The 52496-nt window shown below is 58.7% G+C and overlaps 1 protein-coding gene across 1 annotated transcript; it reads left to right on the plus strand.

The window, feature by feature from the left end:
• Positions 1 to 654: 654 nt before the first annotated feature.
• Positions 655 to 49837, plus strand: PPP1R9B (protein phosphatase 1 regulatory subunit 9B). The gene is made up of 10 exons (XM_073325565.1): positions 655 to 2342; positions 23360 to 23492; positions 26682 to 26802; positions 36935 to 37039; positions 39445 to 39580; positions 41794 to 41946; positions 43546 to 43599; positions 44355 to 44584; positions 45085 to 45181; positions 46693 to 49837. Exons 1-10 carry the CDS (start codon positions 978 to 980, stop codon positions 46744 to 46746), a joined length of 2448 nt encoding a protein of 815 aa, XP_073181666.1. The 5' UTR covers positions 655 to 977; the 3' UTR covers positions 46747 to 49837.
• The last annotated feature ends 2659 nt before the right edge of the window (positions 49838 to 52496 follow it).

Raw genomic sequence — 52496 nt, forward strand, 5'->3', positions numbered from 1 at the left:
AAAGCTGCTACTCCCCAATTATGATAGTACCCCCCCCACCCACACACCCCTTTTTCCGACCCCTTGAAGCGCTGGCCCCACCCGCCTCCCTCCCAGCGGGAGTCCCCCAGATCACCCGGGAAAAGGGGAAGCCCCTGCTTAGAGCAAGCAGCACGGGCCCGCGGGACAGCACATGTGTTGCAAACAGGCCAGGGCTCTGCCTCGTGCCTTGGCCCGGAGCTAGGCGGGCGTGGGGGCAGCCAAAGGGGGACGTGGTAACTGGCTTGGAGCAGGAAGAGCGGATCTGTCCCCCTGCGGAAGGCGCCCAGAGAACTGGCAGCTCTGATGGCGGGGAGGGGGGCTGAGTCGTGTTACAGAGTTTGTTGCTGTTTTGAATAAGTCGATGGCAGAGCTGGGGGCTTTCGTTGTCCCGGCCCCCTCCTACTGGGGTGATTAGCTCAGTGGCTATGGGGCTTTGCAGGGGACGCATGGCCCTGCCGCTTCCTTTAGGCGGGGAAGAAGAGGAGGGCTCGGGTGATCTCTCTAAGACCCAGAGGGAGCCTAGGCCGGGGCGGTAGGCTGTGCTGATTGCAGAAGAGCTGGAGCCTTCAGTCTCCATCACCAGCCATTCAGGCGCAGAAAGAGAGAGCGAGGAAGAGGAAGAGGAGGAGGAGGAGGAGGAGGAGAAGGGGCGAGGGGTGGGGGAGGGAATCTGGTCACCCGGCTGGCAATGGCCTGAGCCGATGCCTTGGGAGATCTCGCCCTCCTGCTCCGGCTGCCAAGTTGTGGACCGACCAGCCCTGCCTCCTCGCCACCCTGCTCCCATTCCGCTTGCACAATGCCCGCTGTACGGCGTAGCCCCTTCCTACACTAGGGGGGCTCTGCTGGGGATGTGAGCCGGCGGGCAGGGAGAGCCATTGTGGGGAAGAGGAGCCAGCCAGAGGAGGCCGAGCGAGGCTATGAGGTGTGGGCGACCGGAGAAGGCTCCTCGCTGAACCATGATGAAGACGGAGCCCCCCACCGCCAGCCCCAGCAACAGCAGTAGCAGCAGCCTGAGAAGCGCCTCTCCCCACAGGAACGCCTACGAAGCGGGGATCCAGGCCCTCCGAGCCACAAAGGATGCCCTTGGGGCCGCCGAGAGCGAAGAAGCCAAGAAGGCCAGGAACAAGAAGTATGGGTCCAATGTGCACCGGATCAAGAACATGTTCCTGCAGATGGGGACCGCCCCGCCGGGCGAGGGCACCTGCGACCTGGCCAAGGTGAAGGAGAAGCCCGTCCGGCTCTCCTTGCCCAGGGCCAGCAGCCTGAACGAGAACGTGGACCACAGCGCGCTGCTGAAGCTGGGGACCAGCGTGTCGGAGAGGGTGAGCCGCTTCGACTCCAAGCCCGACAAGCCGGTCTCCAAGCTCCAGGAGACCCGGAAGATCTTCGAGCGGAGCCTTCAGGAGAAGGAGACCACCAACAAGCTCCTGCTGAGGAAGGAGAGGGCCGGCTTCCAGGACAGGAAGCTGGACGTGGTGGTGAGGTTCAACGGGAGCACCGAGTCCCTGGACAAGCTGGACACGGAGGCCGTGTCGCCCACTGTCAGCCAGCTCAGCGCCGTCTTCGAGAAGGCCGACCTGAGGAACAACCTGCACAAAACCCCCAGCAAAGTCGGGCCCCTCAACTCCAAGATCGTCAGCAAGAGGTCCCGGGTCTTCCTCCAGGGCCCGGAAGGGGGCAAGGCAGAAGCCAGGGGGGGCGACGGGCCAGCTCTCCAACTGAGAGCCAAGCATCTTGAGGGCGAGAAGGCCCAACCCAAACCAGTCGCGCCCAGGCCGGGCGAGAAGGACGCCACGGGCCCACGGGCCCAGAGCGTCCAGGAGGTGCGGAAGATCAAGCCGGTGGAGGTGGAGGAGAGCGGGGATTCGGAGCAGGAGTTCGAGGCCGCCGAGCAGGTGGAGGAGACGGCGGCCGAGCAGGACAAGAGCAAGAGCTTGGCGTCTGGGCCCGAGCGGGCCGAGCTGATCCAGGCCGAGGTGACGGTGCACGCGGCCTTGGAGAACGGCGGCCTGGCTGCGGAGAAACACGGGCAGGCCCCAGAAGCGGACGCCTACCCCGAGGAGGAGGGCAAGGCCGAGGGGCAGGAGGAGGCCGACCTGGGCGACGAGTCCAAGAAGGAGGACTTCTCGGAGGCCGACCTGGTGGACATCAGTGCATACAGTGGGCTGGGGGAGGACTCGGGGGGGAGCGGGCTGGACGAGGACGAGGAGGCCGACGGGCTGTACGAGCCCGAGTCGAGCTGCGTGGAGATCCCCGGGCTGTCAGAGGAGGAGGAACTGGTGCCCAACCGCAAGATCCAGTTCAGCACGGCTCCCATCCAGGTAGGCTGCTGGGCGTCCCCGCGCCTCGCCAGGGTGGGCGTAACGGGGCCGGGCGTGCTGGCCAATGGAGCCCTCTCTGCGCCCGCGGGGAGGTGTGAACAATTCGAGACGGGGATGTCATTCCCACCCTGGGGCACATGGTGAGGAAGTGTCAGAGCTGGGATCAGAACCCAGCAGCCCCTAGCATCTAGCTCCATGCACCACCTCCCTCCCCTGCCACCTGGTAGCTCCCTGCCCGGGGATTTTTCCAGATTGTCACGCCATCGCCCTCAGTTAGTATTGGTCCAGCTGGGGTGCGATGCCACTTATCTTGGGCTCTGGGGGTGCCATGCTATCTGTGCCAATGTGCTGTCTTTGTGCTGGCACCCATAAAATGCAGCCACTGCTGGGGTGGCTGGACAGCATCCTTCGGGACACACTAGTGCGGGGCTGGGAGTGGGGGAAGATATTGGCCAGGTACAGCAGAGCCAACCGCTCACTGGGGCGAGAAGTGCCGAGGGGCTATCAAGGGCTAGGCAAGACCGTGGGGTAGGGTCTGGGTCATTCCCCCACCCCGGTGAAGGTCCGAGCCAGCCCTGCTGCAAATTGACCCAGTGATTCCAGGGGGTGTAGGTATGTGGGGTGCGGGGCTTTAGCCCATTAAGCCACCCCCATTTGGTGGAGCAAGCAGAACCCGCCTTTCTCTTCCGCTGGCAGAGTGTGGACTGGTTTCTGACACCAGCCTGCCGGCCTGGACCCCAAAGCCAAGCCAGGCCTGGGCAGCTGCCGAGGCTGCTGGATTCTCTATAGGCCGGATGAGGCTGCCCCCTGGCATTGTGGGCAGATCTGTGGCATGGGGCGGGCGGGTTGCTGGATCCAGGTGGGGTCTGAGCAGTGTGGGGCAGGAGAACATCCTGGAGATCCCTGGGTACGGGGCCCTCTGAGTCTGTTGTGTATCCCAGGAGCCTGGCTTCTCACAGGGATGGACAGCCTCAGGATAAGGATGAGATCATGAAGCTGGCGAGGAGGGTGAAGGGAGGATACCAGCTGTCTGATCCTACCTCAGGGGAGGCCTTTCCATTGGCATCTGGGTTTAGCCCCCCTACCGCGCTGCTCCTCTGCCCCATTGGGGGCCCGCGAGAAGAGGCTACAATCACCCCAATGCCAGAATCTAATGCCAGATTCCTCTCTGGAGTTACACCAGGGGCAGCATTTGGCCCAGTGCATGTGATTTGGGAATGGGAGCCAGGAGGGCTCGCTTGGCAGGGAGGAGAGTGGATGGATGTGTGTGCATATCGGCAGACACCCTGGTCCATTGCCCATGCCACTGTGGTGCTTAACTGGCCCTCTGCACCCACCCTAGATCCAGGAGATGGGAGCCATGGAATAGGTGCATAATTACACCGCAGCTATGGTTGCGTGGCTGATGAAGTGGTGGGGGATGACTTTCTCTGCAGACCGTTGGCCCAGGGTGCGCCTACCCCCTCCACCAACCCCTTGCTCCTGGATTGAGCTGGGGCTCAGTGTGCGGCTGGCGTGCGAGCCATTCCAGGCTGGGTCTGACTCTGAGGATCTGGGAATCGGTCCGCGAGAGATTCGCTGGCAGGAGCCGGGCAGTGCTGTTATCCATAGGCAGCCCCTGGGTCGGTGCACCTGGGTGGGGAGGTGGGGCTGTGGTGCAGAGGGACCTTTTGTTAAAGCAGAGGGTTGGGTGTCAGGAGAGTCGGGTTCCATGCCCAGCTCTGCCATTGACTTGCTGGGCGACCTTGGGCGAGTTACACCTGTCTCTGTGCCTCAGTTTCCCTACGTGCAGCGCACGGGCCGTCAGGCTGACTGGGCTCCCTGTAGGGTTGGAGGCTGGGCTTGTTAACGTTTGGGTGGCAGGTGCCAGAGCAGGACGCATTGCTGTCATCCTGGGGGTGTGGGGCCATCGCAAGAGAGGGGGAGATTTGCCCAGTTAGAGGAATAAACTGGGAAGGACATTAAGACTTTGCTTGTGTTGTGTGCCGTGGCCAGGAGGAGACCTGGATGCAGATGAGCCCTGCTGGGTTTCCTTAGTGGCCTATCGGGGTAGGAGGCTAGGAGCGTACAGCTGCTGGGCTGAGCAGTGGTGGCTTGTCTTGGCCTTGTGGGCGGTGATTTTTGATTGCACCCCTCTTCTCCGTGTGATGAGTGTCCCAGGGGTTTACTGGGCCCTTCTCCCATTGCTGGCCTTACGGGGACAGTGATCATTGTACAAGCCCTTCTCCCAGTACCTGAGCATCACGAATGAAGGCCCTGACTGAGATCAGGACCCCATTGCGCCAGGCGCTGTGCATACAGAGTCGGAGTCCTTGCCCTCAAGAGCTCACAATCTAAATAGACCAGACAAAGGGAAACAGACTTGCCCAAGGGTCACCCAGTAAGTCTGTGGCAAAGCCAGGTCTCCTGGGCCCCAGTCCAGTGCTCTGTCCTCTGGACTGGACTACCTGTCTCTCCACTGGCCTACAGTTGCCTGTCATCCATTGTTTGGTGTGTCTCAGCAGCTGGGATCTCTTGGGAGGAAGGACTAGTCATTGGTCATGTCCCTGAGCTAACAGGCAGTTGTGTAGTATGTATTCCTCTTCCCCTGTGGGGTCGCCTTCGGGGGGCCGGGGGGGTCCACAGAGGAGAAGAAGCTCCAAGGCAGAGATGTACTGTGAAGGGGTGTGGGGGCAGGGAAAGAGTGGCTGGGTGCCCGGTATCAGGACTCTGCTGATCTCTGGACTATCACGCCCCCTCTCTCCACCCCCCCCCCCCGCCCCCTCGGGTGCAGGAGAAGTGAGAAAGGGGAAGTCTCACCCCCGCGAGATGTGCCTGCTTTCTCGTCATAGCCTCTGAGCAAGCGGGACCGGCCCTCTTGTAGATTCACCCCGAGCCAGATGGGCACGGAAGAGCCTGCGATGGGGAGAGGAGGGAGGGGAGGGGTGACTGCGCCAGCGATCTGGGGCAGGAGTTGGGGGTGGGGGGCAGAAACATACATGGTGCCTGTGGGGGGGGGGGGACACAGACGGAGGGAGATGCCTGGGGGGCATGGCAAAGGGGTCCACTGCTGTCAGCTGGCAGGGAAGTTACCATGCCCCACATCCCCAAGAGGGGCCATGCTGGAACTGGCAGGGCCCATCCGGGCTCCTGATTGTAGATGGACCACCTGTGCCAGTGGCTTGGAATGCCATACAGCAGAGTGGCGATGCCCGGGGCGATGATGAACTCCCGGGGGCCGGGCCGCTATTTCTGGGCCTTCGCGACTTGCTCGCACTTGCATTCCCCTTGGCTGGAGGAGCAGTGATTGCTGTGTCTCTGAGTTCGGTTATTTATAGAGCCGCGTCCCCAATTCCGTTGCTGAGTCAGTCGGATCACTTCTGTCTGCACCTGGGGCGTGCTGGGGTAGGGTCACTGGCGGGCTGTGTTTGGGGAACTGTTCTAAGAGGCCCGCTCCGCCCCAGACACCGAAGCAGACGGGGTTTTCGGAAGAGTGCAGCCTGGAGGGTGCTGGGATCCTGTGAACATCTAGTCGTTGGTGTCACGGCTAGAGCTACCGGGAAAACCTGGCTCTTTAGCTGCCTAAATGGGAGTTGAGCCCTTTGGAAACTCAGTCCCTGGTTGTGCTGCAGAGCCCTTGGAAACGGGGCCCGAGGACCGTGATGGCGGGGAGTGGCCAAGTGCTGTATTTTAAAGCCTGTTGAAATTGTACCACCCAGGCAACAGGGGCAGCTTAGGAGCACCGGGCATGTGTTATTGTAGGGCCTGCCAAAATGGTTAGCTGGTGTGTTTTTTCTCATTGGTGTGCGGGGAGTGGCGCATTTCAAATTGGGAGGGTGTCCTGCAGCCGAACTGGAGGGAGGACGAATTCGGGGCCTGGATTCCTTGCGATTCTCTCTCACGCTGGGAGCTGGGCTGGGCTGGACTTTCTGCCATAGCAACACGCCTCTAAAATTCTCTCCCCTGCCAGGCCCCCAGGTGGCTGGCACCCCCTCATGCATGGGCATGCCCCTCAGGGGGAATGGGGGTGAGGGGATGCATCTCCCTCCTGTCATTCCCAGACCTTCTCGCACCTGGTAGTGCCTTCCCGCCAACTGCTTCTTTATGTCATCATGCCAAGGGCTTAATATGTGGACACAGCGCCTTGGCCTCTGATCACTGAAACCAGCAGCATAACGCCCCTTCATACCAATGAGGGAGAAGATCAGGAGATCAGGATCAGGCCGGAAACATACAGCCCAGTGGAGTTGCTATTATATATATTATGGTACTTCTAGAGGCCCCGTTGTGCTAGGCCCTGTACATAGAGTTCCTGCCTCAAAGAGCTTGGCAATCTAATCTGGCCAGCCCAAGGATGGGTGGGAGGAGAAACAGAAGCACACAGAGAGGAAATGTCTGGCCCAAGTCAGTGGCAGAGACGAGAACAGAACCCCGGCATCCCGATCTGGTGCCCTGCCCACCTGCCCTCTGGTCTTTGCCCATTGTTTTCACTCGAGCGGCTTCCAGATCAAATAGACGCCGGCACGTGATGGCTGCGGGTATGATTGAGGCACGGGGCAGCCACACCAATGCTAGCTTTCATCGCGCTCGCACCGAGCGATGGTAGTCGTGCAAACGTGGCGGCTGGCAAAGCGAATACGTACCAAGCCCCCAGCCGGCTTGTCCTGGGGCGGCTGGCCTGTGTCGCCAGGCTTTCGCTGCCACTGTTACTCACGAGAGCTAACTAGATGTGAAAGCTGGTGCCTGCCCGGGCTACGATCGCCCCTTTGCTTGTGGCGAAGGAGCTCTGCCAGCCGCCAGCCCTGCAGTCCCCCGCTCAAGGGCTGAGCCACCGGGCTGGGTGTGCGGCACCCCTTCGAGCCGCCCTGCTAACGGGAGCCCCTGCCTTGGGGCCGATCGGTCCGCACAGTCGCGCCAGCCAGCAGGGTCCACGGGCCCGCCCGTTGCCCAGCGAGCCGAGATGTGGAGTAAGGAGCTGGTCCGTTTTCGGAGCGTAGCCTCGCTGTCAAACGAGCCCGTAGAGTAGGCCCTCACCTCCTGGAGCCTGGGTTCCACGCTCACCCAGCTCAGCTGCCTTCTGCTCCCAGAGGCCAGCTAGCGGCATCGAACGGGGCAGGCTGTATGGAAATGCAGCAGCCGCCGTCTTGGCCAACACGGAGGTTTGAATTGGGGGACCTCCGGAGCTAGATGCAGGAGAGGCCATAGCTACTCCCTAGCTGCTGCTTTACCACCCTTATCTCTGTGGAGCGGCACCGCGGGGCACCTGTAATATTCACTGACCCGTAGCATGTGGGCCAGAGCTGGGGGCGGGAGGGCTGTTCTGTTTGGCCCCTTCCTCTACTGTGGGGCCCTCCTAAGAGGACTGGGTGTGAGACGAGCCCTCTGCAGGTGACGGAGGTTGCATTGCTCCATCGTTACATGGATGGGCTGTTTGAGCTTGTTTGGGGCAAAGGCCAGGGCTTGGTGGGCGTGTTTCAAGGTGGTGGAATGTTCCCCGATCAGCTGGCATGGCGAGTTTTTCTCTCTGCCACACACAATGCCCCAGGGAGCTTCATTCCAAACAGCTTCCTCCCCAGACAGCCCAAATACCTAGAATACCTACCGTGAAGGGAGCAGCAGGAGCCGAGGCAATGTGCTGATCTGCTCCATGTGCACAGAAGCCGTCTGCAAGGAGAGAATTGGCAGTGCCCCTTGGTACTCTGCACGGAGCCTCTGCCGTGTGGGAACAGGCGCGCCATGCCCAAGTCCTGGCACCCTCTCCCCAGCGTGTGCTCAGAGGTGGAGAGGGGCTGCTGAGCGGGGAAGGTGCTCAGCAAACATATGGGGGTGCAGTTGACGTGTGTGTGGGGGCTTTTGGTTAGAGCGCAGACAGCTGGGAGGGCTGGGCTGGGGTCCAGTTTCTGCCTGGGAAGGGAATTGGGTTGGGGTGCAGAGGCTGATACGCCATTGGGATCGGAATCGTGACTCTGCGCATTTGAAAGGCCAGGAGCGTCGTCATAAATAACAGCCCTTTCCATCCACGCATCTTCACGCCCCTCACAGAGGAGGCAGGCATCCACCTTATTGATGGGGAAACTGAGGCAGGGAGGCGCTCAACCCATTTGCCCAAAGTCGCCAGAGAGGCAGGGTTAAAACCTGGGTCTCTGTTATGCTCAAGTGCATTCCCACCGGTCATCACCGGTCAGCACTTCTTCAGCCCACCATCAACTTGGCAAATCCCAAAGGGACGCGGCTTCCTTGTCGGTCTCTGGCAAGGTGCTGAAGGTGGTGTGATTGTAGATGCTGGTTGTGTCCGTAACGTCCTTGGGGTCTCCTGCGGGGCGCCCCCTTGGACGGCAGCGGGGAATTGGTGCTGGCACCGAGTGGGGCCATCAGTCGTCTTGGGTCGTAGCCTAACCGCTGGGCACGTGGTAGCTCAGGCCTCCTGGATGAGAAGTCGGGGGGTCGGGGTCCTGCCTGAGGGTTAAACCGGCAAATAGTCAGGGGCTCAGGTGACGGGGCTGGGTTGTCCAGGAAGCGGGAAGTCGCAGCCTCGCCTCCTGGCAATACAACAGTCCCAATGTCTCGTCTCCCTGGGTTGCTCCGTGGCCGCTGGGGCCTGGTTCCCCGTCTCTGCTCCGAACGGCTCCCCCTGCGCTCTCTCTCTGGGTCCCTCAGGCTCTGGGGGCCGCGGCTGGCCTATCCTCCAAGCTGGCTGCAGCTGGTCACGGGCTCCGTGGCGACTCGGCTCCCTGGAAGGGACGTCTGGCTCCTTCCCTGCTCGGCCTCCAACTGGGCTCGGGGGCCCGGCCCTTATCCCTCCTGCCCTGTCCCTGCCAGAAGTGGGGGAAGGGACAGGGCTAACTGGGTCCAACAGGGTGAATAACCCCTTCTGTGCCGGAATGAGGCCGCCCCGCCACGGTGCAACGTCCATCGCGGGCAGTTGTGTCGCCCCACCGAAGCTTTTGGCACCCCTATGATCGCCCTGGGGGCACACGCTTTGGGATTCGTTCCAGAAAGCCGCCAAAACCCGAACCAGTGCTGATGGAGCTGGCTGCCGGGTTCAGCTTCGCGTGTCCTCATTCCTGATCTCCTCCTGCCACGTGATCTGGAGCCGCTGACGGAGATGACAAGAGTCGAGCCGGTGCGCGTCCGCCTTGCACGCCCGCCTTGCGCTTCCGCACGGCAGAGCTGCTGTAACTGGGGGTCCGGGGACCTGCAGCTTCACAGCAAGCTTGAGGTCATGACGGCCCCGCAGTGGCTGCGGAAGGGCCCGAAACACAGAGGCACGCTCCGCAGCCCACGACGTTGTCTTGTTGGCCGATCTCGTTGGGCAAACGGCAGCAGGTATTGGTCTGGTTATTAACCCAGAAAAAACAAAGTCCCTGGCAGTTACTGTCCAACAGCCTCCAGCTCGGTATTAACCCATCCAGACGGGACATGGACCGAGGGGCCGATGTCGGATATTTGGGCAGCATCCCAGACTGTGTTGGAGGATGCTCAAACCATGGCCCTCGGGCCAGCATCAAATCAACTAGGCCTCAGTGCATCCCTTTGTGTCACACCCTTCGTTGGCTTGGAAGTGCTAGGGGGGCCAGGTAATTTCTCAGTGTCTGCAGGTGTTGCAGCAACCTGCATTGCTCCCGGAGGCCTGCTCCGCCTGCAGAGGGCAGGGGGCTGGGATCTGCACAAAGGCCTAGGGGCGTAGGACCCCCGGCTGCCATTGAATTTTGGATGCTGAAGTCCCTTCTGCACCTTTGAAAATCGCAGTCAAAGTTCTAGTCCTTCCTGTGACCCTGATCCACTGGGGGATGCGGAGCGAGTCCCTGGCCCTCTCTGTAAAGTGGGAGGGAATGTCTCTGACCTACCTGCGTGGCGCTTACCTGGTGGATGCTTGCACAGGGCTCTGACGGGGTGGGCAGCCTGTCCATCTCCTATATAACATCCGTTCCCAGGGCACCTGAGTGCCTCTCGAGCTCCCCCAGGAGGCTGGGCAGTGTTGTTCTCACCATTTGATGCAGGAGAAACAGATGCCAAGGCCCGTCCAGATTGTTCAAGGTATCTCGGTGTTGCAACACCTAACTGATTTAGGAGCCCGAGTCTCATTTTCAAAAGGGATTTCGGCAACTGCAAGCCAAACGCTCGTTGACAATTGCGGGGATTTAGGCTCCTAAGTGCCTGAATCCCTTTTGAAAATGAGACTCGGGCTCCTAAATCAGTTGGGTGTTGGGACACTGAAACGCAGCAACACCTCCCCGCCTTGAAAACAGTCTAGGTGACTTGGCCAAGGTCACTCAGGAAGCCTGTGGCAGAGGAGGGAGCTGAATGCTGGTTTCCCAAGTCCCGAGCTACTGCCCTAGCCGCCGGGCCGTCCTTTCGCTCGGCGGATGAATGCTCGGGGAGTTAACTCTCTGGCCTCCCCCTGCAGCTGAGTGGAATGCAGCCAGCCCCGTTGGGTGGAAGGGCTGGCGTTATGGCCGTTGTGTTGGGTGCTATATGCACTGGGTATCACGGGGCTTTGCACTATAGTCCACGACACTGATCCCTAATACTCTTTTGTTCGGCGGGTTTAGCCGAGTGGTGTTATCCCTTCTCCTCCTAGCCCCTTATGGCTGTAATCCTCTCTCTGTGAGTGGTAGATGCTTTATCTGAGAGCCTGGCTGGGGTAGCCCCTGCTACGAGTCAATGAGCCATCTGCTCCGCCTGTATTCCCAGCCAGGTGAAATGTGGGGGGCCGGGAGGACCCCGAGGGGGGGAATGTGGACTGTTCTCCTTGCCACCAGAGAGGAGGCCCATGCAGCCTTTGCCCCGACGTGTGGAGCATTACAATGTCTGCACGGGTCTTGCAAGGAGAGATCCCCTCAGACAGGTGGGCTGCTGCTGCTCCCCTTGCTTTGCAGAGCTGACCCTGGCAGCTGCCTCTTCCCTTAGCCTAAAGCCGCGCGGAAATGAAAGGAGGGGGTGGTTAGCCATATGGCAGACTTGGGTCCGAGCCCCAGGCCTGTGGGTCTTGCTTAGGGGGGGCGCTGCAGAGGCAGCCCGGCCAGCACTGGTTCAGAGGGAGTGGAAGAGGAAGTCGACCGCCTGGGTGGGGTTGCTCTAGCCCTCCTTAGCAGCGGGGCCAGCAGGACTGCAAGCCTGGCCTGGCCGCCCGTTCGTCATGACGGAGGGCTTGCCGGGCCGAGAGAAGGGGCTGCAAAGTGACGTCTCCCCCCTCCAGCTCCAGTCCGGAGCCAAAGGGTGGAGGGGGAGCTGAGCCCCCTGCCTTCCCCCAATTGCAGCCCTGCCGAGTTCAGTGGGGCATGGCCCGTTGGGAGCCTGTGTTGGGAGCCCTTAGGGGCCTTACGAGTGGAAACACGGGGGCGAATCCTCCGCTGGTGCCATTGGGCGGCGCTTGGCAGGGATGGGAGTGTGTGTGTGTGGGGGGGAACAGTGAGGTGGGTCTGTATGACCCTCACCATGAGACAGCCAGTTGCATCATAGTGCCAGGTAGTTCAGCTCACTCCTGAACAGGGACATCTGCGGTACCCCGACTGACAGCTACACCCTCCCTTGGAGCTGTTAGCTTCCAACTTTGGGGGTGCCCCCTCTGATCTCCCGGAGGACAGCAGATGCCCCATGCAGAAGCTGTCCCATGACGAGAGTTAATGGGACCTGGGATTTACTGCATTATACGAACATACAGGCCCAGCTCCAGTGAGTGTCTTTGCTTTTATCTTCCAGCTTTGAACAGCTGGTGGGATCAATACCTCTCCTCTGGCCTATTGTCTGGGGTGTGTGTTATTGGCCTATAAATCCTCCTTCCCTCCCTTTTCTCTCTGTTTTTGTGTGTGTGCGCACGTGTGTCCGGCTTAGCTCATCTGTTCCGATTGGGACCTCCTTAGAATAAAGCGAGAGAGGGGCAGTGGGGGGGATTGGGTGAAGGTCTCCTAAGAGGTCACTCGATTAGACTATAAAGAGCCTTTCAATTGTAAAAACGCAAGGCCAGCAGCAGGCAGTGGGACGAAGTTCTGCGCTGACGCAAAATCTTCAAAACTCTTGATAAAATAAGGAACTTCCTGCAGAACAAAGCAACTTTCTAGCCTGGCTGGGTGACCTTCAAAAGGCCAGGTTTCTGACGGGCACAGAGATCAAGGGCTCCCACTCTGGCAAAAATGCATGCAGGGTAAGACATGCATGGGGCCAGGATCATGCCTGGGATTTGCAAGCTGGAAAGATCATCCATGGGCTATACAAGTTGAAAGGGCGGTGCATCGCAGTCTGCATGTTGCAAAGACCATGCGTGGAATGTATCCCAAACTCGGTATGATCCTTGCATTTATCTGCAAATGATTAATCCTTGCATGACTTGCATCACCTATGCCTGATCTTTGTGCTTCTGCCTCCATAGGTGGCTTATGTCTGGGCTGAGTATGATACCTGTTCCCCACCCCCCTTATTCTGCCCACTCCCCCAGCTCTGGCATGGGCTGCACAAAAATGAAAGAGAAAATATACTCCCCATGGTCTCCTCAGTTTGTTGCTGGTTTCCCTGGTGACTCCATGGAAAATGACCAGCACAAGGGCTCTGAGAAAAGCTGGACCCCTTCCTTCCTTCATCTGGCATGAAAGAAGTGTCTCCCCCTGCCCCCCCCCCCCAGCCTCCAGGGCTTTGCGGCTTCAGGCTACAACTGGTCTTGAGGTGTGAGTGTAGGGGAACAGCTTGGACTGGCAAAGACACCCTTGCCATGGGCTGTTAGCCTGCCAGGCAGACCTCTGCCGTACTCAATTCTGTGCCCCTCGCTCCATCTCTTGAAGGAGATGGTCAGATCTCAGCTTCTTCATGCTGTGTCTTACGTATGGAGCTGCTCGTGCTTGCGATTTGATCCTGAGTCTCGTGACCTGGGGGAGGGAGCTGCGTGTTTGTAATTCCCCAGCTCCTGGACTCATGTGATTTACGTGGTGTTTACATTAATGTGGGTAACCCACTGCCCCAAGCCATGGTAGCTAGGGTGACGGACGAATTCTTCCATCAACCTAGCCGCATCTACACCTTTTAGCTCATCTTAGCGATAACGCCTCCAGGTGTGAATTTTTCACGCTGAGCTAACTTGCTCCAAATTTTAAGTGTGGACCAGGCCACATAATTAGTTTGCAGCAAACTGGGGTGTGAATTTACCCCGCGCTCCCCTGCCATGGTCTAACTGTCCATGTGGACCCTCCTGACATCCATTAACAGTCGTTAATGCACTTTGATCTAGTCCTTTTTGAAATGGGACTAATCAAAGCACATTAACAAGCTATAAAAGCGCATCAGATGGATTTACACAGTCAGTCAATCTGGTAGGCTAGTGCAAGGTAGATTCACGTGCCAGCTTGCTGCGAATTGACTGTTCGTGTAGCGTGACTATGGGTCAGTGTGTGTTCCTGGTTCCCCCCTACTCCCACCCCGTGCCTGATCTGCAGAGAAGCGGAGTCTGTTACAGCCCAAGCTAGGGGATGCTAGACTGTAGGTCAAGCTGCAGCAGCTCTGGCTTTTAGCCCTGCTTTGGTACCCGCGGTGTCAGCCAAGATGGGACCTTGGTGGTTGCTGAGAGAGTTTGAAAATGTGAGCCCTAAAGGCCTGAAAAGCAGAAGGGGAACAAAAGGAACTTAAAATGCATCATATTTGGCTTAAAAACATGAGATTTTTTTTTTTAATCTCCTGATTTTTTGGGGCAGGGGCCTGACTCGTGATTTTTAAATGCTTGGGCCTGGCAGCACAGAATACATACAACTCCTCAAGGGCGCTAGGCTCATGGCCATCACATCCCTGCTGCGGAGAGTTGAGCGCTCTGAGTGGAGAATGCGTGCCCGGAGGTTAGCATCGTGATGAGTATTTATGGTTTGTATCACTGTAGCGACTCGGAGCCCCAGTCATGGCCCAGGACCTTGCTGTGCCAGGCACTGTACAAACAGAACAATTCCATGTGATCTAGTGCCTGGGCAGTCCAGCCCTGCAGTGGGTTTTCAGGGGAGGGCGGCATGGCTATGACTGCGTCCTGGAAGGAGGTCCCAGGCATAGGGGACTAATAGGGCCAAGAGCGGAGGAAGGACAAGTAGGGAGCAGTTGGCCGAGCTGTTTGGGCAGAGGAGAGGGCAGCGGGGGACCCCTGGATTTCTTCCAAGAGAAGCCACCAGATATGGATTATGGGTCTTGGATTTTGCAGAGAGCATTGTAGCCCTAGGCCCTGCAAGGTATCATGGCCCTGGCCAGCATGCAGAGAACTTCATCACTAGGGCCCTACCAAATTCACGGACATGAAAAATGCATCACGGGCTGTGAAATCCGGTCTCCTTCTGTGAAATCTGGTCTATTGTGTGCTTGTACCTTATACTGTGGAGATTTCACAGGGGAGACCAGCGTTTCTCAAACTGGGGGATCCAACCCAAAAGAGAGGTGGAGGGGGCTCGCAAGGTTACTGTAGGGGGGTTGTGGTACCCTTACTTCTGTGTTGCCTTCAGATTTGGGTGGCTAGCGAGCGGCGGCTGTTGGCCAGGCACCCAGCTCTGAAGGCAGTGCCCTGCCAGCAGCAGTGCAGAAGTAAGGGTGGCGATACCATACCATGCTGCTGGCAATGGTGCTGCCTTCAGAGCTGGGCTCCCGACCAGCAGCTGTCACTTTCCAGCTGCCCAACTCTGAAGGAAGTAAGAGTGGCAACACCGCAACCTCCCTACAATAATTTTGTGCCCCTCCCCCCCCACAACCTCCTTGTGGGTCGGGAAACCCCACAGTTACAACACCCTGAAATTGCAGATTGAAGTATCTGAAATAACGAAATTGACAATTTTTAAAATTCCATGACCGTGAAATTGACCAACATGGACAGTGAATTTGGGAGGGCCCTACTCATCACTCACAGTGCTTGAACTCCGGTCCCTAGTCCCAGGTGTTCTTCTGCAAAGAAACTTTCTTTCCCCTGTCAGCAGCACTGTGCAGATACTCCCTGGCCATCGGCCAGGAGACCTACTCACCCCGTCTGTGCCGCCTTCCCCATCCTGCACCTCCTGCAGCCGCCCGCACCCATTGCACAGTCAGGCCGAGGCCTTTGCCTGCCAAAACCCTGCGGATAAAGATCTCTCTGTGCTCTGAGCGTGGAGCTTCTCCGGGTCCTGGCGGAGAAGGGAATCCGAGCGCTCTCCCCCCGGAGCGGATGTCAGGGAGTTGCTCTCTATGGACTCACCGGTTGGAATCCGCAGCTGCAGAGCTGGGTCTCTGAATGCAGCGAGGGAAGGGAACAAACGGAGGTTCTGAGGCTCTGCTGCATCTGTTTAACCACAGGCAGCAGGGAGCTGGGCTCGCCGCCTGGATGTTGCACTAGGTACCAGCAGACACGTGTGCGCGTGTGCCCAGGCACACGCAAACACGTGTGTACAGGCATGAGCCTGTGTTTGTGCCCATGAGCGTACGTGCTCATGCATGTGCCCACACGTTTCTATATGGGGGGAGGGATAGCTCAGTGGTTTGAGCATCAGCCTGCTAAACCCAGGGTTGTGAGTTCAATCCTTGAGGGGGCCATTTAGGGATCTGGGGCAAAAACTGGGGATTGGTCCTGCTTTGAGCAAGGGGGGTTGGCCTAGATGACCTCCTGAGGTCCCTTCCAATCCTGATATTCTGTCCGATGAAGTGAGCTGTAGCCCACAAAAGTTTATGCTCAAATAAATGGGTTAGTCTCTAAGGTGCCACAAGTCCTCCTGTTCTTTTTATGATTCTGTGTGCACAAGTGTACGCATACTTGTGTACGTGTCCCTGCTCATCTGTGTGTACACCCGCCCAGACGTGCACAAATACACACACGCTTGCACACACACACAATATCGTTTGAGACTGTCTCACATGACCATCTCAGAAGCAAACTAGGGGAATATAGCCTAGCTGAACCTACTATAAGGTGCATGCCCAACTGGTTGGAAAATCGTACTGGCTGGGAGAGTAGTTATCTTTGGTTCACAGTCAAGCTGGAGGGGTGTATCGAGCGGGGGGTCCCGCAGGGGTCTGTCCTGAGTCTGGTTGTGTTCAATAGCTTCATAAATGATTTGAATCCTGGCATAGAGAGCACACACATAAAGTTTGCGGACGATACCAAGCTGGGAGGGGATGCAAGCGCTTTGGAGGACAGGATTAGAAATCAAAATGAGCTGGACAAACTGGAGAAATGGTCTGAAATAAACAGGATGCAATTCAATAAGGAGAAATGCAAAGTCCTGCAGGAATGATCAGTGGCACAGATACCAAATGGGAAGTGACTGCCTAGGAAGGAGCCCTGCAGGAAAGGATCAGGGGTTATAGTGGACCACAAATGAAATGTGAGTCAATAGTGTAATACCGTTTCCATAAAAGCAAACACCATCCTGGGATGTATTAGCAGGAGCGTCGTAAGCGAGACACGAGCAGTAATTCTTCCATTCTACTCAGCACCGATAAGGCCTCAGCTGGGGTCGTTGTATCCAGGTCTGGGCGCCCCACTTCGGGAAAGAGGGGGACAAACTGGAGAAAGTCCAGAGGAGAGCAACGCATATGGTTCAAGGCCTAGAAAATATGACTTACTAGAAAGCAAATTGTGTGCCCTGGAAAAGAGAAGACTGAGGGGGGGACGTGACAGTGATTTTCAAGTACGCTAAAGATTGTTATAAAGAGGAGATTGATCAATTGTTCTGCTCAACCACTGAGGGTAGGACAAGAGGCAAAGGGCTTAAATTGCAGCAAGGGAGATTTAGGTTCGACATTAGGAAAAAACTTCCTGTCGGGGTAGTTAAGCACTGGAATAAATTGCCTCGGGAGGCTGTGGAATCTCCATCATTGGGGGTTTTTAAGAGCAAGTCAGACAAACCCCTGTGAGGGATGGGCTAGTTAATACTTAGCCGTGCCTCAGTGGATAGGGCTGGACTAGATGGCCTCTGGAGGTCCCTTCCAGTCCGACATGTCTCTGATTCTATGCACACACACACAAGCCCACCGATGAAGATTCATGCCCGAGATAGACTCCGTTCCTAGAGCTCTTCTTTGGGGGGAGGGGCTGCACCCAGAGTCCATTCCGGGCGGGCACAAAGATCCAGTTCCGGTTCTTCCCAGGGGATAGACAGCCTAGTAGAAATGTCTGCTTTTCTGACCCTGGTCTGCTCTCCCTGCTGGACACACGCACGGGGAAATCCTGGCCTGAATGCGTGTGCTTTCCTCAGATGGCTGCCAGGCACGACTCCCCTGTGTGTGCTGCGCCAGGAGCACTCAGAGAGCCCTTAACTCCCTAGCTGGGAGCGCTTGGCAGCTTGTGTGTGACAGCTCGCTTGGATTCTCACATCCTCAGGACAGGGAGGGTCTGCAGTGCACAGGGATCTTCCCATCGCGGGAGCGGGGGCCTTGGCTGGTGGCAGGCCTCCTGCAATCATCAGGGCGTCTGAGGTTCTGCTCTGTCTGGGTTACTTGGGAGAGTAACACAGAGCAAGAGTTTAGCCCCACGGCTGCCCTAGGACGCGGGTCAGGGCCCGTGTTGTGTCGCTCTGGTTCATTAGCTAACTGGGGCACGGGGAGGGGGTCAGTTTGTGGGCAGGAGACAGCTGCGGAAGTTGTTGATTCCTTGCTGGTACCAGAAAGTCTCCTATTGACTTTGGACCTGGCTGCATATGCTGCTTGTCTGGGGCTGGTTATGGGCTGGGCTCCGCTGACCCGTGAGACGTAACAGCAGCGTCTGACCTTGCATCCTTAAAACCCGCATGGCGCCGTTCCCCAGCGCTCCCTCTTCCTGGAGCTGCAGACTCCTCCCCCACTCAGGACTAGGCTCCAACGCTAACTGGTGTCATATCAGCCTCCAGATGGTCACGACTTCTAGTCACTAGTGAGCCGGGCTGGGTACGAACCTGCAGCTTCTGAAAAACCCTCCGACTCCCTGCCAAGGACCCCCTGACCTACTTCCTGGCTTTTAATTATAAGGCTAAAATGTCCTCCTCCATGGGGAATGGCCAGGCCTGCTTCTCTCCAGAGAGGAGCAGAACCCCTGGGGGACAGGGTTGTCCTCCTGCCGGAGGTGCCCTGCCACGGCCATGCCCGGTCGGCTATGGGGGAAGAGGAAGCTGCCGGGTACCAGGCTGAGAGCAGGAAATCCCCATGGCAGGAGAAGAGGCCATGCGTTGGGATTGGAAAGAGAGCTTTCTAGATGAGTGAATACCAGGCCGTGGATCTGCCTGCCTCAGCTTTTTAGCTGTCTAGCTATCTAATCCCAAGTGTACACATCTCTCTGTCTATCCCCATGCATCACAGCTTCCCCCTGCCCCGCCGGCCCTGTGCGGCTCCCGGCTCCCCCGGCCCCTCCAGCAGCCTGCAGATCCCAGGCGCGCTGGGTATCGCAGTGGTGGGCGTCATGCTCTCCCCACCCCTCTCGTCTCTCACGCTCACTCCAGCCTGTAATCGAGCCCTGCAGGCTGTCGCAGGAGAAACGAAGCGTGAAAACTTTTCCCCCGGAAGCCCGGGACGGTGCTAATTAATCTGGCAGCACGGCCGTCCGCCTGCCACCATCTGAGCCTCCCCAGCACGCATGTCACCTGCAAAGTCTGCGGATGACATGCGTTCTCAGTGGGTCCCCCGCCATTCTTCTAGCTCCGCTCAGGCTGCGTGGGGTCCCCTCCAGGATGAGGGATCCACTTCATAACCTGACATCTCCAAGACCCCCCCGATCTAACTTCAAGAGAGGGTCCCATTTCCATCTCCTCCATCCCTTCCTCCCGCCCTTGGCGATTCTGCCCTATCAGCATTTTCCGCTTGACTCCGTTCCAGCTTGGCTCCTCCACGGCCCCTGCCTGCTCCCACGCCGCCCATCCACGCACATTCCTGGGCACGGACCTCCTCTGGGTGCCCTGGCTGACAGCCAGTCAGCTTGCTGGGGGTGGGGCAAGACCCCAAGCCAAACATGCTGGGGTTTGTAGTAATCCAGGGATAGCCCCTTGAAACTGACCCATTGGGTGGGTGCTCCCTGGCACCCTAATCTCAGAGAGAGCCCTGGCATGGGTACCCTATGCTGGGTGTCCCTTAGGAGCCTTTTAGCTCAGGCTGGCATGGACAAAGTTCTAGGTACCTTTGGCACCATGAGTGTGGAGGACACTTGTCAGGAAAGCTCTGCCGGAATCTTCCAGGTTTTCCTGAAATTTCCAGCCCCCACCCAGCCAGGCTGCATCAGGAGACACATGGACAGAGACTGCCTCACCCAAGGGAATCGGGGTGTGACACCTGGCAGGGTCCTGGCCGAGCGCGGGGTTCTAGTCCCACCTCGATCGCTGACCAGGTCAGCCGCTTTGGAGAAATCGCTTCCCCTCTGTCCTGTCCGTTTAGAGTGTCAGCACTCCTCCTGGGCAGCCTTTTACTCGGAGAATACTGCACTGCAAAGCCAAGTTGGGTTCAGAACTCGGGTTCACTAACTTGGGTTAAAAGAGCAGTGTAGACACGGCAACCTGGGCTAGCCACTCGGTGGGGATCCGATCTCTGTGCGCGTACGGCTCCTAGCGCGGTGGGGATCCGATCTCTGTGCGTGTGTACAGCTCCTAGCGTGGTGGTGATCTGATCTCTGTGCGCGTACGGCTCCTAGCGCGGTGGGAATCTGATCTCTGTGCGCGTACGGCTCCAAGCGCGGTGGGGATCCGATCTCTGTGCGTGTGTACGGCTCCTAGCGCGGTGGGGATCTGATCTCTGTGCGCGTACGGCTCCTAGCGCGGTGGGGATCTGATCTCTGTGCATGTACGGCTCCTAGCGCGGTGGGGATCTGATCTCTGTGCGCGTATGGCTCCTAGTGCGGTGGGGATCTGATCTCTGTGCGTGTGTACAGCTCCTAGCGCGGTGGGGATCTGATCTCTGTGCGCGTACGGCTCCTAGTGCGGTGGGGATCTGATCTCTGTGCGTGTGTACAGCTCCTAGCGCGGTGGGGATCCGATCTCTGTGCGCGTACTGCTCCTAGCGCGGTGGGGATCTGATCTCTGTGCGTGTACGGCTCCTAGCGCGGTGGGGATCTGATCTCTGCGCGCGTACGGCTCCTAGCGCGGTGGGGATCTGATCTCTGTGCGTGTGTACAGCTCCTAGCGCGGTGGGGATCTGATCTCTGTGCGTGTGTACAGCTCCTAGCGCGGTGGGGATCCGATCTCTGTGCGCGTACGGCTCCTAGCGCGGTGGGGATCCGATCTCTGTGCGTGTGTACGGCTCCTAGCGCGGTGGGGATCTGATCTCTGTGCGTGTGTACAGCTCCTAGCGCGGTGGGGGATCTGATCTCTGTGCGCGTACGGCTCCTAGCGCGGTGAGGATCTGATCTCTGTGCGTGTACGGCTCCTAGCGCGGTGGGGATCTGATATCTGTGCGCGTACGGCTCCTAGTGCGGTGGGGATCTGATCTCTGTGCGCGTACAGCTCCTAGCGTGGTGGGGATCCGATCTCTGTGCGCGTACGGCTCCTAGCGCGGTGGGGATCTGATCTCTGTGCGTGTACGGCTTTGCGCGTACGGCTCCTAGTGCGGTGGGGATCCGATCTCTGTGCGTGTGTACGGCTCCTAGCGCGGTGGGGATCTGATCTCTGTGCGTGTACGGCTTTGCGCGTACGGCTCCTAGCGCGGTGGGGATCAGATCTCTGTGCGCGTACGGCTCCTAGCGCGGTGGGGATCTGATCTCTGTGCGCGTACGGCTCCTAGCGCGGTGGGGATCCGATCTCTGTGCGTGTGTACGGCTCCTAGCGCGGTGGGGATCCGATCTCTGTGCGTGTGTACGGCTCCTAGCGCGGTGGGGATCTGATCTCTGCACGCGTACGGCTCCTAGCACGGTGGGGATCCGATCTCTGTGCGCGTACGGCTCCTAGCGCGGTGGGGATCCGATCTCTGTGCGCATACGGCGCCTAGCGCGGTGGGGATCTGATCACTGTGCGCGTACGGCTCCTAGCGCGGTGGGGATCTGATCTCTGTGCGCGTACGGCTCCTAGCGCGGTGGGAATCCGATCTCTGTGCGCGTACGGCTCCTAGCGCGGTGGGGATCCGTTCTCTGTGCGCGTACGGCTCCTAGCGCGGTGGGGATCTGATCTCTGTGCGTTCACGGCTCCTAGCGCGGTGGGGATCTGGTCTCCGTCAGGGTCTCTAGGTGTTACTGTAAGCTAAGTAATATTTTTTTTAGTTCATCGGCCACTTACTGAGGTGATGCTTGCAAAAGGGCCTCTGCCTTCCAAGCTGGCACCGTTGCCAGAGTCAGCGAGGGCCGGCACGGCCGTGGGTGCTGCTGGCATCTGGGGGTGGACTTGAAGCTGGCAGGAGAATGGCAGAGGCAATGCCAAGGCAGCTAATGGAAATCTTTCAGGCCTTGTTAGTCCCGAGTGGTGCCAGAGGAGGGGGTGGGGGCTGGGAGTTACTCAGAGCCTGGAGTAGGAGATAAGAAACGTTTGCTTCGGAGCCGTTCCATCCAAACCCCCTACTCCAGGGCTTCGCCACGGAACGGGATCAGGGCCCATGTGGGCAAGCTGGGGTGGGACTTGCAGGCGGGATTCCCACCTGCCCTATATGACGGTTCCCCTCTTGATCTGGGTGCCGTGGAGACGAAAGATTGCGGGCGTGCTGGGGGTGGATTTAGCCCCTCGGTCCTTAATGGAGGGACGCAGCTCGTGTCCCCTGACCTCCAACCAGGTGCTTGGAACCCCTGACATTGGTAGACTTGCCTGGATAGGTGGGTGGAGGCTTGATTTCTACCTGCTCAGTCCAGTGGGTGTCTCACTCAGCTCAAGGGTGTCTGTGCTAAAGGGGGTGAGGGGATCCAGGGGCCCTCCCTGGTCTCCCCTCAGCTGTTTGCTCCCCTACTTGGGGGACCCAAAGCCCGCTGGGATGGACGCCAAGCGAGGCCCCTGCTGTGGGTGAAGGAGCCAGGGCCCTTGCATGGTGCAAGTGAGGCCTGCAAGCAAAAGGCGAGGGGGATACGGCATCTCTGCGCAACCCCACATTGCAACCTGATCCACCTGCTGGCATTGCCTAAAACACCCAGCTGCCCCCTGAACAGCCAATCAGCCTGTCGCACACCGCGGGCACACAGGTGCCCTGCAGGCTCATTCATACGCACCACTGCCCCCGCCCCTGGGTGGCATGGGGCTGGCAGGCTCACGGTGCCGGGGGGGGGGCAGCCATGTGCCCCCAGGGACGCAGCAGGAGGAGAATTTCCGGTACCGCCGGGTGATCCCATTCCCATTGTAATTACAGACGTGGGTCTGGTGGCTTTCCGGGAGGAGAATGCCTTGTAATTTATTCATGATTACATGGGTTCTTGGTAACCGGAGCCTCGGAGCATTGGAAGGGCAGCTTGCAGTGGGGAGATTGGTCGCTGTGAATCCAGCTAAGCCCTGGGGGCTTTGAGTCCGCCGCATTCTGGGAGCCCCGGCGTCATGGGGAGGAACCAGGACACCTGGGTTCTATTCTAGGCTCTGCCCTTGGGCAAGTCACTTCAGCCCAGGTCCTCCAATGGATCCAGGCGCCTTGATTTCCAGGGTGTCAATGGGCGTTAGGAGCCTGAATTCATTTGAGGACCCAGGCCATCTCGCAGTGGTACCGTTCCCCCTCCCACCCTTTGTCGCCCTTGTCCCGTTAGATTGTAAGCTCCTGGCGGCAGAGACTACGGGGCCTGGATCTCAGCTGGGCCCCGTAGGCGCTCTGGTAATATAAACACTCGTTGGAGATGGGGGCTTTATCCTCACAGAACCCCGTCTGAGAAATGGGGGGATCAGCCTGAGGCCACACAGGGATTCGGGAGCTAACCCCACAGCCAATGACTTAAACCCAAGGCCCAGCCTCCCGCTAGGTTGCCACGGTGACACTTCGGTCCTTGTAATTGGGGGGAGCCCTTCACCTCTGTGGGGCTATGAGGCCCTGAGGCCACGGGACACCCCAGCTTCAGGATTGGGGCCACAGGCTTAGCTGCTGTAGGGATGTATGGGAAGAGAGAGCCATCCCTTCGCCTGCCAGTGGGGTGCCGGGTGCCTTCTCCTCCCCGGCTCCCCCCTCGCCGGAGGCACCCCTAACGCCCACCCCCACCCCCCGGCTCCATGCAGGTATTCAGCACCTACTCCAATGAGGACTACGACCGCCGGAACGAGGATGTGGACCCCATGGCTGCCTCGGCTGAGTACGAGCTGGAGAAGCGGGTGGAGAGGTTAGACCTCTTCCCGGTGGAGCTGGAGAAAGGTGAGGAAGGGAGAGGCTGGCACTGCCTGGGCGGGGGGCTCTCCCTGCTGGCACTGGGGAGGCTAAGGGCCGGATACTCAGTGACCCCAACCCTGGGCTCGGGGCTAGGATGGGGGGAATGGTTGAGGGGGGCTTGGAGCCAGCTGTTCTCACACCTGCCTGGCGTCCCGTGGGTGCAGAAAATAGCCACAGTGCCGGGCGGGGGGGAGCGGGTAGGTGGGGAGCCCTTCCACCGGCCGGGGGGCCCTGCGAGTCTCAGGGCCGTTTGTGACCCGGGACAGGCTGCTTTGCGCAGCCAGAGCTGCATTGAAAGGGCCTGGGCGTGAGCCTCACGCTGCTCCATCTGACCTGGGGCACAGCGGGGCCTCTGCTTCCCGTACGCTTGCACACTCATCCCACGTACACCCGCACACTCATCCCCCTACACTCACACCCCCCCACACTTGCACGCTCATCCCCCACGCACTCGCACATTCACCCCTCACACACGCATCCCCCACATGCTCATCCACATCCACTTGCCCACTCATATACACGCTCCCCCATGCACTCGCACACACACACTCCACCCTGAACGTGTACACTCACACACACGCTCCCCCATGCCCTCGCACACTCATACACACACTCCCACATACACTCGCACACACACACTCCACCCTGAACGTGTACACTCACACACACACTCCCCCATGCACTCGCACACTCATACACACACTTGCACACACACCCATCCACCTACTCACTGATTCATCCCCAGCACAGTTGCACACACCACCTCACACACTCATCCAACATACACACTCTGGCACACATCCCCTCGTGCACATGTGCACACCCAGCCTCCCTGCACTCACCCCCTCATCCACACCCCCTCATCCCTCCCACTCACACAAAGCTACTCACTCGTTCGCAGTTCTCACGTGTTCATCTCACACACTCGTTCCCTTCATGCACTCAAAGCATTCAGTGACTCAGACACAGCCTCTGTCCCAGCCTCGTGCACACTCATTCCTCTCTCAAACACACACAGACCCCGGCACACTAATTCACACACATGTGGACACGCACACATTCTTGCACACCAGTTCACACTCACCTTTGCATGCATGTGGCTGCGTGCACACACACAGAAGTCAAACATACACACCTCCTTGCACACTCATTCATACACAAACATCTGTACATACACCCTCCTGTGTGCGTACACGCAGGCTGCACGCCAATCTGCACACGTTCCCCTCCACACACACCTGCATGCATTCACACCCCCCAGTTCACACACATACCCTGCACACTCGCTCATACACAAACACTACTGCACACACACACACCAGTTCACACACCTACCTCAGTTCACACACGTACTGTGCACATCCACTCATGCACACATTTCACTGTACACCCCCCAGTTCACACACATACCCTGCACACTCACTCATACACACACCAGTTCACACACATCCCAGTTCACACACATACCCTGCACGCACACACCCCTCAGTTCACACACATACTGTGCACATCCACTCATGCACACATTTCACTGTACACCCCCAGTTCACACACATACCCTGCACACTCACTCATACACACACACCACTGCACGCACAGTTCACACACGTACCCAGTTCACACACGTACCCTTCATGCATACCCCCTCCAGTTCACACACATACTGTGCACACCCACTCACTGAGTGTAAGTGAATGCACTAGTGAAAAGCTCTCCTCTCTGCCCCTGCAGGATGCTCTGAGAAGCAGGCCGGGGTGGGGCCAGGGTAGCTCAGAGAAGGCGTCTGCCCAGCAGACAGCAGCTGGTACGAACGCAAACAGGATGCTGCCGTGCTTTAGACGGGAGAGAGACAGCACGTTGCCAAGCCCCCGTGTGTGGTGTGTCGATGCCTCCCCCTCTCAGCGCTGAGCTCGCCCTGGGAGGGATCGACAGGGAAGAGGGTTCGAGGTTGGGGTGGGACTCGCGTGTGAAAGATCCCAGGAGGAAGACAAACTTGAGGGGGCTTGACTAAGGGAAGGAAGCTGGTGAGGCTCCTTGGTGGATCAGTCCACAGCAAGGGGTGCATGGGGGAACCAAGCAGCTGGTGAGGCTGGAGGAGGCTGGAGGAGATGCTGCCATCCCAGGCTGGCGGGACCTGTGTCACTGCGCAGCAGGAGCTCAGAGGGGTGGAGAATGTTTGCAGCACTGGTCGATTAGCTAAGATCCGTGCCACCAGGGGCACTAAGCCATGTGTTTCTGGACGTAAGCCGATCCCCTGGGGGTTGGGGATTTGCCTGGCAAGGAAGGCGGGGCGCAGCATGGCAAGGCGCAATGCCCAGGGGGCGGGAAGTCTCTCCTCGCTCTGAAGCATCAGGTGTGGGTTGCTAATGGAAGCAGGATACTGGGTTGGATGGGCCAGTGTTTGGATCCCGTCGGGCTATGGAAACGAATGTTGTGACGTGTCTTACGGTAAACCCCAGAGGCCCCAGCTGAGACCAGGGCCCCACTGTGCTGGGCGCTGTACATCCAGAGTGAGAGAAGGACCCTGCCTCCAAACCCCTACAATCTACAGAGACAAAGGGTGGGCCGAGAGACCTGGCAAGGGGCAGGGGGAATAGAACTCAGGTCTCCCAGCTCAGCCCTATGAGTTAGGCCAACCCGCCCTGCTGGGCCTGGGTGCGAAGCCGGTATGGCAGGAAGTGAGAACTCAGGTTAGCTGGCCCCAAACTCTGATGTTGCAGGGAAGCCAGGCTATGGGGCTTTGATGTGCCGTCAGGTGTGATCTGGCAGTGCCCGTCCTGGGCGCTCTTCTTCACATTGACTCGTTCCTTTGGTTTCCTTTCTCTCACACAGTCATTCACCCTCCCACGCATGCTGCCTCCCGTAATTTAGCTGCCATCTGTCCTTGCCTCTCGCTGTAATAAACACTATTCTTCTCTCCTGCTACTTCCTCGCTTTCCTCCTGCCCCCGGGGCCTGTCCTGGCAAGCGCAGGAGCCCTCTGTGCCAGGCCCCTTCCATTGGCATTTGCCCGTCCCGCAGCGGGTGCATCCCTGCTGCCCCAGTGCTCGTCAGCCCTTGTTCACCAGGCGTGGTTCTTGGGGTGACTGGACAGAGGGGAGGGTGCTGGCCTGGCTCGGAGTCCCCCAGCGGCGGCCCACGCGACCCGTGATGACAACGGGTCTCTCTCTCGCAGACTCCGAGGGGCTGGGAATCAGTATTATCGGGATGGGTGCCGGAGCGGACATGGGCCTTGAGAAGCTCGGCATCTTCGTCAAGACGGTGACCGATGGGGGAGCGGCCCACCGGGACGGCAGGTAAGCCCGGTGAAGTCAGAGACTCTCAGGCCAGAAGGGAACACTGGAGTCTTCTCGCCAGACCCCCTACTTAGCATAGACCGGGGAGCCTCGCCCAGCGATGCTGGCATCAAACCCACAGAGGCTGGCGGCGGGTCTAGGAGCTGAATCCAGATCTCATGAGAGTCTGAATCCCAAAACTGAGCATCCTCCTGTAATGCTCAGCTCCAGAATACATGGACCCTTGCCCCCTCTAACACACATGCTTTACTATCAGTCTGTTTGTTCCCTTCACTCCCAGAAGGGGGCGCTGTAAGGCTCAGGGCAGGAGCGCTGGCCATGGCTACCCTGGTCCCCACCTCTGCCAGCAGTGGGTGCTGTAAGGATCAGGGCAGGAGCACTGGCCATGGGGGGAGCTCCTGACTACTCCAGTCCCCGCCTCTCCCAGTAGGGGGTGCTGTAAGGATCCCGGCAGGAGCGCTGGCTGTGGGGGGAGCTCCCAGCTACTCTAGTCCCAGGCTCTCCCATTTGGAATTATCGACATTTTGGCTGCAGACAGTACTTTGTGTATTTTGTAACTGATCATAAGAGTGTGGTTGGGAGCTTGTCTATATTGCACACCAGTCTGCTGGTGTGGTTTGTGTGTGTGTGTGAAGGGGTGGGCTGGCTATTGTTGTATCTCTTGGCTTTGCATTGCTCTTTATTTAGCTTTGTAGTGTGTGTGTACACATGCTGCTTTTCGCATTGTGTGTTCTAGTTGTGTTGCTGTGTATGAAGCACTCTGTGTGTGTGTGACAGTGGTTGTGTGTGTGGAGCTTGTGAGTTGCAAATGAGTTGCTAACAATGCCCTGTTGCGTTAATTATTCTCTGTGCCTAGGCTGCTTCTGCCTGCAGTCTGAGTTGTGTACCATTGGCATAGTAGACAAGCCCGAGTGCTGATTGTGTAGTTGTGGATGCAGAATTGCCAACCCCCAAGCATTCCAAAATCACCATCAGGCCTCCAAAAAGCATGAAATTGGCTTTGAAGTCATGAGATTTTTACAAAATAAAAAATCTTCTTATTTTGGGCTTCTTATTAGCCTCCTTGTTTCGAGGCTTTAGGGGGCGAGAGTAGCATTTTCAAGCTCTTCTCTGTCACCAGTGGAGCTAGAAATTCACGTTGTTGTTAAAAATGAGATTCAAACACAAACACCTGACTCCAGGCGGTGGGGCTTTCAGAAAGAGAAGTCCTGCAAGACTCCGCACTGCAGTCTGTAGGTCTCTGTGTTACTGTGTGCTGCACACCGTCTTCTCCATGTGCTCATGGTGAGTTGCGGGGAACGTGTCTGTGTGTTGGTTGTTTGCATCTGTAACGGATTTCTGTATTCATTTCAATGTTGCTGACTTGGAGGGCTTCACAATTCACATAACTCCCTCCCAGAAGGGTCTCTAGGGAGAGCACAATCAGACAGTCTTTTCCCAGCCTGCTTCAGTGCAGCCCAAACAATCAAATGCGGGAGGGTCTCGGCTGGACTTTCCGTTCCCTGGCAATTTGGGTTGCCACTGACACCCCTGCAAAGTGGGTATGTTCTGATCTCTGGCATTTAACACTCAGGCTGGTTGCCTCGCAAAATTTTCAGTGCTACTTTGTGTGGGGACACTGACATGGATTTAAACTGAACTTATAATGGGGTCAGTTTGAACCGGTAAAGCTGAACCAACATAGGCCAGCTATAAAGTGATGGCAACTCATCCACACACCAGTAGACAACACACACAAACACATAAACACACAATATACACTCACCCCATTTGCAAGTAAACACATAGAGCCATGTACAAATACACTAAGAAACCCATGCAAACCCCCACTGCAAACACACCCGCATGCGCACACATACACACAAAGATACGCTCATGCTCCAACACCTCCACTTTCGCTCCCGCACACACATATACTCAGAAACACAATCACAACCAATTTGACCAAACTGGTGCAGAACCAGGGTGACTGCAGGTAGGCCAGCTCTCGCTTCTCACTGGGGTCCACGGTGGAACGAGGGACGGGGACAACGAAGGATCTAGCCCAGAGACAGAATCAGTCCCTTTGTGTAACACACCAGCAGGCATTGGGAAATCACAGCGAGTTTCACAATGAAGGTTCTGCAGAGCAAAGGGGAAACGTCGTTTAAAATGGAGACACAAACGTCAGTGCCCCCAGTGGGGCTCTCTGTACGTGTTATGTTGTGTGTTTCTGTGTATGTATGTCAGGGGAGTTGTATTAATATACATTTGTACCCCTTTAGGCAGGAGCTGTGGACTGCCATTTCAAGTGCCAGGTCACCACGCCACTCACTCAGCTTGGCTCTGTCATGGTCTAGATCAGGGGTGGGCAAACCTTTTAGCCTGAGGGCCACATCTGGGAATAGAAATTGTATGCCGGGCCATGAATGCTCAGAAAATCGGGTTTGGGGTGTGGGAGGAGGTGAGGGCTCTGGTTGGGGGTGCGGGCTCTGGGGTGGGGCTGGGGATGAGGAATTTGGGGTGTAGGAGGGTGCTCTGGGCTGGGACCGAGGGCTTCGGAGGGCGGGAGGGGGATCAGGGCTGGGGCAGGGAGTTGGGGTGTGGGAAGGGGTGCAGGCTCTGGCTGGAGGTGCAAGCTCTGGGGTGGGGCTGGGGATGAAGGGTTTGGGGTTCAGGAGGGTGCTTCGGGCTGGGATTGAGGGGTTTGGAGGGTGTGAAGGGGATCAGGGCTGGGGTTGGGGCATGGGGAGAGGCTCAGGGGTGCAGGCTCCGGGGTGCAGGTACCTCAAGCAGCTCCCAGAAGCAGCAGTACGTCCCTTCTCCAGCTCCTAGGCGGAGGCACGGCCAGGTGGCTCTGCACGATGCCCCGTCCGCAGGCACCGCCCCTGCAGCTCCCATTGGAGCGCCAGAGGGGGCCATGCCACTGCTGTCGGGAGCCGCGTGGAATGGCCCCCAACGCTGCTCCCCTGCTGGAGCTCCGGAGTGGGGCAAGCCCCAGACCCTGCTCCCCAGCAGGAGTTCGAGGGCCAGCTCAAAACAGCTGGCAGGCCGGATATGGCCCATGGGCCGTAGTTTGCCCACCCCTGGTCTACATAATACTTATTCTGCCATGAGTGCAGGCAATGGGACTAGCTGAGCTCTCGAGGTTCCTTCCAGGCCTACGATTCTGTGATTCCATGCCTGGCCCGGGCCAAACCTGAGTCGGGCTCTGACCTGGTGCTTAAAAGCAGCAGGACTATGGCTGATGGCATTTGCACATGGGTGTGCGGGTTTTTGTGTGAGGGCGTGTCTGTTGTGTTTATGGGTGTGTTTGTGCACGGGGGGCGGGTGCATGCAAAGAGCAGGGTGCAGACAGGGGGCGGCTGGAGAAATCTGGGCCCCGAGCAGCGTTAATGATGCAGACAGGACAAAGTGGCTGGTAAGGAGTGTGAGCTCCTGGCCCCAGGCAGGAGCTCTCTGCCCGGAGCGGTGACAGCTCTATGCATGTTCCGGATCCACCTGTGGGGCAGGGGCAGGGGCAGGGCCAGACCCGGCCAGGGCTTTGAGGTGAGAGAACATCCCAGGCTGCGGTTTGGGGGATCCCAGGCCGGGATTGGGGTTCATGAGAGCTCCCCAGTGCTGCCTGATGCCTGGGCCCCATCAGGGATGTCACTGCCCGTGCCGGGGGCCACCATTGGTTTATAGCATGGACACCCCCAGTCCCAGGGGACATCACCGGCCTAAACAAGGGATCCCGGCTCAGCTCCTTCCCCCTTCTGGAGCCAGCAGCTCCCGCTGCCAGGGGAGAATGGCCCAAGCCCCCGCGCCCCTCTCCAGGCCAGGCTAGTGCTGACAGGCCTGCGGGGTCTCCATCCCGCTCTCCCCACCAGCTCTCTCGGTCTCAGCAGTGGGAAGATCAAGCGCCCGACTTGGCTGCCTACGTCCGACAACCGCGTCCACCCTCCGTCTGCCAGCCGGGAGCTGCCAGGGATACCTCTGTGGCAGGGCCCGGCCCCTGGCTGCCAGGATAACTGCCCTCGCCGCTCCCCAAGGGAGGGAGACGCGGGCCTGTCCTGAGGGGGCAGACGGGGGAAAGTGGGGAATGGGGCTGGCTTTACAGTTTGTGACTCCCCTTAGTAGGGTGACCAGATGTCCCGTGTTTAAAGGGACAGTCCCGTTTTTGGGGACTTTTTCTTATGTAGGCGCCTATGACCCCCCCACCCCTGTCCCGTTTTTTTCACAGTTGCTATCTGGTCACCCTATGTCACGGAGTCCCTGGGCGATGCTCTGGAACTGCTCCCCATGAAGCCAGTCAGGACTCTGGGGTAGTCGCCTTTCTGTGAGCAGCCTGTCTTCAGGACACACAGCTCACACAGCTTCCACCTTCCTGGGTCTGACCTCGGAGCATTCAGCATCCTCTGCCCCTCCGTGTGCTTCCCCCCAGCGAGTCCGCTCAGACGGGGCTCCTGGGGAAGCCAGAGGGTCCTGCCCCCCAACTCCGCAGTCAGACGTGACTCTCAGCCAGCCAGTAAAACAGAAGGTTTATTAGACGACAGGAACATGGTCTAAAACAGAGCTTGCAGGTGCAGAGAACGGGACCCCTCAGCTGGGTCCATTTTGGGGGGCCGTGAGCCAGACAACCACGTCTGCACTTCACTCCATGTCCCCAGCCAGCCCCAAACTGAAACTCCCTCCAGCCCCTCCTCCTCTGGGCTTTGTTCCTTTCCTGGGCCAGGTGGTCACCTGATTCCTTTGTTCTCCAACCCTTCAGCTCTCACCTTGCAGTGGGGAAGGGCCCAGGCCATCAGTTGCCAGGAAACAGGGTGTCGGCCATTCTCTGTGTCCAGACCCCTGCACACACTGGCCCTCTAGGGCTCTGCAATGATCATACACCCTTACCCCACCCCCTAGATACTTAAGAACTGCATAGGGGAAACTGAGGCACCCCCACACTATTCGGAGGAAACATTAAGAACAGGCCCACTTCGTCACATCTCTCCCCCCTTCGAGATCGAACTGAGCGGGGTCACTTTACCCGGTGACCTGGGGAAGTTCGAAGCCACCAATGTTCCCATGGATGCCCCAGCATCTCTCCTATTCCTTGGTAGGAGTTACACCAGGCCCTTCCAGTTTCACGCCCTCCCTTAGGTCGGGGGTGGTCGATAGCACTAGCAGGCTGCATGTGGGAAGGTTTCTGCGGCCCATGCCCTTTGGCCACCCCAAAACCCCAGGGGGTCAAACTGGGATTGGGTTTTCTCCGAGTGCTCCAGTCTGGAGGGCTGCAATTCGGGCTCTCTTGGTTAAGGGCCCCCATCTTGACCTGGGCCACATACTGTTCACTTACAGAACTAGCATGGAGACATCCCTTTCTCCACAACCTTGTCTCCCAACAAGCTGGCCAAACACAGCCACTTGGTTATAGGACGGTGTACCTTTCTTAACAGCTTTCACTCCATCTGAGACCTTCTCAAAGCTATCCACACTGGATCTTTCAACAGGAAAGTCAGTGGATCCATTCACAACAGAAAATTTCTGGCTGTTAGGAACTGAAACTTTCTTGATTAAATCATTTTCACACCCTTCAGTTGCAGTAAACTGCTTGCAAAGACTCCATGAGGATTCCTTTCCCTAGGGCTTCTCTATGCAACAATTCACCGCTCCCAGAAATTCTGCTCTTACCCTCTTCACCTAGGGCTTGCTCTAGGGGAACACTTTCCTGAGCAACAACAGACTCTTTCTGGGTCTCCCTTACATCCAGAATCACCTCTGGCCCATCAGGCGGATTCCTACATAATCCCCTTTGAGGCAAACTTACAGACTTCCTAGATAAAAGGTCAGAAGCATTCTCCTTCCCTTTGCCACACACAAGTTCAGGAATCTTTTCCTTCTTGCTACAGGTTTCCACACCCTCAGTAGGTAACACAATCACACACCTTCATGCTCTCCTTGTGCCCTGGCTAGGATCTCACCCTGATTAGACAGAGTTGCTCCACCCTTCCCAACAACACACTAGCAACAGGCAAAATACAAGCACCAGAATTGTCTGGTCTCTGGGATTTTACATAGACCCTAACTGGATGCGACCTAGTTACAGGGCCATTCTCCCGAGCAGACAGAAACTTAGGACCCTTCCCTTCCTGGGCTTTAGCTGAATCCAGAACCAACTCTGAGACAACTGCACGACCCTCAACCATCACAGGCTGAAAGGCCCGTTCTGTCTGCTCCACAGACCAAGAAGAGCCGGACACACTTTCTCCTTTACCAGACACCCAGGTTGGGATCTCTTTCCCTTTGTCCCAGCACACAAGGCTGGTCACAGACAACTGCTTGGAGATCAGGGTAGCTCCCTCCATAAGCAAGTCAATACCCCTGACAGACAGAGACCCATTTCCTTCACTGTCCCAATTCTCCACCCAGCTAACAGGTAAGGTCCAGGGACTCTCATCTTCCACTCTCCTCGCCTTCCCACCCTGCTGACTGGACACAGCCATCAGATCACAAGGCTGCCTAGGCTCATCCAAACTTTCCTTACCAAGCACCTTGCCACTCCCCACAGATCCCCTGCCCTGCCTGTGTCTCCCCCCACTCTGCTGGGGTCTCAGCTCCCACTGTGCTCAGCGCTGCCCTGGCTGTCCCAGTGGGGGTAGGCAGCGAGCTCCCTGCTTTCCTCACTGCATCAGAGCCAGGGAGAGTCCCCACTCTTGTGTGCAAGGGGGCAGGGAGCATCTCTCTGTCCCACCCTGCCCCAGGGGTCTGGTTACAGGCAGGCAGGTATCCTGAGCCTAGCTGCTCCTCCCTGCTGCCAGCCAGGACATCTGCATTTTCACTGACCATTTCCCTCTCCACCGATTGGTTCCCTGGATTCAAATTCAAACCCTTGGCAGTTACAGGAACAGGGCCTGGATCCTGTCCCAAAGAGACACAGTCACCCCACAACAGGGTCTCGCAGCTGGTGTCCTGGGTCACCCCAACGACCAGCCAGCCCCACTCCTCCTGGGTCTGCACAGGGATCTGGACCATAGGGAAGGCGAGGGGCTTCATCCCTGGGACCCTCACACAGCTCACGCAGCCCCTCAGCATCTGAGGCTGCACCACCCAGGGTCTGACACCAGTTCTCTCTGTCCCAGGATCTCGCCACCCCAGGAATGTCTCCCCATTGACCATCACCTTCCGCTCCCACTGGGAGTCCGAGGGGCCTGGCCCCAGGAAACTCCACACAGACATATAGGTTGGGATCAGGAGTGGGAGCCTGTCCACCTCCCCACCCATCTGGCTGATGGAGTCTGTGGCCTTGGGACCCAGCAAGGGAGCTAGACACTGGGGCTTTTCCGCAGGGTCCCCTTGGTTCAAATCGCCAGCCTGCTCAAAGGCAGTGAGGTGGGCATCCACATCCCCCCCCTCCTTAACTAGGGGCAGCAATTTAGTCTCGAGGTTCCCTGCGGAACTGGCCCCCCGGGGTCTATCCCCACTCACCCCTGGGAGGTCCCCTAGGCCTCCGCTCCCCCACCGCCAGTTCATGCTGCTGCTGCTTCTGCAGCTCTTTCTCGGGCTCTCGCTGTCTCCCACAGTCCTCTTGCTCCCTCGGACTCAGCTCCAATCCCGTCCGTCTCCGATCCCCCGATGGGGAACCCGATTGTGAAGACCCTCGTCTGGTCGGGGACAGGAGTCTTGGGGATGCCTGGCTCCCACTCCCGCTGCTCCCAGATCCTGCTATAGCCCCATTTGGGGTCAGGAATCTGTTCCTTAGAGCGGTCATCCTCCTCCAGCTGCGCAATTAACTGTGCTTTGGTGAACTTTCCAACGCTCAACCCTCTCTTTTTGCACAGGGTTACAATGTCCTTCTTAAGGAGACGGGGACAGACCATCACTCCGCTCCTCCCAAGGTGTTGTGGACTCACAGGCCCGTGTGTTCTCAGCTCCCCACGGTTTCCAGGGAGAACCCCTAGTGTGCCAGCCCTTCTCGAGGTCACCACCTCTTTGCCAGGGTCGAGCCGCAGACTCCTCCACCCCTTGGACTGCTCGCTGCAATCCCCAGGGGAACCCTGTTACTGCACAGTCCTTCTCGCTGGTCACACACTCCCAGGGGTTAACCGCCCCCCGAAACCGCTCCTCTCCGAGCCTTCAGCAGGCCTGGTCCTTGGCAATCCCCCTTCGTGTTACTGCTCCCCAGTCACTTACTGCAGGAAGCGCCATCCACGGGGTGCAGTACATCCCACCGCTGCCACCAGTTGTCACGGAGTCCCTGGGCGATGCTCTGGAACTGCTCCCCATGAAGCCAGTCAGGACTCTGGGGTAGTCGCCTTTCTGTGAGCAGCCTGTCTTCAGGACACACAGCTCACACAGCTTCCACCTTCCTGGGTCTGACCTCGGAGCATTCAGCATCCTCTGCCCCTCCGTGTGCTTCCCCCCAGCGAGTCCGCTCAGACGGGGCTCCTGGGGAAGCCAGAGGGTCCTGCCCCCCAACTCCGCAGTCAGACGTGACTCTCAGCCAGCCAGTAAAACAGAAGGTTTATTAGACGACAGGAACATGGTCTAAAACAGAGCTTGCAGGTGCAGAGAACGGGACCCCTCAGCTGGGTCCATTTTGGGGGGCCGTGAGCCAGACAACCACGTCTGCACTTCACTCCATGTCCCCAGCCAGCCCCAAACTGAAACTCCCTCCAGCCCCTCCTCCTCTGGGCTTTGTTCCTTTCCTGGGCCAGGTGGTCACCTGATTCCTTTGTTCTCCAACCCTTCAGCTCTCACCTTGCAGTGGGGAAGGGCCCAGGCCATCAGTTGCCAGGAAACAGGGTGTCGGCCATTCTCTGTGTCCAGACCCCTGCACACACTGGCCCTCTAGGGCTCTGCAATGATCATACACCCTTACCCCACCCCCTAGATACTTAAGAACTGCATAGGGGAAACTGAGGCACCCCCACACTATTCGGAGGAAACATTAAGAACAGGCCCACTTCGTCACACCCTACCCCTAAGGAGGCTGTTCTGGGACGCCCCCACCCATCCGAGCAGGCTCTCCTTCCGCCCCACACATCCTTCCCAGACCAGAGCAATCCAGCTCGGCCGTCCTGCCCATCAGCTCCCCCTGTGGCCACGGGCTCTGGGGCTCCCAGATGCCCTTCTCCCTGGAGGGGTGGGCAGGTGGCAGAGGCGGAGGGGGCACAAGGATGCTGTACCCCCGTGAGGCAGGGCGGTGGGAGAGAGCTGGGGTGCTGGCATAGCTGGGGTGCGGGGCGGGGCGCAGCTTGATGGCAGGTTCACCCCCTCTGCCGCCGGGCAGGCTTAGGGCCCAGTACCATCCTGGCACCATCTCAGAGCCTCCCTGCGGCCTTGCTCCGTGGCTGCCACTTAACCTAGCAACTGAGAGTTTCCTCCTCCCACCGCACTGGCCATCCCCGGCTTCCTGAGCACGGGGAGGAATGTTCCTTCCTCTTTCCGCTACGCAGAATAATCTCCGATTAACCCTTTCCAGTGTGGGGAGGAGGGGCCAACCCCAGGAGATGGCACAGCACTGGGGTGAGTTAGCTGCAGTTACACTATCTGGGAAGGGCAATTGGCCCTCATGCTTCAGGGCGTCATCCGATCGCCAGCCTGGCACAGATCAGGAAGGAAATCTCCCTACAGGGCAGCACGGGGGGGTTGGTTTTATGCCTTCTGGTGCAACATCCATAACTGGGCACTGTGGGAGGCAGGGTGCCAGACTACACGGAGAATTGCTCGCTTCAGTGTGGCAGGAGACACGACGGTGAATTAGACGGGCCAGTGATTTGATCCCATATTGCAGGTGCCAAGATACGGGACTGAATGGGCCAGTGGGCTGATCCTGTAACAGGAACCAGGATAGGGGACTGGATGGGCCAGTGGGCTGATCCTGTAACAGGAACCAGGATAGGGGACTGGATGGGCCAGTGGGCTGATCCTGTAACAGGAACCAGGATAGGGGACTGGATGGGCCAGTGGGCTGATCCTGTAACAGGAACCAGGATACGGGTCTGGATGGGCCAATGGGCTGACCTAGCTTGGCAAGAGATCTGGGGGGGTTGGGAGGGCCCCATCAGGTCAGACAGCTCGTGGGCCTGTACTGATCTGGAACAGTGCCCCCGAGCCCACCGCACCCTCTGCCAAAGACCTTGCCCTCCCTTTCCCTCTCTCACTCGCCTTCTCCCGCCCTTAGGATCCAGGTGAATGACCTCATCGTGGAGGTGGACGGTACCAGCCTGGTGGGCGTGACCCAGAGCTTCGCGGCCTCGGTGCTGAGGAACACCAAGGGTAGAGTCCGGTAGGGGAACGGCGTGCAGCCTGCTTGCCAGGGGGCCCCAGGGGAGCAGACCACACCGCACAGAGCCCTGCTGGCGGGCGCTCCAGAGGAGGCTGTGCGGGATATGCCACTTCCTGCTGAGTCTTTGATCTTCCCTAATCTGGCCCCCTGGGTGTAAACATGGTGTCTCCACCCACTTCTCTCTTGGGTCTGCTCCCCAGTTGATTGGGAAGGGTATAAAAGGGGGTGATGCGCTAGCCAGGCTCCACCCACTATCCAAAGCCTGGCCCCACAGTTCCAGACAAGCTGGATTTTTCTTTGTCAACAATCAGCAACGCCACCGTTAACATTTTAAATGTCATCGTTACACTTCAGAGTCAACACCTCCCACTGCAATTCATGGGGACCATTTACAGCTCTCCGAGCCATTAGGCCAAGTTGAATCTAAACTGCCCTGCCCTTCTCCCCACCCTCATTAGTGTGTAAACGACACTAACACAGGCGAACTCTGACTCTGCAGAAGGTGACCGGGCTGCTGGGAAGGGCTCATACCAGCCAGCACCGAGTGGTCCCATTCTCCGCCTGTTTCATTTTACTGGAGGCAGGAACGTGGTTGGGTTTGATTGTCACCCGCTACTAGGATCCTCTGCTTGTACCATCCCAAGGGGTCGCGGTGCCAACACCAGGAAGGTGGGCCCGGCCCTGCCAGCACCCTGGGACCACGCTGTCATCAGCGGCATTGTGCCTGCGGGCGAGAGGGGAATCCAGCCAGCGTGGGAATATGAGATTGCCCCAGCTTTGGGCCCAGCTCCTGGGTGCCGGGGCCCAGGGCAGGCGATGGCTGAGATTCTCTGCTGGGCTGCATGGGGCGGGGGGGTGGGATTTCACGCCCCATTCCATTGCCCTCCCAGACTCGGTGCCCCAGGATCTGAGCGTGTCAGTCAGGGATCCCCTCTCTGTGCCTGTGTTTGCCACACACCCTGCTCTGGGTCTGCCTGTCGAAACAGCTCCAGATCTCTCCCATGGCACCCCACTGTGTATCTCCCACAGCCCCATAACATCCACTGTGCACCCCATCACATCCCACCCCGTATCTCCTATAACTTCTAGTGCACCCCATCGTAATCCACTGTTTATCTCCCATAGCCCCATAAACTCCACTGTGCCCCCCATAGCCCCTCACTGGATATCCCCTGGAAACATCCCCAGTGCATCCCAGAACATGGGTAACATCCCAGACCTCCCCCACACCCCTCTCTCCCTCCCATCGCACCCCGTGCCCGCCACTCGGATCCCCTCCCACAACCAGCAAAGGGCCTGCTAGGTGAAAAACCAGTGTCCCCCTCAGGAACGGGGCGAGGGGGGGGCAGGCCATGAGAGCAAAAGAGGAAGCGAGAGATGCTGGAGCCGCTGAGGGGAAGCACTGGCTGGCGATGTTTCCGCCTCGCTGCGGGGCTCTTTGCAGGAGGGCCCCGCTGACCCCTTTATCTTGCCCTGAGCATCTCGGGCTCCGCCCTTCCTGGCTGGAATCAGCACGAGGGGCCGCGGGCCGCCCTAGCTCTGCGCCCGGCACCCGGCTCCGGATGTTTTCTCTCAAATATATATTGTTAAAATAATCGGCCTGAAATAAACCCGCCCACCAACGTGGCACAGCAGCGACGTCAAGCCAGAGCAGCCGAGCCCAGAGTGCAAACCGGGCCCCGCCTAGCCCGTGCCCGTCCCTCCGCGCCCGCGCGTGGGGCTGAGTCCGTCAGGGTCGAGGAGCCCAAACAGCTCCGCTGCTCACGCAGGGGGCAGCGCTGTAGACGGCCCGGGGAGCGCCAAACTGATTGTTTGGGGGGGGGTCTTATTTGGGGGGGGGTCGTGGAGTGGGGCAGCATTTGCACCTCCTCCTAAGCGGGCTGGACACTGCAGTCAGGTGGGCAAGGAGATTCCAGGTTTCAGAGTAACAGCCGTGTTAGTCTGTATTCGCAAAAAGGAGATTCCAGCGGGTCTTGCCCTGGGGCCTGTTCCCATCCCGGCTTTCATGGGCAGTGGGGAGGAAATGAGACCCTGCCGTAGGCTGGGAGTCGAGGGGGGGGGAGTCCTGGCCCCCTGAATCCCGGCTTCCCCCCACCATCCTCTAAAAGCCCTGAGCAGACTCCCCCAAGAGGCGAGTTACTCAGGGCTGCCTGCGGGGGAACCGTCCAACAGGGCGGGGAAAGGGGTCAGCAAAGGCAGCGGCTGGGCGAAGCTCGAGGCCTGGCTCCCTGCTGATCTGCCCCTCGTGCCGGCGTGGAGAGCGGTGCGGAGCGGGTGCGAATCGTCGCCCCACCCACGCGGGAGGAGGACGGGGCCTGCTGGGCTCCAGCAGCAGCAGCTGTGCCTCCGGGGCACGGGGGTTGTCCTAGGCTGACCCGCTGGCCTGGTGTCCGTTCCTGCCGCAGGTTCCTGATCGGGCGGGAGAAGCCGGGCGAGCAAAGCGAGGTCGCTCAGTTAATCCAGCAGACGCTGGAGCAGGAGCGGTGGCAGCGGGAGATGATGGAGCAGAGATACACCCAGTACACGGAAGAGGACGAAGAAGTAAGAGGAGTGCGCGAGCGGCATTTCCCGGTCGCCTCTGGGCAAGGGCTGGAGACCGGAGGATGCGCTGGTGTCCTTGCAATCCCGTCCTCCCCCGCTCCAGTAAAGGCCCCGAGGGAGACTCCCCCCGCCCCTGGGGTCAGAGAGGAATCCAGGCCCCAGTGCTAATTAGCCCCGTACTTAGTTATTCTGCAGTGGCGCCTAATGGCCTCAACCAAAATCAGAGCCTTAACGTGCTAGGCGCTGTCCATACCCAGAGGGAGAGCCAGCCCCTGCCCCATAGGCAAGAGAGACCCACTAGCTAGAACCCGGGTCTCCTGAGTCCCAGCCCCACGGCTCTACCCACTAGTCCACACTGCCACCTCTGCAGGTGCACCAACAAACACACTGATCCCCCAAAGGACCCGAGTCCTAGCTTGGTTGGGGCACCGTCTCGTGAGATGAGAGGGGAATTCAGGCTCCAGGCCCATGCCAATCCAGATGTCCCCATTCACTGCTCCGCCCCGGCCACTGGCCGTATCCTGGAGGTATTGCCCTGTCCACAGACATTCATACTTGTGCTTCCCCCAGACACCGTGCTGCTCCGCAAAAGCCTGTCTCCGGGCTATGGAGGGGCCAGGAGAACTGGCTCACTTAGCCTGTGTACCAGGAGCCCAATGAGACGCCGTCGGCCTGATGCATTGCCCTGCCGCTCAGGTTGTCATTTGCTCCAGTGAAAAGTGGGGGTGAAAGGACGAGTCCGCCTGGAAGCACTTTGCACTGGTGTGAGTGACGCACGAGGTGCCGGGCATTGGAGTATCAGGCCCCTGCTGCCCTCTTCTCAGTGTCCTAATCCCTGGGCATGCTGCCAGGCATCCGGCCGGGAGGTAGCTTCCCACACGCTGCCGAGCTCTGCCACGGAGGGAAGGTGCAATGCGGGGTGCAAGCCCCTCTCTCTTGTGCCTGTCTCTGCCGGGCTGTGCAATGTGGCAGCATCCAGGATTAATGGGCTCTCCTGGCAGGGTTCCTGGTGGGTTTGTGTTGTGTGGGAAAGGAGTGGAAAACGAAGGAATCGCTCCATTCGACTGTCACGACGTCTAATTATAACTAGCTCTTAGCGAGCGCCGGCATCAGTGGTTCTCAGAGCACTTTATGGTGGAGCGCAGCATTGTTATCGCCATGTGATGCACGGGGAAACCGAGGCACGGCACGGGGCAGTGACTTGCCCCCGGTCACCCAGTGGGCCAGTGACAGAGCCAGGCAAACCCAGGCCTCCTGAGTCCCGGTAATAATGACATGTCGAGGTGCAGCTACTCCCTTCTCCTTCCCCACACCCCATGACCGATCCCAACAGACACCACTCCCCACTCTCTCCTGCCAGCCCCTACCCCCCGCTTTGCACACCCGTGGGGATTCCCAAAGCAGCCTAGTGAAATTAGGCACTTGATGCCCATTGAATTCCATTTCAACTGGAGCGGTGTGCCTAAACCACTTAGGCGCCTTGCAGCCCGAATCGATAACGCTGCAGGTGCACAGCTGAGCTAGTGGCTAGTGCATGGGGCTAACCGTCAGGATGTCCTCAGTTCTTGTCCCAGCTCTGCCTCAGTTTCCCCACCTATAAAATGGGTTCAGAATTCCCTGCTTCTCGGGGGGTGTTGTGAGGAAGAGGGGCCCCGCCTAATGCCTTCGGGAGATTTTTGTTGAGTTCTCCAGCAATTACCAGAGCTAGTACAATGGGTCCTGGCCACTCAGCAGTGTGGGAATAGAGGTAATAATGATTTGTATTATGGTTGCGCCTGGATGCTTCACCCGAGATTGGGTCCCCTTTGTGCTCGGTGCTGTACGCACACACAGGACAGGAGATTGTACCTGTCCCCAAGACATCATATTCTGAAGAGGCAGGACAGATCTCTTACCCCCCATGTTACAGATGGTGCAGCAGCGTGCCCTGGGTGTGCAATCCAGGATGTTAGCAGCAGAGCTGGGACCAGACCCCAGGTCCCCTGAGTGCCAGCCAAGTGCAGAAACCACCAGGCCATCCTTTGCCTCTGCAGGTTAAGTGTAGGGTTGGGGGGGCTAGGTTTTAGAGCTCTGCCCTAGGGGGCTCTGGGGAGCAGCAGTGGTGATGAGGGGGTAGCTGCCGGCGCTATGCATGGCTCTGGTCTGGGACGTGCTGGATTGGGGGTGGATCACGGGGAGGGACCTGGCCATAGCTCCCGGTTCTGTGTCCGCAGACGGGTGAATATGCCACGGACGAGGACGAGGAGATGAGCCCCATGTTCCCCAGCAGCGAGATGGCCATCGAGGTCTTCGAACTGGCTGAGAACGAGGACATGCTGTCCCCTGTCGAGATGGACCCCGAGAAGCTGGTGCACAAGTTTAAGGAGGTAAAGACGGGGGAAGGGGAGTTCCCAAAAGACACCCGAAATCGGAGTGGGGGGAGGCAGAAGGGGTGTACGGCACCAGTGTGAGTGTGTGTGTATCAGTGTGTGCTTATTCTTGTGTGCATGTGTGTATGCGGGTACATATGTGTGTGTGTATGAGTGCATGGGTGGGCATCGGTGCAGGCATGTGTCCATGTGTGTGCCTGGGGTCAGAGTGTATGTGAGTGTGTGCCTGTGTGTGTATTCACAAGAGCAAGGATTTCTGTGCATACTTGCATGTGTGTCATGGGATAATGGGTATATGTTCATGCATGTGCGTGTGCACAAGGGCATGGGTGTGCGTGCATGTATGTGTCAATGGGTGGGTGTGCACGTGTGTGTTGCACAAGTGCATGGGTGTGTGCATGTGTCAATGGTAGTGTGTTCGTACGTGTGTGTTGCACAAGTGCATGGTGTGCGTGCATGTATGTGTCAATGGGTGGGTGGGTGTACATGGGTGTGTGTTGCACGAGTGCATGAGTGTGCGTGCATGTGTGTGTACATGGGTGGGTGGGTGTACATGGGGGTGTGTTGCACAAGTGCAAGCATGTATGCATCAACGGGTGGGTGTACATGAGTGTGTTGCACAAGTGCATGGGGGTGTGTGCATGTGTCAGTGGGTGGGTGTGCATGTGTGTGTTGCACAAGTGCATGGTGTGTGTGCATGTATGTGTCAATGGGTGGGTGGGTGTACATGGGTGTGTGTTGCACGAGTGCATGAGTGTGCGTGCATGTGTGTGTCCATGGGTGGGTGTGCATGTGTGTCGCACACGTGCATGGGTGTGCGTGCATGTGTGTGTCAATGGGTGGGTGTGCGTGTGTGGTGCACAAGTGCATGGGTGTGCGTGCATGTCTGTGTTTGAGTGGGGGGGGTGCATGCGTGTGATCATTTGTATGCGTGTGGTTACGTTGCCCTCTAGTGGCTAGAAGCGCTGTCTGTAAGCCCTGTCGAAGGCATCCCAGCCGCACCCCGCCTGCGGGGTCTAAGCACCGGCCCTAGTTCTGCCCAGCGGGTGGTGATCCTTTTTCAGCTCCAGTGCAGAAGGGCTGGGCGCGTCCCGACGGCGACAACCTCCCTTGGCTCGCGGGCTAGTGGGAAGGGCCCAAGGGCTTTGAGGGGTGGCTGGGCAGCTCCTGACACTATCCGGACAGCTCATCCCAGCACGCTGACCGGGCACCACAGCCCAGATCTCCAGGAGAGCTCTGCGCGGAGGGTGCCGAACCTTTTTGTGGACCCTGAGCCCTTGGCAGTCTGGTCTTGCCAGCCTGATTCTCCTCTCCCACCGGTGCCACTCCGCTGGGGTCAGGAGAGTCACGTTACTGCAAAGCCAGTTTAGGCTGGAGGAGAACCGGGGCGTGTCGGGGGGGGGATTCACTGCAGCACCACATCATGTATCCTGGTGAGGGTGTTGCCAGGACTCCGGGGTTCATACCTTGGCTCGAATGGAAAGCTTCAGGGAAATTTACTGCTTGCACGTGGCCGGGGCTGAGGGCGCCAGGGCAGCGGCTGGGGCTGGGACCTCCCTGCACATGGGGAGTAACCGCTCTGTTACTCTCTGTCAGCTCCAGATCAAACACGCCGTAACCGAGGCCGAGATCCAGCAGCTGAAGAGGAAGGTAAGCGCCGAAGAAGGGACCGTGTGTGTGTGTCGGGGGGCGGGGGTCCCCTCTTTGGGCTCCCTGGTCCGGTGAGGCTTCACCCGCAGGATCCCGGCCAGACTGGGCTGCTGGCATCTCCCCACTCTTCTGTTCCCTCCTTTCCCCTACCCGGCATGGCCTCCGCGAGCCCGGCTCTGTCGTGGGGTCTTCTGCTTTCCCACTCGCTCTCAGTTTGCCCCGTTGTTTGCATTGCCCAAGGATGCACAGACGCCGAGAGACACGACCGCACGAGAGACCCCCGACCGCCCACGCTGGCATCACACTCACAATAGTGCACAACGCGCACACAGACAGACCCCAGCAGGCATAGTCACACACTCGTGTGCGCAACTACCCAGGCAGCACACAAAGACACACACGAGGATGCACAACCGCACACAGAGACAAGCACACACACAGATGCACAGCCATGCGCACAGGTACAACAGCGCACAAGCAGACACACACAGAGACAAGCGCGCACCAAGAGACACACACACAGACACACAACCACGCACTCCACCAGACAAAGGTCCACAGCACCAAAGAGACACAAACACACACCCATACTTCTCCCAACACTCCCTGCTGCTGGGGTGCATATGCGCTGCCCCATCTTCTGCCCCTCTCTCCCCAAATGCCCCTCATGTCCTCTCCCCCTACCTGTCATCCCCCAGCACAGTCTCCCTTACCCGTCTTCCCCTCACCCTGTGCCCTGTGGTCTCTGCTCCCAGCTGCAGTCCATTGAGCAGGAGAAGGCTCGCTGGCGAGCCGAGAAGGCCCAGCTGGAGCAGAGCGTGGAGGAAAACAAGGAGAGGATGGAGAAGCTGGAGGGTTATTGGATGGAGGCCCAGAACCTGTGCCAGGCAGTGGATGAGCACCTGAAAGAGACTCAAGCCCAGTACCAGACCCTGGAGCGGAAATATAGCAAGGCCAAGCGGCTCATCAAGGAGTATCAGCAGAAGTAAGGCCATGTTCTCTGTTCCCTGTGGATCTCCCAGATCTCCATCCACTTTGGATCTCACAGGACTAGTAATCCCAAATTGCCATTCCTCATGAATCTCCCAGGGCTAGTAATCCCAGATTCCCATCCCCTATGGATTTCCCAGGACCAGTGATCCCAGATCCCCATCCCTTATGGATCTCCCAGGACTAGTGATCCTAAATTCCCATCTCTTATGGATCTCCTAGGACTAGTGATCCCAGATCCCCATCCCATATGGATATCCCAGGATGAGTGATCCCAGATTTTTACCCCCTATGGATCTCCCAGGATTATTGATCCCAGATTCCCATCTCTTTTGGATCTCCCAGGATTAGTGATTCCAAATTCCCATCCTCTATGGCTCTCCCAGGGATGGGGATCTGTATCCTGCCCAGTTCAGAGAGTCCCTTGGGTTAGGTGCTGGAGCAGCTTTCCCAGCGGCCGGGCTCTGGCCTGACTGCTCCCCCCATCCCCCACAGGGAGATCGAGTTCCTCAAGAAGGAGACGACCCAGAGGCGCGTCCTGGAGGAGTCGGAGCTGGCCCACAAGGAGGAAATCGACAAGCTCCAGGAGAAGGTGGGCACCAAGGACCAGGATCCGGGGTTCCCCTGAGGCAGCGCATCAGGAGATTGCAGAGGAGAGGGCCCTGGCTGTGACTGGACAGCTCCGGACGGGGACTTCCCGTGGACCAGAGCTGGCTTTGGCAGGAGCAGGGGGTGGGGCGAGGAGGGGGCTCCATTTGCCTCGCTCTGCCTTCTCCACGACAGTGTGGGCTTGATTCCCTTTGTCTGGTGGCCCGGTGCGATGGGCACTGGGGCACGCCGGATCCTGCGTTGGATGTCAGGGCATGCCGGATCCTGCGTCGGTGCAGGTCACACCAGATCCCACAGTGGGTCACGCCGGATCCCATGCCGGGTGCTGGATCACACCAGATCCCGCAGTGGGTCATGCCGGATCCCACGCCAGGTGCTGGATCACACCGGATCCCGCAGTGGGTCGTGCCGGATCCCGCACCGGGTGCTGGGTCCCACCAGATCCCACCGTGGGTCACGCCAGATCCCTTGCCGGGTGCTGGGTCACACCGGATCCCACTGTGGGTCACGCCGGATCCTGCGCCGGGTGCTGGATCATACCAGATCCCGTGCTGGGTCACGCTGGATCCTGCATTTGCGCCCAGGCCAAGACTCCAGGGCACTGTTTTGCAGCCGAACATCTGTGTGTGTGTGTGTGTGTGTGTGTGTGGAGGGGTTCCCTGCTGCAGAGGACGGGAGGGGGTCTCCCTCTCCGTGGCCAGGCAGCATGGGCCCGTGGGGCGGGCATCAGAGGCTTGCCCCCCAGCTCCGAAGGCTCCCTGTGCTCGCGATGATTGCGCTGAGAGGCCCCGGCTTGGTACTCTGATGTCTCTCTCTCCCCCCCAGGGAGTGACTGCAGCCCTCCGCTGGGGTGCAGGCCCGGTGCCCCCCATTGGGCAGCGTGGGTGCAGGCAGGCAAGGGCCACCGGGGTAGTTCAGCAAGAGACATAGTGATGAGCGGGGTCGTTTGGCTGCCCTGGCCCTGCCGTGCTCATGCCCGTGGCAAAGCCGCTGCTCCCCCAGACGGGCACCCGTGTCCCTGGCTGCGGCGGTGGTAGCTGCTGGAGGGGGCCGAGGTGGGAGGCAGGTGCCCCTGTGTCGTGCTGGCCGTGCCCTGTATCCCCAGGAGGCAGAGCCGGGTGGGCACGGAAATCGGGCTTCACGCTTGCTCCTACTCTCACCCCTTCCTCGCTGCTCCCCCCGCGCCCTTCCCAACCCCCACAGTGGAAGACATTGCCTGGCGTAGGGCAGATGATGGCTTCCCAATAACACCCACCCCACTCCTCCTCCCCACCCATCCCTTCAGCAGTGACCCCCTGCATCCACCCCCGCAGCAATCCTCCATCTATCCCCCCCATCCGCTGTCCCCTTCCCCCCCGTCACCTCTCAGCATTCCCCGCACAACCCCTCTCAGCGATCCCCCCTCCCTCTCCCCCCAGCCCCCGAAATCCCTGGCCCCAGGACGGCCCCGCTGTTTCTCTGCCTGAGATGTTTATCCCTTTGTCTGTTTTTCAGATCTCCGAACTGGAGGGGAAGCTGCAGACCTTGAAAAATTCAAACCCAACTTAAAACAAACACAAACACGAAGCAATCGTTGGGGAGGAGGGACACTTTCCCCTTAACCCCCCCTGCCCCCGTTTTGCCCCTGCCCCTCCCCCACCCTCCCACCCCTTTTGGCCTTCATAGACGGGAGAGGAAGGCACAAAAGCAAAACCGCTATGAAAGGAATAATAATGATCCCTCCTTCCCCCTGCCTTCCTTTGGGGGGAGAGAGAGAGGGGGGGAGGAGGGCTGGGGCCAGTGCGGGGTAGGGGGGCTCTGGGATTGGCTGGCTGGGTCCCGGCTGGCCTGGAGGGGGCAGTGTGGGGAATGTCTCTGGGACAGGGGACCCCTCATTAATTTCTGTTCCTCATGTGAGTCTCGTGTTAACTTGATGGACGTATTTTGGGGGAGGGGTTTGTTCTGCCTGTGTATCCCCCCCCCAACATCCACACCCCCCACTGAGGAGCCTTTCCAGCCAACCTCCCGGCTCGAGATCGGCACCCGCGCCGTGTCCTCCCGAGGCCTCCGGGGAAGGGCTGTGCGGGCAGCACCCCCCTGTGCAGAGTGGGGCGTTGGAGGGGGCCGGGCAAGCTGGCCCGAAGCTCACACCTTAGTGAAAGGACTCTCTTGTGGAGGCCGGATCTCTTCACTGGCCCATCCTTGGGGCAATCCAAGCGTGTCTGTGTTTGAGATCTCGGCCCAGTGCCAGGCAGGATCTGGGACCCAGGAAGGCAGACATGCTGCTGGCACTGCACAGGAGGCCCTGGGCAGCGCTGGCAGGGACGGGTTGTGCCTGTGGGTGACCCTTCCCCGCCCACTCCGGATAACGTCAGGGACCAGCGCCTTGGCCTCTCCTCTGCGAGTCCGTCCCGGAGGATTTCAGGGAATGACAGCGAGCGTCCGGCTGAGCAAACACCTCCCCAGACAGCGTGGGGCGAGCCGGGGAGGGGGAGATCCTGGAACAGAGACACCCCCCGCCCCCACCCCACCCCGGCGAGCAGCCTGCCGGGGAAAGACTGTGGGCATCTGCCTCTTCCCCCGCGGCTGGATGGATACAGGGACGCACGGGCTGTGGGGTGGGACTTGCTCCTTCCCGGGCACAATGCCGGCGCTCGATGGGAGGAAAACCACGACGGGAAGTGGCCCTGGCCGAGACTCCTCAGCGCTTCGCTCCGCAGAGGCACCAGGGCCTGCGGGCTGGGGCTGGCTTCTAGCTGCATGATGAGCCGGTGGGAGGGGGCCCCTTTGCTCTAGAGGGGAGGGCGGACGTAGGTCTTGGCCACAGCAGAGGTCTGCCCCGAGGTGACTAAATGGGGTCAGACTCGGACTGGCGTCAAGCAGTGCACATGGGAATTGGCAAACGCATGGCACGCACAGGAGCCTGGCACTGGTGCCCTTACACCCGTGCATGGGATGGGGCACTAGTGTGTTCACACTCGTGCGTGGGATGGGGGCCCTGGCGCGCTCACACCCGTGCGTGGGTTGGGGGCCCTGGCGCGTTCACACCCGTGCGTGGGATGGGGGCCCTGGTGAGCTCACACCTGTGCGTGGGCTGGGGGCCCTGGCACGCTCACACCCGTGCGTGGGATGGGGGCCCTGGTGCGCTCACACCCGTGTGTGGGTTGGGGGCCCTGGCGCGCTCACACCCGTGCGTGGGATGGGGGCCCTGGTGAGCTCACACCCGTGCGTGGGTTGGGGGCCCTGGTGAGCTCACACCCGTGCGTGGGTTGGGGGCCCTGGTGAGCTCACACCCGTGCGTGGGTTGGGAGCCCTGGTGAGCTCACACCCGTGCGTGGGTTGGGGGCCCTGGTGAGCTCACACCCGTGCGTGGGATGGGGGCCCTGGTGCGCTCACACCCGTGTGTGGGATGGGGGCCCTGGTGCGCTCACACCCCTGCGCAGGGACCTGGCACCCCTGTAACCACCCCGCTGTCTGACCTAGTTTAGTTACCTCTGTGCAATTGCCTCAAGTCGCCAAGGCCTCAGGCTCAAGCCTCCTCCCTTCCTGTTCATTTGTCTTTCTTTCCATGCCCGCTCCTGCGGTGCCTCTTTTCCCGCCTCTGGCCAAACGGGCGCTTTTGGGGATGGGGGAGTCGGGGTGGAAGCCCCCAGCTCCCGTTTATTTCTAGGGAGAGGAGAGAAGAGGTAGGAACTTCCCCAAAGCCATGTGGAAAGTGAACCCTTCGGGCCCCGCTCTGAGCCGGTGAGTGGCCCCCCGCGTGCCCCGTTTGGAGGGACGATGCTGCCGAGCTGGGCCCTGGCCCCGATCTCGCGCCTGGCGGGGCGTAGCCAGTATAAGCGAGAGGCGTCCTGCGTCGTCAGCCCCCCCTCCCCCCTGGACAGGATTGAACGGGCACCCCCGGTAGACGTGTCTTCAGGCCGACGCGGCCCATCCCTCCCCTCGCGTTAAGGCCGAATGGGTTTTTATTTAAAGCGACAAGAAGAACAAAGGAAAATAAATACATGTTCAAAACCAACCGATCGCTTTTAAAAATTGTAAATAATAAAAAAAAAAAACGCAGTATTTATATGTGGCCGGGACAATTGTTTTCCTTTGTAAACTGGAGATTGCAAGGAGCTGGGGGGGGGAGGTTTATCGACTCCTCACCCCCACACTGTCTAAGAAGGATCAACAGGGTCCAATCAAAGCCCCACCCTGGTTGCCCTTCTGGGTAGAAACCGGCACTCTTGCTGGCCAGCGCCCTTAAAGGCCGGGTCTCCGACAGTGACTGGATGTGGGGGCGTTGGGAGCCAGATCTCTGCCGGCTGGACTGGGCCGGGCTGGAGCTGGAAGGACCAGGGCACGCTGTGGATGGGCAGGCCAATGCAGAATAAGACCCACCCGCCAACCCCTCTCGGGAGTTTGTGCAAAGCAACTGGATGTCTGTGAAATGGACGCATTAAAAACCGGGAAGGCGGCTGTGGGCCCAGAACAGAGGGAAAGCGGGTGGGGGTGGCAGACCGCTGGGAAATTGTCTTAAATTTTTATTTAATCTCCTTACACACGTATCAATGTGTATGTATATAATATATATATATATATGGATGGATGGATTGTTTCTGGTTTTGTATTGCAATGTCCTCTCGTCGGATCGTATCAAATACAGGCCCTCATTGTCCCTTCGGCTCCGTTATTCAAATGGCTGATCTCATCGGGCACGGCCCTGCTGGGAGACCAGGTGCACTGCGGGTGACCGGATGTACCGATTTTATAGGGACAGGCCCGATTTGGGGGTCTTTTTCTTATATAGGCTCCTATTATCCCCCACACCCGTCCCGATTTTTCACATTTGCTGTCTGGTCACCCTAGGTCCACTCACGGTGTGGGTGGGAGCGCCCCCGGGATCAAGGGGGGGGGACTCGGGTCTGCTCTCCAGCACCCCCTGGGGCTGACGGGAGGAGCGGCGTTCCGCCACCCGTGGCTGGTTGTGGGGTCTGAGGTGCGAACCTGGTGGGTTCGTTTGCGGGGGCCGGAGGAGGGAGAATCTACCAGGGCAGCTGTGTTCTGCGTGGCGGCTTGAGCAGGACGAGTGTGGCTGGGGGTCGGATTGGTCAGGGGCTGCTGGTTTGACTCCGAGGTAGAAAACGACTAGGGGGTGTGTGTGTGTTTCTGCTCTATACCTATTGTGCCGGCAACAGATAGACACGCAACACACACCATCCCTACGCAGGATGTAGCCTGGGGAGTAACCTTTGCACTGTCCGACGGCACACATTTCCCCGGCGGCGTAAGGACTGTGTTCTGTGGAGCAGTGCTTCTCAACCGGGGCACGTGTACCCCTGGGGGGACGCAGGGGTCTTCCCGGGGGGCACGTCAACTCAGCCAGTTATTTGCCTAATTTTACAACAGGCTACATAAAAAGCACCGGCGACATCAGTAGAAACTAACATTTCATCCAGATGATGGCCAGTTTATACGGCTCTGTAGGCGATAACGCTGCGATGTAAGGATAAGAGCTATTTGCCAGCCGATTTGTTGTATAATTGTATGGTAAACATGAGAGAGGCTGCAGGTTTTCAGTATCAGCCTGGGGCTGTGACACTGGGTAAGTTTGTGGCTGATTTTGTGAGCCAGGCAGCTTTCAATTGGGGGTATGCAAGACAAAGCCAACTCCAGAAGCGGGGGGCGGTAGTCTGGAAAGGTCGAGAGCCACGGCTAGGGAGTATATTTCCCTCGTATTTTATGGCATATATTTCCATATAAGAACTAGATATGTTCCTGGAGGATCGGTCCATCAACGGCTATTAGCCAGGATGGGAGGGAGGGTGTCCCTAGCCTCTGTTTGCCAGAAGCAGGGAATGAGCGACAGGGGATGGATCACTGGATGATTCCCTGGTCTGTTCACTCCCTCTGGGGCACCTGGCACTGGCCGCTGTCGGAAGACAGGACACTGGGCCGGATGGACCTTCGGCCTGACCCAGTGTGGTTCTTACGTTCATAGTGTCCCAGAGAGTGTACACCGGGGGGTATATAGTCCTGTGATGTCTGGCCTGCATAGTCAAGTTTCAAAGCTGCATTAAGCAGCCCGAGAGTCAGGGTGCTGCAGCAGGGCAGGGGACGGTGTAAAGGTAGCCCAGAGAGGCAGAAGAAACACGTGGCTTTCCTTTGGTTTTTTAGTAGTTTACGTTTACGGGTTGGTTTTTTTTCTCTCTCTCTGCTGCTCCCTGGTTTCATACGTCCGGTTCCAAATGAGGCATGTGGTCGACCGGTCAGTTCGTAACTCGGGTGTTTGTAGAACTGACACATACAGGAGCGGCTCCGAGTTACAGTTGATACTCCCCCATCCGCACAAGTCCCCGGAGCCGTGTCACGAACAGCCCGGGTTAATTGTGCTGCACGGTCTGGGCTGGACGGTATCGGATTAAGGACAGCATGACGAATAGCCTCTTATTTCTCCTCCGTCCCCCAGTGAACCTGAATGGGGATTCAAAGGGCCGCTCCTGAGGGTGGTGTAACAAATCATCCCAGGGGACGGCAGGAAGGGAGAGAAGGCCTGGGCACTCCTCAGCAGGTTTGTGAGTGCCTTTAAGCTTTCGAAAACCCGGTGCGTGGTTCATTCTCCAGCAGTGCAGAAGATCAGAAATCCCAGAGACACCCCCCAAAATGGCCCTTCTCAGAAGCCTCTTAGCTCAGTGCTTCTCGACCTTTTTGATACCAGGGACCAGCTCGCTGCCTTCCTAAACTGAACCAGGGAGATCTCAGGGCGTGGTGCCGGTCCACGGACCGGTCGTTGAGGAACACTGCCTTCAATGATTCCAGCCAGAATCCGTCCCTTAAAATCGGATGCACCCCAGAGAGGGTGGAACGTGGCCGGCACGTCTCAGCATGGGAAGGAGAGGAAGGATTCCTACGGGCATGAACCAACCGCTCCCTGATGGGGGTCAGACGGATATTTCCCTTGGACAGAGCCTATAACTGCCGGGTTCTTGCTCCTTCCTCTGAGGCAGCTGATGCTGGGTAATGTCAGACCGAATGGTGGCAGGCATGGGCCGGTGGTGTGATCCAGTCCGGCAATGCCTGTGTTCCTAGGGAGAATCCGGGGACAGGGGGAAGGACAGGCCTGCAGGGTTTACATGGATCAGGGCCAGGAGAGAGAGGGGCCTTGACTGGTTTATCCTGCGCTCCTTGGCTGCCAGGTTCATGCTCCCCTTCTCGTGCTCTGCTGCGTCCACTGGCCCCCCTGGGGTTCCTTGCTTCTGCCTTTGGGAGCTGGATCTCAAAGGGTATGAGCTATTCATTCCTCCAGCACCCTGGGGCCCCCAGCCATGCACCCCACA

The sequence above is a fragment of the Lepidochelys kempii genome, chromosome 27 (genome assembly GCF_965140265.1).
Source record: "Lepidochelys kempii isolate rLepKem1 chromosome 27, rLepKem1.hap2, whole genome shotgun sequence".
NCBI lineage: Eukaryota > Metazoa > Chordata > Testudines > Cheloniidae > Lepidochelys > Lepidochelys kempii.

Bases quoted from the DNA above. Each gene is read 5' to 3' on its own strand.
- PPP1R9B (XM_073325565.1), top strand. From the start codon at position 978: ATGATGAAGACGGAGCCCCCCACCGCCAGCCCCAGCAACAGCAGTAGC. The intron at 43,600-44,354 runs GTAAGCGCCGAA...CTCTGCTCCCAG, and splicing joins TCCAGCAGCTGAAGAGGAAG to CTGCAGTCCATTGAGCAGGA. The intron at 44,585-45,084 runs GTAAGGCCATGT...CATCCCCCACAG, and splicing joins ATCAAGGAGTATCAGCAGAA to GGAGATCGAGTTCCTCAAGA.